Here is a 70,820-nt window from a genome sequence, read left to right as displayed (position 1 = left end):
TCCTGGTTCATAAATGGCTCCTTGCACCATGACCTTCCATGGCAGAGGGGTGAGGGAGCTCTCTAGGGGTCTCATTTTATAAGGGCACTAATCTGATCATGAGGGCACTGTTCTCATGACCTAATCACCTCCCAAAGCCTTCAACTCTAAACACCATCCAACTGGAGATTAGGATTCCAACAGGAACTTGGGGGGAACACAAGCGTTCAGTTCCTAGCAGACCTGTGTGGGTGAAGGCCAAGTATGAAGGAAAGCAGTGTGATGGAGATGGGAGAGGAATGGATGGCTGGGCAAAGCGGGCAGAGGGAGCAGTGGTGGGAGAGTGAGGTGGTGGGAGAGCGAGGTGGTGGGATAAACATGGCAAAGACCATGAAAGGCCCCGTGTGCTAAGATAAAACTTTGGATCTTATTCTATTGGCAGTGGGGAACCACTGGAAGCTTTTAGGCAGCAAATGGCATTTTTTGATTTGTTTTTAGAAAGAGAATGCTGGCAGCCATGGAGAGGAGGGATTCAAGCTGGAAGTATCTGGAGGTAGAAAAGTCAGCTGGGATATTGTGCAATCAACCAAGGGAGAAACGATAAAGGCTTGAACCAAGACAGTGGTGGCAGGAATGGAGAGCAGGGATAGAGAGATTTCTGATAAGAAGCTGCTCCAACTTGGTGACTAAGTAGATATGAAGGGAGAGGGAGGAGTCTACTTCAATTTCCAGGTTTCTGATATAGGCAATTGTGTGTAGCGACAACAGCAACAAACTAGGGAAATACGGGGGGAGGGGCAAGTTGGGGAGCAGAAAATATACTCAGTTTTGGACTTGTAGACTCTGAGTGAATGGGAGACATTCAGATGAAATGAGCAGATGAGATATGATGTGCTCAGGGCTCAGGTGACAGCTGTGGCTTCCTACAGATGCTGGAACAAGAGATGGGCATGCCAGCACCCCAGAATACATCTAGCACACGAAACCTATGTTCCTTTCTAAACCAGCTGACATGGTCTGAATTGGGGGAATGACTCGAGGTGGAAAATGATGAGGTTTCAAACCACCATTCAAGGGTTTTTAAGGCAGTAAGCACCTACAACAGACCTTTGAGATGATCACATATGGATCAGGAAGTGGATCTGTAGCAGAAAATGATGAAGATGATGGTGGGAAATGCTCCTGGCTCCCATGGCATGCATCCTGGCTCCCTTGGCCCAGAGATGAGAGGAGCTGCCTCCTTAAACGCACTGGTGTCTGTGGGCTCAGGGGAGCCCTGTGCCCTGCGCTCTCCTGCCTGCTGACTTGGTGCTGGCCTTCTGCGGGCCTCTTCCTTCCAAAAAGTATGAGGCCTTGGGAGCCATGGGGTGGAAGCCTGAGGGTGTGGACTGTGTCTCTGGCCTCTGGCCCATCCAGCAGGGGTGGGGCTCTCCATCCTCGGCCTCTCCCTCCATCTCCTCCCCTCTCCGCCCAGCCCCTGACCAGAACAGCCAGCCTGCAGTGGGCTCTCCCAAAAGTCACTGGCTATCCTTTCAGAAGTAGGAAGAGTTCCAAAACCAGACTCCAAATGCTTTACCTCCCACATCCCCCCACAGCCCCACAAGCCTCTTGAAGCAAAGACACTGAGAAACCAGAAGCGTGGAAATGACATCCATGGACATTGGTCAGAGACCTGCACCAGAAGGGAAGAGGGTCTGCGGAGGGGACCGAAGTGCAGGGGCCTGAACTGGCCCATCGTCCCGCTGCACTGCTCTCCTTTCTCCCCTTCAGGCCTCCAAAGCCTTTGCTGCACAGGAATACCTTGTCTTCCTTAAAGCACGGGGAATGTTCACCTCAGCTATTAACGGAACATCCGGTAACATTTTAATTGAAATTTTAACTGTCATTATTCCAGCTGACCAGGAATGCAAGCAAGACCAAGACCAACTGTGATGATGCAAATAGATACACATGTGAAAAGGCAGAAAAGAGAGAGGGAGAGGCAAAGGCTGAGGACCCATGAACCAGGGGAACCCAGGGCCACTCTACTCACAGCTCAACCATCATGTCCCTGCTTCTCAGAAGACCCCAGGCTACCATTCCAAGATCCCTCTTCTCCCCAGATCTCCCCCAAATACACTCACATACAGCCTTTCTCACCCACCACTCTGCTGTCCCCAGCCCTAGACTGGTCCAATGATCCCCATTTCTTGTTCACATCAGGCCTGCAGTCCACAGATTTTAATATTGTGATGCCCAGAAGACACCCTGAAACTGTCCTCTTGGGATGGTGCTTTCTTTCCCGCAGGACCGCAGCAGGATGCAGAAAAGCCAGAGAAGCCTCGAGAAACAAACGTGGTGACGATCGTTTACTGGAATATTTGGCCAGGATAAGCTTTGTTCTCACATAAAATCAACCCATGTGGATTATGAAGAAGAAAGCGACATGCACAAATTTTTCAATAAAACATCATCTTCAAAATCATGTGGGCTAAATACAAGGTGATATCCAAGATTAGATCCTGGAACAGAAAAAGGACATCGAGGGGAAAACCGGCAAAATACAAAGACTGGAGTTTAATTGCTAGTAAGGTACCAATGTTAATCTCTCAGTTTTGATAAAAGTACCTTGGTTGTAAAAGATGTTAACACGAAGGGAAACTGGGCTAGAGGGTGTATGGGAACTCTGCACCATTGCTGCAACTTTTCTATCAATCTAAAATTATTCCAAAATCAAAAGTTTATTTTTAAAAACTTATATGGCTGTTTCTAGCTTCCTCCCCTCCACACCCCATCCTCACCACTCCCCCTCCAGCTCAAGGTCATGATCTGCTTCATCAGAGTTCCTTGGGTGGCAACTGCTGAGAGCCCCGTGAGGATGAGCTGGGACCAGAGGCAGGATGTGTGGTCATGGGCGTGTCTGAGCCAGCTCAAACACAAGGGAATCAGTCTGCAGAACCACAGACAGACCAAAGCCCTGAAATTCCAGATCATTCCAGATCATTCCAGATCTACAGGTCATTTGTTCATCCGACAAGTATTTATCCTAGCACGTGCCAAGTGTCCTGCTAGGCTGCTGTGAGATTGGGGATGTAGGAGAAGAGGGGTGCAGGCACCAAATGAATAAGACCCAAAGAAACACACAGTCTCTTCCCTTAAGGAAGCACTGAGGGAAACAGACGTGCTCCCCACACAGTGACAATACCTGGCAGTGACTGGAGGGCAGGGATATGTGGTGATCAAGGAAGGTTTCACAGAGGAGGCGGCATAAGTTGTGGCAACTATAGCTCCGTTGCACCCTGTAACCCAAAGATAATCACACACAAGCCTCTGGCTCTGGCAGCTGGAAGGAGGAGCCGAGAAAAGGAGGGCCATGCTCTTCTGCAAATATCAAGTGCTGTAGGCATCATAAAATCATCATCATCACCATCACCATCGTCACCATCATCACCATCAGACTCTGATGACCCAGCGGGAGGCCCAGGGCCCTAAAGGGAGCCCCTGGAGAGGGGAGAACAGGCCTGGAGGAGGCCATGGCCCAGGGAAGCCTGGGGCTGCTTCCCATACCTACAGCGAGCAGGACCACTTCCAGGCGGCCTGGGGCATGTTGACACAGCTGGGGAAGAAAGGCTTGTCTGCTTCATTAATCACTTCTGCACAGGAGCTCCAAGGGAGGGGTGCCCCAGGGGCCGGGGCTAGCTCTCCCCGGGCTCCCGAGGGTGGAGAGGGGGCCTGGCCTCAAGCCTGGAGCCAGGAGAAGGTCTGCGGAGGCCAGCAGTAAGACTGCCAGGCCCCAGGGACCCCCCAGGCCAGGGGGTTTCCCAGCCAGGATGTTTGTCCGAAGAGCAGCAGCCTTCCTGCCCGGAGGTTAAAACCGCTTCCAGCCTGTGGCTGGTAACCCCCTAACAGGCAGGTCCCAGGAGAGGCTTTTTTTTTTTCTTTCTCATTTGGCCAAGCCAATGTCAGCTGCTTGCCATGCGGTTCTTGACCTTCCCTAAACCCTAAACTCGTGTGTGTTTGTGTGTGTGTGTGTGTGTGTGTGCGCGTGTGCGTGTGTTTCTCAGAGGATAATCTGAAGGCATCAAGGATCACTCGCCTTTGCGAAGAATAGAGAGATCCATTCGAACTAGAAGACTGTCTTAAACTTGACAAGGGAGCATCTAGAGAACCACTGGTGAAATTGTTTCTTCAGCCATTGTTCATTTTTCATCCCACAAACTCTTATCCGACACCTACTGCGGAGTCATCAGGAAGGCCAACACCCTGAGCCCAGACCCAGTTTCCAGAACCACCCTCCCTGGGCACCCTTATCCTCTCTCCCTCACAGAGGCCCCTCCCCAGTGTGAACCTGGAGGCCTGAGGCTGGACTGGAAGCTGGAGGGCCTCCCAGGGGCAAAAGAAGGAGGGGTGGGCATCTCCCCTCCCCCTGAATCTTCAACCGGACTAGCAGGCGGCTAAGAGGCTCTCTCCGCACCTCCAGGAGCAAAGGGTGTGAGTGCCCTCTGAGCCTTTCTCTCACTCCTTACCCCTGCCTTCTTTCCCTCTTTCTCCTCCTTTCTTCCTTCTCCTCTCCCTCCCCCTCCCCTGTTCTCTCTGCACCTCCCCCCTCCCCACCTTCCTGTCTCGAATTTTCCTGCCCAGGAATCAGACCCCAGACAGTACCTAGGAAGTCTGCGGCCTCGCCTAATAGAACCGTAATAGTCCTCGGGGAGGCGTGATAATGACATCCTCCTTAAATAAAAAGACTTAATGGAGATTTCCCAAATTTGAAAACCACATTTCCACTAGCAACCTATTCAGCAAGTGACTGCTCTGGAAAGGAACACATGGGAAGTTGCCGTGGGGAGGGGGCGAGGTGGGAGGACAGATGGAAGGATCCTAAGCACAGAACGTTCCACTTAGGGACTTCCCATGGCAGGACAAACACCTGGTCTGAGGACACAAATCCTAAAGGTGGGCCATCTCCGTCCACCCCCACTGGACCAGCCTAGAAAGAGCGGAAGCTCAGAATCTAGAAATCCTGTGTGACTGTGGGTAAGTTACTTCACATCTCTGAGCCTGTGAGCCTCGGTTTCCCCAGCTGTGAGCTGGGACATAACCATCATCTCCCAACATCACCCAGTGATGGTGGGGCTATTAGCACTTACCAGGTCCCCAGAGCAGAATCCAAAACAATTGGAGCCTGAGACAACAAATACAGCTAGACCAGGGTCCTTCTACTCCTGTGAAAGTGCAGGCAAACCCAAGCTGGGCCACATATGCACCCTGGATTTAAAAGAGTACCACTATTGCAGGGGGAGGAGAGGAAAAATGATTTTCTTACTGCCTCTGTCACTGGGATACTAATTAACAGTAAGTAAGGTGAGGAATGTAAAACTAAGATCTTGGAGACCCTGGGATCCCTGGGCTTATTTTAGGTGATCATATAAACCTTTTGGGGGCTCCCTTGGTGCCTCTGAAAATGGAGATGCTAAGACTGAACCCAGGGCTCTGAAGCCCTCATGCTTCCCACCAACCCCCTGCCTGAAGGGGAAGGAGGTAATGAGAAAGAGCAGGATGACAAAGGTGTGTTGAATGAATAAATCAAGTCCGGAGTCCTAGATAGATTTTGAACCCAGCTCTGCCACTGACTTGCTCTGTGATCTTGGGGATGACTCTTCCCTGATCTGGGCCTCCATTTCCCCAGGTGTACAACCGGGTGTACAATCGTGGGATTAGGTGATCTCTAAGAGCATTCCCATTCTACAAGTAATTTAAATGGGAGGTAAAATTCTGAGTTGGGCCTCCCTGCCGAGCACGGGATGTGGTGTGTTTGCCAACACTGCCACCTGGTGGCGGAAATACACAACTCCTGGCTGAGGCCTCAATTTGGAGCCCTTGTAGTCAAAGCCTCTGAGGCCAGCAGGGTCCTGGCACCCCACCCCACCCCATCCCATAATGTAACACAGGACACTCATTGTTGTCAATCTGACCCTCCCTATCCCATAATGTAACACAGGACACTCATTGTAAGTCTGATCCTTCTTGGAAAAAGGACAAGAACTACTATTTCTAAGCTCCTACTACATGCCAGTTACCATTGTAAATACTATGTTATGCAAACATTATCATGTTTGATCATGAACATAATGGCTGTGAGGAAGATATAATTGGCCTTCATTTTACAGATGAGGAGACTGGGGCTCAGAGACGTGAAGTGACTTGCTCAAAGTCACACAGCTAGAAAACCTGGAAATTCAGATAAAGATCACTGGACTCCAAAGCTCAGGCAATGAGTAGTTAATTTCTCTCAGATATTTCAGACTCCATATTCACAGGCCTCTTAAGCTGGGGAGTCACTGAGTTGAAGGGGAGGAGGGAGGGAAGTCTCTAAGGAACACCCCTGTCCTGCTTCTGTGATGGGAGTAGATGAAACCTCACCCGAGGTTCTGGGCTCACCAGGCAAATGGGGCACACCAGAAGCTTCCAGAATGTTCCCTTAAGTGCCAAAGAAAACCTCCAAATCCTAACAAAGGCATGAACTCATGACTCAGAGGAACTCAAGTCATGTGTCTGCAGCATGTTTGTCAATTTATTCTGTCACCACTAGTAGAAACCTTGCCACCACCTTCCAGAGACCATGACCAGCCTGAGGTGGTAAATGAAGACAGAGACCCATTTGGTTCTCATACTCTCAGGAAAAGTAATTCTCTTCCTGACACATTCCTGCACCCTGGGAGCAAAACAAGCCCAGCTCCAAAAATTATGTCCTCATAGAGTTGCTTATCAGTTACCTCCTCAAACACATTAGCACATCTTTCACGGTCACCACCAAATGTAACCACCATAACAGCTGACCCCTTCCTATCATCAGGAAAGGTGGGAGGAGAGAGCTGCAAAAATGACCTTTAAGCCCAGTCTGGAGAAATCTATCCATAACTGTCTCATCCAGTAATCTTATTCTTGTGGGCTTTTTGGCCTCTTGGGGCAAAAACACCCAACCATGAGCCATAGAAACTTCCCAAATGGACCAAGCCACAGCCAATATCTCCCCTAGAGCCCTCTAATACCGGCATGGCATAAACTACGGCTCTATGACTCTACCTCTCCCAAAAGAAGACTGAACAACTCAAAGATTAAACAATAGAAATAACAATAACAATAATAATAGACAGGATGTGTGTCACGACTGGACGCAGTTAACCAGCGAAGTCTCTGTCTAAAGGTAAATGAGAGGAGGAAGAACACAGCCAAGGTCTTACTCCCTGCAACTCTCTGCCCCGCAAGCTGCCCCCACCCCGTCTAGCTCCCCTCAATTCCACACAAACAAGCCCCCCTTTAAACTTACTCTAACATGTTCACATTTATTCACAGTAGAGCAGCACATCCAAATGTCCTTTATCTAAGACATTGTCACTGTCTACTGAGCATGGTATGATGGTGGTTTTTCTTAACAGCAGCCCTCATTCTGAGAGACATGCTGGCAGCTGCACACACAGACACAATCCATGCAGCTTAGCGCTGGTGGTCCTGATGCGCATGGGACAAGGGCCTGGGGTGAGCTGCCCAGCTGTCCCAGAACCAGCACACACCAGTCTGAGAGCTACCCTCTTGCCCCTGTGCTCCCACATTTTGCTAGGTTCAACACAGCTTTACCCAGAAACCCACCAAGCCACCACAACATCCCTCATCCCCCACCCTACTTGATCGCATGGAGCTCGAAGAGTCACTGACACCGTGTACTGGGTAGGGGGACACCTGACCTTCTCACGAACAGTTTCTTGGGGACAACTTTCATTTCCTTATAAACTCCAGAGGAGAAAAGCTTTGCCAGTTGGCAGGGTGGTGGCAGCAGGTCTAGCCCAGGGTGAGGCACCTGGCTCCCCACATGAGGTCAGAGCAGCGGTTATAACTGAGGGAGCAGAGACCCCCAGCTTCTTTGGCTGTGGGCCAGAGAGGTGTCACCTCTCAGGGCAGCCCCCCTAGACAGCGCCTCAGGCCAGCCCGACCTATCGTCTAGCAGGGAGCACTGAACAGGCAAGGGGCGCAAAGCACTCAGCACACTAGGGGCTCCTCGATAACTTTTGGGGAGACTCAGGGCCGAGCCAAGCTGCAGAAGCTGCCGAGTTGCAGCAGAGGCGACTCTGGCCTCGAGAGAGTTAAAGGCCCATTCTCTGTCCATGGCTCTGTTCCAAAGGGTCTCCGTTAACACCCGAGGTCTCCTGATATCTCACTCACTTTAATAGATTTTTCCCATTGACGTCTCAGTTTATTGACTATCATTTCCTTTTCTGCAGGGGAGCTATTTTCTGGGTCACTGATCCAACCAACTTAAAAGGGGTTGCATTGATTAGGTTTTATTGGTGGTGACTTGCACGGAGACTGAGCCGACTTGCTCCTACCTGCTAAGGGCTCCTTTGTTTCCCCCACTCCCACCCCTACCCGCACCAGGTCTGTTGACCTACGGGAGGAACAAAGTTGGAGCACTTCGGTGGTGGGCTTTCTGGAGTGATGGAGAACTTCTGGCTACACTGCCTCAAGCTCCCTGCAGCATTGGGGTGAAGGTTATTAAACATACACCCACACCCAGGGGGATTCACATTAGCCGAGCTTGAGTAGAGATCCAGGCAAATCCAGAAATTCACTCATTCATTTCCTGAGCATTTACTGAGCCCCCACTGTGTGCGATCAACAGAAAGAACACCGCCTTAGTGACTTTTTTTTAACATTTTTTTATTGAGTAATAGTCATTTTACAATGTTGTGGCATTGCTGGACATTTTTAAATGGTTGCATTTTATTTATTTATTTTTAAAATTTTTTATTGAAGCGTAGTTGATTTACAGTGTTACTTTCAGGTGCACAGCAAAGTGATCTAGTCCTACGTATGCACAAATGGTTGCATTTTTTCCGCCTTAGTGACGTTGCCAGGTTGCAAACCCCTTTTGAATGTATTGTCTCACCGGATGCTCGCATCTCTGAGGGATGAGGAAGATAGCGCAGTATCCCTAGTTCAGGGAGGAGTGACCGGATTCTGAAAGAAGCCGCCCAAAATCGCACAATTAGCTCGTGGCGAGCTCAAAAACTGCAACCTTCCGTGGTCTGACTCCAGGGTCTCCAGCCTCCTATGTGAAGAGCCAAGGGGATGCCAAGAGGTACTAGGCAAAATTCATCTTTAATGTGAGTATAGGAGTTTTTATGTGTGTGCAGTGCGTGTACCACTAATAGACACAGAAGGGAGGTGGGTAGAGCAGAACAGGAAAGGTTCTGGCAGTTCTGCCCCCTCAATTTACAGGTGAGAAAAAAATGAGTTCCAAAGATGTAAAAGAATGTGCCCAATTCAGACAATGATTTCTTTCATTCTTTCATGCATTCGTTTTTCCATGTCAGGTGCTTGCCTGTGTTCTCACTAGAGCTTATGTGGGGAGCAAGCACTTGAGCACAGAAGAGTAGCCGGTGCCCATGGGGACACTCATCCATGTAGAGATAGCGTCTGTCTGGAAGCCTTTGATTCTTCTCTATTCTGAGTCACTGATCTAACCCTGTTCCCCATAAGTCTTCCCACCGCAGCCCGTGACCACATGCACAGCAGCCTAATTCCGAGCAGGACCCCAAACCACCAAGTCCCCCGATTTGATCTTGGTCCCACATCAGAACCCCTCCAGTCCCACTTTTCACCCTCATCTTGTGCTGTTTAAGACTCAGGTAGACCTTGTCTGAATGGACAGCCACTGCTACCCAGAGCCCTTCTGAAAGCCAAGTGCCAAAATGTGCAGAACAAGAAACTTACAGAATTCAGCTCAGCAAGTTAGTGGCAGGGAGCACGCGTTTGGCCTGGGTGAACATTCATCTGATGACTTTAGCACAGGAGGGGGTCCTGGTGAGGGGTCAGGTACCTGTTTGTGTGTCTGCACTGGAGGCCTGTGGAGTTCATCGCTTCTGCCCCTCCCCCACCCCCAGCTTGTGTTCATTCATTCAGGATGCTTCTATTCTCCCAGCATCTCCTCTGTGGCAAGCACTGCCCTGGGATCCGGTGATTCAGAGATGAACAAGACATGGTCTCTACCCAGGAGAAGCTCGTGGCCAAATGTGGGAGAAAAACATATGTGCCAAGAGTTACAGCTGCATGTGGTGAGCACCAGAGTCAAGATATTTGCAAGGGAGAGGAGACAGAAAAGTATCTCATAAAAAGCCACATCTGAGCTGGGTTAAGGACAAATAAGGGTTCACCAAGTGGGCTGAGGGTAAAGGAGGATGTTTCAGGCAAAAGAGAGAATCATGCAGGGGCATGGCGTGCTCTCAGAACTAGAACAGTCAAGTTCAAGGGAGGGAGAGGGAGCGAAGAAGCCGGGGTGGATCTCAGTGGGCAGGGTCTTCATCCCCCACCCACCCCCTCCTTCAGGCCCCTGTAATGCAAAATCTGTGTTTTGCTCCCTGTGAATGAGAGCATTAAATCATCTGAATTAGATACATTTCTTCTCCTAGGCAGGAAGCTTGGCACATCAGAGAGAATTCCAGCAAACCCTCCAGAAACAAATAGAGTGCCTGAGATCCACCCAAATGAGCAACGGCTCAAAGGGTCAGCTTCAGTTCCCAGAAGCCATTTTCTCTGCATAAATCCGCAGTATTACAAAGTCTGTGCATTACGAAAACACAGAAAGCCTGTTCACCGGAGGAACAGCGGTGGGTGTGTGCCAGGCACTCACACAAGGGAAATGAGTCCCAGCACCTCCAAGTGTGGCACACACTACACATGTGTGTACACACAGGCCCCCACTAGGTCCCATATCCAAACTCCAAAGGGAGAGGAAAGCTTCTGGACCCTGTTTTAAGGTGGTGCTCACAAACACACACACACACACACACTCTCTCTCTCTCTCTCTCTCTCTCTCTCTCACAAGCACAATCATACTTGCACATACACATTTCACACATCACAAATATTATTCTACACACATACACACTCACAAGGACACTCATGCACAGGGACACACACTCACACACCCACTCGCACATACACAAAATACATAGACTCACATATACACACTCATTCCTACACCTCCCACTCAAACACAACCACCACCATTTATACATACACACGTCTCACACCAACACAGATATACATACACACACTCACAAGCACAATCATACCCACCCACACTGGCACACACACTACACACTGTCTCACATACACTCACACATTTTCTGTGCTCCAGGGAAGCGAGGCCAGCACCTTATATGTTAAGGTGAAAGGTGTTGTACGGGTTGGTGAACTTCCCGTCTTATCATGAGTGTCCTTCGCTGCCTAGCAGAGCGACAGGGCTTGGGTGACATCAACAATGCCTTCCTTGGGGGTGCGGTATAGCTCAAGTGGTAGAGCGCATGCTTAGCATACACAAGGTCCTGGGTTCAATTCCCAGTACCTCCTCTAAAAATAAATAAAATAAGTAAACCTAACTACCTCCCCCCAAAAAAATTTTTTAAAAAACAAAACAAAAAAACCCAATGCCTTCCTGTTCCTGCAACTCGACTCACCAAAAGTTCACTGCTTTTCCCAAGATGCTTTTGGAACTATTTTACGCAGTTTATTGGAGTAGAACATCGGCACAGAAACACGCCCAGGTCATATGTGTAGGTTCGATGCCTTTTCACAAAGCTCATTCTCAGATCAAGAGGCCGAACATTTCCTGGACCCCAGAGGCCCCCCCACGTACCTCCTTCCAGGGTAACCACTCTCCTGGTTTCTAACAGCACAGATGAGCTTTGTCTGCTTTTGAACTGTATGTAAATGGAATCAGAAGTTCACTTCAATGCCCCATAATGGCCTCCCCATCAACAAATTCATCACGTTGACCCCATAGGACAAAAGACTAGGAAACAGGAGTACAGAGTAACGTTTGCCCCTCTGTTTAGACACAGGATGATGAAGGGCTTTGAAGCGTAAAAATACACTCTGTGGATACTATGGTTCTCTGATCCATCAGGCGAAGCTAGCCTTCCAGAGGGAAGCTGGACTTCTTGCTAACCCTAACCCTAACCTAACCCTAAGTCCCAGCTCTGCCACTAACTCCCTGGTGACCCTGGGAAGCCACTTCACCTCTCTGCTTTCTCACCCTACATTGGAGGTAAGAGCAGTAATAGCTAAACTTTCTTGAGCATTTGCTATGTGCCAAGCCCTGCTCCAACTCACTCCTTTAGACCAGGGTCAGCAAACTACAGCCCGTGGTCCAACTCCAGCCCCCACCCCCCACCTGTCTGTGTACAGCCTGCAAGCTAAGAATCATTCTCACATTTTTAAGTAGTTTGAAAAAAAGCAAAATAATGATATTTTGTGACACATGAAAATTATATGATATTTAAAGTTCAATGTCCACAAATAAAGTTTTATTGGAACACAGCCCTGCACGTTCATTTCCATCTATGACCGCTTTCAGAGTAGTTGTAACAAAGACCTTAGGGGCCAGAAAGCTGAAAGTATTCACTGTCTGGTGTTTTACAGAAAAAGTTTGCTGAGTCCTGCTCCACCCCCTCACCTTGGGCACTCTTTTTATCACCCTTGTAACAGATAAGGAAGCTGAGATCTAGAGAGGTTAAGAGCCCCCTGGGGGGCTCAGCTGGGAGTGGGAGGTCTGTGCTAAGTGCAGACGGGCTGGCCCCAGTCCATCCACCCTGGGCAGCTGCCCACCATATGTGAGGCCCTCTAAGGCAGTGGGCGTGATGGTGTCACTTGGCAAACTGCAGAGAAGGCTAGGAACGTGAGACAGGTGCATCCCTGACCCCCCCTGGTAGGAATCAGTGACTGATTGTACCCTCACCCTTCGGATCAAAATGCCCCAAGACCCTACACATACCACATCCAGCCCAAAGACCTCTTTATTAACTAACTAGTGATTTTCTACAGACTTCTACTTCAGAAGCAGTTGACTTAACCATACTCTCCATTCATGACCTATTATCATAATTAGCCTTTGCAGAACCCTGCTCTTGCTTTCATTCATTCATGCATTCATTCATGTATTCGCTTTAATCCCCATAGCCTATGTCCAAATGGTAGTGGCTATCTCTTTTGGCTTAGTTCTTGCAGGATGGGCAGTGTTATTTCATATGTATGTGGGGTTTTGTTTACATAAGTAGTATTATGTCATATCTGCATGTTTTCTACTTTTTCCCCCGGGGAACATCTTTTGCTCTGTACGCTCCTATTGAGTGATAACATGCATACAGCAAAGTATGTAATGTGTGCTGGTCATAAGCATAAAACTCAATTTTTTAATCTATATGTACACCTGTGTAATCACCACCTCGATCAAAATATAACACATGTCCAGCACCTAGAAAAGTTCCCTTGTGCCCCTTCCCAGTCAATAAACTCTTCCTTTCCCCCTTCTGCTGCCAGAGGGAACTGCTGTTCCAGCTTCTGTCATCACCCATTAGTTCAGTTTGTTCTTGAACTTCATTTAAATGGAATCATACAGTGGGCTGTCTTTCATGTCTTACTTCTTTTGCTCAGCTTGTCTGGGAGATTCCTCCATGGGGTGTGTGTAACAGTCGTCTGCTCTTTTTTACTGCTGTGCAGCACAAAGTTTTTGAGATCTAACCACGTGGCTCTGTGTGCAGGCAGTCTGTTGCTTCTCAGTGCTGCTCCTTGGCACATCCACCCCATTGTACCTTTCCACTCTCCCAGCGAGGGATACTCGTGGTGCCTTGGTGGTCACCCTTATCCACATGCCCTTATGGAGCTGGGTGAATATTTTCCTGGAATGAATAACCAGGAGCGGAATTGCTGGCACAGGAGCTGGCAGGTTGAAACTGACAAGTTCTACCAAAGCAGAAGGAGCCCTGAGACAGAAGAGCTGCTCTGGTTGATCCTCCCCTGACCCCATTCTCCCCTCTCCCTCCCCTCTCCAGGAAAACCTTTCAGCCCCTCCTGTGTCTTCGTGCAGGACCCAGCTAAGCATCTTGCTTCCTGAGTATCGCTAACTCTGTGGCAGCCCGCACCATCCTGCTGCATTATAACAAGACGATAATCAATGAACTGCTAACTCTATTGCAATAAAGGAGCGAACTCAACCTTATATAATTCTTTTTAATTGTTTTCTCACATTACAAGGTTTTTTTTTTTTTGCTAAACTTATTCTGCCATAAGTTATGTCGTTTAATTTCTCAAAGTGCTAATAATTTAATTGCTTCCTTCCTGCGCACAAAGTGCCTATACTGTCCTCCCTCCCCGGCTCGGAGATTATAAAACGGGAGTTGGCAGGAATACCTAAGAGGGGAGTCTTTTTGGCGGCAGGATTTGATGGGAAGCAGCTTTCTCAGAAGTCAGTGTGTGGGATTGGGAACCTGGCTTTGGACTTCAAAGGGGCATGGGGCCCTGCCAAGCCGCCTGCTAGCCAGTACAGGGAGTTTATGATAATCACAGGGGAGGGGAGGAGAGGGAGTTGAGATTAGAGGGACGGGATGAGGTAAGGGAGCACTGAACACAGAGTGCATGCCATCCTGGAAGGCTGTCAGGGAAGCTGGGATCCATCTGCAGCAGGAGGGATTTAGATCAGACTCATGTCCAGACAGTCAGTTAGGACTCTTGAGATGCTGGCTGGACCCAGGGCAGGGTGCCAAGGTGACATCAGATAACAAGAAAGATCTAGGGGGGAAGGACATAGCTTAAAGTGGTAGAGCGTATGCTTAGCATGCATGAGGTCCTGGGCTCAATCCCCAGCACCTCCTTTAAATAAATAAATAAATCTAATTTCCTCCCCACCCAGCCACCCCGCAAAAAAAATAAGACCAGATAATAAAGCTAGCATTTATTGAATCCTTCCTGACAGCTTGACACCGTGCTCCCCTGTGTCAGCTCATTTCATCATCACACTCAACTCTCTGAGGTAGGTACGCTTACTGCTGCTAATTTACAGATGCGGCAACTGAGGGAAAGAGAGGTGAACTTGCTCGAGTCCTTAGAGCTTATTCACAGCAGAACACGATGAGTCAGCCTCCCGAGCCTGTGCCTTCATCTGCCACGCAGTAAGGCCTCTGCCATCTGTCTAGGTTGGATGGCATCACATCTCCTGTGGCAAGAAGGGGGCGGTACAGGCTGCGGGACAGGATCAGGGATGAGCTGCTCTTCAAGGTCCTTCCCTCTGTCCAAGCTCTGACCAGTCAGAGCTGCTTTAACAACTTCCCCATCACCCCTGCCCAAGAGCCCCCTCTAAGAAACTCTAAGGTTGTGCCCAAGACATCTGGCACATTCCTTGGGAAATGTCTTTCTGGGGCCTGGGGAGCTGGATAAAATAGAGGGAATGATCCAATGTATTTGGTCCAATTTCCTTCAGAAAACTTTGTTATCCTCTCCCCTAACCCCAACTTCAATTCAATCTCAGTAAGCATTTACCTAAATTAATTTTGTGCCAAAAACTGTTCTTGGGGGTCCAGAGGTTCAGAAATGAGTCAGGCCTCTACCCCGGCCCTGAGGAGCCCACCACCTAGTGGCAGGAGCCTGGGAAGCACAAGGCTAATTTAGGAGAAGACTCCAGCGTGATGTGGAAGGAATTACAGAAAATGGGGAGACTAAAAGCCCTGAGCTATTCGCCTTGGAATTTTCTCTTTGGAATCTTGCCTCTCGGTCCCAGGCCTGATGTCTATGCTGGCTGTCCACAGAGCTGAGTGACAAATTCCAAGCCAGCGTAAGAGAAAGAGAGGCTCCAGTTGGCCCTGCCCCTGCCCAGGCCTGCACACACACCAGTGGCCTTGGACGCTTGGACCAGGCCTGGTCTGGGCGGCAGGGATTCCCCTGAATGGAGGCTGGGCTTGCTCGCCCGCTGAGATTCCAGATCCTGCCTATGAATTTTCCATGGGACCATCACCCCTGGAACTGTGGGAAAGGAGAAAGAGGAAACTGGTTTCCTTTGCAAGCATGCAGCTTGTGGCTTCTCCTAACTAGGCTGGACCCACTGCCCCCTTCTTGGATGGAGCAGCAGAAATTTTACCTTTGGAAACCAGGGAGACGAAACTTTGGAGATTTAGCCACTGACACCCCAAAACAATGAGCCTCAGGCATCCAAGCTAGGTCCCTGGCACCTACATCAGTGCTCAATAACTACCTGTGAATGAAGGAAGAAGGTGAGTGGGTGTTGGGGGAAGGGGTTTGTCCGCAGAGGTGGAGAACAGGCCTCTACCTGCCAGATGCTTCCTGTCTAGTCGGGGTGGTGGGTGGGGGGTGGCAGTGTAATGTTATGATAATAACATTTTTCATAACTCAAGTTTGAAGCACCAAAGGCAATCCGGGTGAGATATTTGTCAACACGAGGGTGGGGGAGCCTCTCCCAGAGGAGGCTTTCCCAATTCTAGCCTGAAGAGGCTCTGAGCTCCCTCTCAGCTCAGCACTGGCTTTTCCTGGAGGTCCTTCCGAGCTGGGCCCCTCTCACCCACAGTTAGGGTTGTCCTTTGGTCTCTGCTGCTCTCTGCCGAGGACAGAGACTCTAGAACCACCCTGATGTATACGTCTTCTCTGGGGCGCAAAGAGGGGGACTTGGTGAACCTGCCACCATCCCATCCCTCTCCAGGAACTGTGGCGCTTACTTTGTTCAGACAGTGCTGGGGAGGCAGTTGTGCTTTTTTTTTTTTTTTTTTTTTTGTCCTCAAACCAGATTTCAGCAACTGCATGTGGAAGGGGAAACACGGCCGCCCAGAGCCACAGTCTTGGTGCCTTGTCGCATGGGTCCCCTTGGTAGGAGGGTATTTTGCCCATGCTCTCCAAGTCACCCACTTTACTGTAGCCAGGGTAATGGTGGTGGCTCTGTATTCCACCCGTCTTCTCTTTTCCCCTCAGGATCTTAAACTCTGGAAACCCAGGCTCTGACCCTGCCCTGTCAGTCTCCCAGGGCAGGCAGCTGTGGCAGGGAAGGGGGACCATCAGAATAATCTCTGTGCAGCTTTCCATTGCTAAATCTCACCCATCTCTACATTTTCATATCCCAGCCTGGGGATTCAGAGAAGTTAAGTGACTTGCCTAAGGTCACATAGCCAGGAATGGCAGTTGGAGCCTAAACCCCTCTAATTTTCTGTCTAATGCTATTTCATTGTGTCAGTGGCCTCAGTAGACCGAGAAAAGGAGATGTGAGGCTTGATCCAGACGCCCCCATCCTGAGGAGCAGGGCAAGGAGGCAGACAGTCCCAATTGAGGACTTCTGGTTCCAGATAATAGAGATTGTAACTAGAGTCCAAGAAAGGAAAGTGAAAAGGTGAAGAACTGCTGGTGGCAAAGCTCTGGGTTCTCCACATTTAGGGGCAGGACATCCTGGACAGAGGTCCATGCCTTTGGTGACTGCTGGTTCAGGATGCCCTCTGCTGCCCACTCTCTAGAGTGGGGATGGGGACAGGTGTCAATTTATGTGGAACTCTTGGGGCCCTACCTTCCAGAGGAAATATCAGGCTAATGGAAATAGCAAACAGATACTACATCTGGGGTCCCAAACTTGGATAAACAGCAGCATCTATGGGGCTGAGGCAGGGGGAGGTAATGGACTATAACTGATTAATTAATTAATCTATTTTATTCATTTATTGAGCAACTGCTACCTGCCAGGCACCGTGCTAGGAGATGGGAATAGATAGTACATGACAGCCAAAACTAACAGCACATCTTTCCTTCAGCCCTCACCATGTGCCAGGCCAATCGTTTTACATGTGTTACTCACTTATTCATATCACATACATGTGGGGCTCAGAGAAGTTAAATAACTTTTCCAAAGTCACAGAGCTAGTAAGCAGATGAGGAGACAGCTAAGGAAGCTCATGCCAACAACACAGCAGACCAGGTCTCCCTCCCAGAGAGGTGCGCTCCGAGTGTCCTGGGATATTTGAGAGAGGGCCCTCTGCTCCGGAAGTAAGGAGCAAGCATATGACCTGGACCTTGTGGGATTTTATCTACAGGGGAGAGAAAAGGGGTTCAGGTTGAATAAGTATTTGCAAAGGTGCAGAAGCCCAAAAGGAAATAGGTGTCCCAGGGTGACGACAAACTTGGGTATTAAGCATGGGGCTGGAGAGTGTGAACATTTTGGAGACCAGATTTAGGAGCTTGGATTGTATCCTACAGACAGTGGGGAGTCACAGAGTGGGGTGGAGGTGGGGGGACTCCCATTCTGAAGAAATTACTGCAGCCTTCTGACTTCTTGGAAATGAGAAGTGAAAGTGACTGTTACAACCTGCGTATGTACACACACGCACACTTGCACACACGTGCCCACACAGGGACCCACAATCCTCCCTCCTCTGACTTCCTGGCTCTTAACTAGATTCCCCACTTATCTGCCAAAGAAGGTGGAGCCCCTTTTCCCTAAAAGCATCCCCACAGCCACTGCAGACTATACCCAGGGAACCTCAAACCCACTGCCCCTAGAATCCAAATAAACCTGGCCACCAATACCCAATAAATGAGAGGTCACTGCCTGTAAGCTGGCACACCCAGAACCATAGCCAAGCAGTTGAGGATGCTTCTCTGGGACAGCAGCAGTGAGATGGAGAAGTAGGGGAATAGTTAGGAAGGCTGAAAAGAACCCCACCCCAACCCCACCTGCTTTCTCTTTCTCACCCTGGCAGTGGCACCTGCCGGCCACCGCTGCCCAATCTCCCTGAGAGGAGTGAGTTCTCAGGTTACTGGGACTCAGCCCCCTTCCCGCCCTGGGTGCCTTTGACCCCATAGCTAGCCCAGCACTGCCCAGAAGATCTGACACCCCGTCCAAACATCAGCCCATACACAGTGAAATGAGGATGTGCCTGGGGAAGGGGGCAGCCAGAGAGACCTTGCATATGCATATACAGAGAGACTGAAAAGGGGTTTGTTCCTGTTAACTCAGCATTGTCTGCCCACTTTCTCGTACCACTGCTCCTACACAGTAATTGAAATCAAGAGCCAATGTAGTCATTATTATCCCCATTGTACAGATGAGAAAACTGTGGCTCAGAGAGATTAATTGACTCAAATTACTGAGCGAGTCAGAGGTACAATCAGAATTTGATCTTCTCCTCACCCATGCCAGGTAATCAGACTCAGATTGTGCTTAGGGCTCCAGCAAAACAGAGCCCACCCCCCAATTTTGTTTTTCTTTGAAATACTTTGGTATTGATAATCATGATGTGAAGTAAATCCCTGTCTTGATTTCCTCTAATTTATGCTTTGGTTTGTGTTGTTTTTAACTGCATGGGAGGTGAGGGGTATGGGCAGTATATGTAACAAACTCTGGAAGTTCTAGTCCAGCTTATTGAACTACTTGTTCTCTGGTTATGCCAGGCTCTGTCAGGAGGAAGCTTCTTTGGCTATTGATACTTTTGTTCATGCCCCTGTGCTCACAGGGTCTACACCATTTGTATAAACAAAGGAGAGATTAGTGGGTGTTTGTGAGGTCTGCAATCGTTGCGTGTATGTGTATTGTCTGTCTCACCAAGAATGCACAAGAAATTAAACAACTGTGCTGCCTCTAGTAAGGCAAAACGGGTTGCCAAGGGAAAGATGATAAAATTTCACCAGAGAGCATTATATGACTTTTGAATTTTGTACCAAGTGGATGTCTTACCTATTCAAAGAAATAATGGTTTCCAACCTTGTTTTAAGGAAAAACAACATAAGATCTGAATTCAATAGCTTCTGTATTCAACTCTGCAGACCTAGCTGGGACAACAAATGTCTGGTTACCACCTTGAGAGAGAGCAGAGAGAAAATTACAGAGAACCAAATATAATTAAAAACCATACCAAACGATCCTGCAGAATAAGGATCCAACCTGGGAAGCCAGGAAGTCCGGAGGGAGAGAACTGGGTACAGGAGGGATGGATCCCCACTAGGGAGGTGGGGGAAGGGGCTCCGGAGGCCAAGCCCCACCCAGCATGTCCGGGGAGGGAGACATTTAAAAAGAGAGGAGCACGGCCAGTTGGTTCCTGCCCCAGAGATACACCAGTAAGTTAAGTCAGGGAAGAAGGTGGGGCCATGAAGAATCAGTCCCTCACACATCACTGGAACTTCAGGGGTCCCTCCTCACAATCAAGACTCAATGTCTTTGTCTATAAAATGAAGGGTTTGGCCCAGAAAGATCTCCAGGTGCCTCACAGCTCTAATATTCTCTGAGCTGATGGCTGCAGCCTTCTGCAAACGTGCATAAAATAGATTAGTTTTAGCAGTAGTAAAAACAAAACTGAAAATCAGATTTATCATTTTAATTAAATATACTTTACATTCTCAATTTCTAGGGAGCAAAATGCTTCCCCCCCCCATTAGTTTTCCCTTTGTGGGAGTCAGTTTGTGTCTGATGTGCAATTTAAGAAAATACCAAACCACCCCCTAAGAAGATACACAATTAACAAGACGGTAACAGGTATTTCTTAACAGGAAAGTGGGACTTGGAGGGGGGAAAAAAGAACATAGAAAGGAAATGTCAGGGAGGGAAAGGTCAGGTGGGTCAGGATATCAGAGAACTGGGAAGCAGGCTGGTAAGAACAACTTGCTTTTGTCTCTGCTGCGCCCCAGGAGCTGGGTGGAGTGGCCAGGGAATCAGGAGGGGGAGTCTGGTCCGCTCTCCCATCACCCCACCCCCTTCCTCGGGTGACAGAACTCTGAACTTTGGATTGCTCAACCATAAAATGGAGCTGAAAATACCTGTTCTGAAGAATGCTGGGGAAAGATAATAAGATAACCTATCTGAACAGGCTTAGAAAAACAATCAAATGTAAAGCACACTTGAAAACATCATATTTTGGAAACTCAAATTGGGATCCAGAATGCCTGGGCCCCATCTGGTGAGGTATTGTGTCCTCTCAGCATGCAGTCCCCCTGACATCCTTCCTTTCTGCCATCCTCTTCTCCACCCAGGTGCTTGGTCCCCACGGAGTGAAAAGAAACAAGCCCCTTCACCCAGGATGAGCATCATTTCCTGGGTTCTGGGCTCCACGGCCCCAGATCATAAATTAATAACTGTGGTTGTAAATTACCAGATGAATCTGGGCTGGGGTTGCCTGCAGGATAGCTGAGAATCAACAGGAGAAATAAATCTAAAGCAGCAGCTCCCCGAGTTGTGGGGATGCCCCAGGACAATGCCCCAGGGGCAGTCAGGGGCAGTCAGGGGCTGGGGTAACAGACGAGTTGCTGTTTGGGAAAGAAAAAAAAAAACCCACCAAGGAATAAAACCAGAAATCCCCACCACCACCACTACTATTTCCCCTAAAAAGAGTCCAGAATATCCTGTTGAAGGAAAAAAAAAAAAAAAAGCCCAGGATAAGTCAAGTCCCCAGGCTTCTGCCAGCTGTGGGTTTTCTGCCTTAGGGAGCTGGGGCGTCCACTCGGTGGCCCATTATTCGTGATGACAAGAGTAAATATAGACACTCTCAGAGAATTGAGGAGAGACTAAGTGGAATAAGCGGCATTTAATCTTTAAAGAGAGAAATTGCCTCCTCTTGGCAGAGCCCCGCCCAGCGGGAGCTGTGGCCCCTCATAATTCAAGTCCGCACTTAATTAAAAAGGGGATCATCCTGGATTCTGCCCAACTGGCACCGACTCCACTCTCATTCTTCGGGCTGCTGACATTTGTCCGTTTGTCTCTCTTTGACAGAAAGGGAAAAAACTCAAAAGGAAAAAAAAGAATCTTAGATCCTGCCATTTTCAGAGAGGGCCTGTTCTTCAGCTGGGCTGCTTCCTCTAAAGGCAGAGGGTTGAAATATAAACTAATGGGGAAGAAACAGAGCAAGACAAGCAAGACCTGGCATTTGCAAGAGTCCTGAGTGGCTGCAACAGCAAATAGGAAAAGCTGAAGTCACCAGCACCTTCTAAAAATAAAAATGACTTTCCTCAGGGGCACCCTTTGGCCTCCAGACTCTACCCAGCATTAGGCTCAAACTTTCCTCCTGGGACAAGATCCCAGATGAAAGGAAGGCACACTTATTTAGCCTTGTTTAAAAATACTGAAATGTTCCTAACTGGGTGTCACCCCAAAAGGTGACCCCAGGAGGAATTCTAAAATCAGCCCCTCTCAGGGATTGGCTTGGCCGCACGGAGGTCGCTGTATCCATCCCTCTACTCCTGAGAATCTCACACTCAGATCAGGGTCTTTCCAGGCAATCAGAACCTCTCATCTCAGATTCCGGACTGTGGGTGCTCTCTGCTGGAGGAGATCCCGCGAGAGTTGAGCTGTAGTGATCACCCCCTCCTGTTTCTCCCAAGGTTCCTGAGTACATCCCAACCCTAGAACATCGAAGGGAAAGAGAGGCCCAGTTTCCACTTGAGGCCTCATCTTTAGGACTTTTCTCCTGGGAGAGCTCCTTTTATACCAGGGTGCCCTCCGGAGTAGCGCAAGACAGCCCCTTTACCTGTACCTTTCCTCTAGCCCAATGTGCTCCCAGCCAATTGGCTGGAGGGAGGACCCCCCCTACCCCCACCATTTTTCTGTAGGGTCTCAAGATTGGTCTCAGGCTAAGTGGAAGGCGGAGAGGAACAAGGGAAGCAATTGCTCCACCCTCCTTTCAAGCACAGTCTCCAAAAGTGCTGCCTTTCCATCCACCTTTAAGGTAATATATATTGACAAGACGTTTGTGAGGACATCTATGATAAAAGATTAGGGCAGTGGCTTTTGGGGCCAGGATGGGAGGCATGGATCACAGACCCATCTTAATGGCTCTGATAAAAGCTATGAACCCTCTCCTCAGCAAAATGCACATATCAATGCAGCACGCACCAATGCAATTGATTTCAAAGACGTAGTACACCTGTGGACCCAGGCTCAGAAACCCTGCAGTTTAGAGGTAGCAACATGAAAGAGTGGGACTTCGAGAGGACAAAAGGAAGTCCAAGAGCAGCATTTTTTTTTTCTTTGGTGGCCCTGACCCATCAGCCCCTGGGGAAGACCCCATGTTCTCTGACCCCCAGGGCCTGACCCAGTCTCAGGTTCATTCCCCCTGGTGACATCTCCAGTTTGGGAGACACTAAAGGGACACAGGTTACCACTTGACCCTGTTTAATCTCATCCATCTGGCCTTACTGTCAACCTGGGTTTGCTCTCTCAGTTCCCCTCAGCTCTTCCAGCCACTGAGGAAGCCAGGCCATTGAAGACATTTCCCCTCACAGTCTGGCTGGGCAGGCTACTCAGCACCCACCACTACACTCTGAAGGCCATCTGGGGGAGACTGCTTCTCTGATGGCTCCTGGGCCTCCTTGTCTAACCCAGGTGCCTCCCCCTCCTCATCCCAGTGCTCCAACCCTCTGGCTCTCAAGCAAGTCCCAGGCTGCCTTGATTGGACATTTGCATATTGAGAACCCACATTTACACTTGGTAACTTAGACTCCTGGGAAACAAGTCAGAGTCCAGCCCCAATATTCTAGAGAGAAGGAATACCTGTGTAGCCCCCACCAAAGGTGCCTTGGGGCAGGAGTGTCAGGAAATGTTTTTTGTGTCCTCCGTGAAACTGTATGTCCCAGAGGGGACTGTAAGCTTCCTTAATCAGGGTGTGTCCATCTGTACGCTCTGGCTCAGGCGTGTCTTCCCCCCGTCTCGTTCTATTTTCACTTAAAGTGCAGTCTTTGGGCACATAGGTCTGTTTGGGGTGTCCTTAGTCTGTTGAGCAGACCCTTGGGATAAATGTGTGTTTCCCAGGCCTCAATTTCCTCGTTTGTTAAATGAAGATGACTTCTCCCAGGACTGCTGTGAGGGTTGCATGAGCAAATACAGGTCAAGTCTTCGCAGCAGGGCATGGCATGTGGACACTGTCAGTAAGTGTTGGTTATTGTGATGTGATTTCCAACAGAAACTTCCAGTCCCTCTAGTCCTTCCTCTCCCCAACTACCTCAAGCCCTGGAAGAGGCTCAGATGTTCCCTCTAGAGATGTCCCTGCTCTGAGCCTGGGTGTTGAATCAGAGGCCAGGTGACAGCAGTGGTGACAGCAGCAGTATCTTGTCTCACTCAGCCAGCATGCTGAGCCAGAGCCAGAGCCAGAGGAGGGGACCCCTCAACCACAACCCTGGATGAAGAATGGCGAGGAAACAGTTAGTCTCTAGGGACCCAGGAGCCCTCCAGATAAATGTAAGCACTGGGAACCAGAAGTGTACCCTTAAGAGAGCCCCTGCCTGGAGTGCCCTCTTCAGGACCAGCCAGAATCTTCTTCATTGTCATGGAAACTACATCAGAGCTGCCTTCCTGGAAGAACCCTCAGTCCTCCTCCCCCACTTCTCTTGGCTCAGAGACACAAGCTCCTCCCTAAACTGGTTCCATCCAGTTTAAAGCTGGGATTTGCTTGGGCTTGTCTCTCCTTCCTTGGGCAGGGTTCCTGCTAAGCTCGATTAGTTTTGTCTTTATTGTATCTATTCACAGAACAAGTATTTCCTGGGACCCTCATAAGCTTGAAGCAGTCTAGGGGAAGACTTAAAGAGGCAGATGGGATCTTCTCCAGGCCCTGGAGTACTCTCCATACAAACAGATGATGGAGGGCAGAAAAAGACAACTGCAACAGAAATATAGGCAAGAATGTTGTAGGATCTTTAAGGAATAGACTCAGGCTATCTGGAAGGCTTCCTGCAGGAGAGGGGCAATTGACATGAGCTTTAAATATTTTGGCAAAGAAGAAAGGGAAGTTTATTTTCATTTGCCCGAGATGACCTGGAATGAGCCCTAACCAGGTGCTAGAGGTTTGGTGTTCTAGTCCCAGTGCCAACTCTGACCAGCTGAAAGAGCTTGTATGTATCATTTCCTTCTCTGAAGCTCCACTGCCTCATCTGTAAAGTACGGGTTGTTAGATTGGATGAATTTTGAGAGTAGGCGTGAGGTTTGATCAGTCTCTCCTGTTTGTCACAAACAGGCAGGAAGCAATATCAGGATCTCCACAAAGGAGTTTGTAGACTAGATCCAGAAAAAAAAAAAAAAGACCTGGGGGACTTCATGTCCTGTGTGCCCCCAAGGCTCCAGGTTCCCATCAAATGTCTATCTTGGTCACAGCTGCCTCCCTGGCACCCAGCAAGCACTGTGTCTGGCACAATAAATGTTTATTGACTGAACTGGTATATAAATGAGGTGACAGACTACGAGCAGTTTTTGACTAGAACTGAAAGCATTCCTGCCCCGGGATCATCAGATTCCTTGGGGCTTTTGCTACCTAATACCCTATGTTTGCTCTCAGAGGAAAGATGGCGGAGAGGGAACTGCATTTTCAGAGGTCCATGCTGGGCCTCTGGTTTCTATTGCAATCAATAGAAAGTGGGTCACAGAACAGCTCTGCAAAGAACAGACCCTTGAGGAAAAGCCTGGATTCTGTGCCAACTTCCATTTATTGAGCGCCTACTGTGTATCAGTTGTTGTCACATAGCTTTAATTCATTGGACTGTGGCCTCAAAGGGCTGCAAAGGAGAACGTAAGTGATTGGGGGATGTAAACCTCAGCCGTGAGTGACCTCAGCCAAGCCACCGCCCCTCTCTGAGTTTTCATTTTCGGTCGCCGTAAAATGGAAACAATAGAACCCCTTGGCCAGCTTATGGAAATGAAATGAGCACGTGGAAGCAGAGCGCTTCATAAATGCTCGTTATTATTGCTCCTCTGGGCACACAAGTCGGCTCGCCTCCCCCCAGGGCGCACACGCAGACATGTTCACACTCCCACGTACATGCAGATGCACAGAGACGTGTGCAGACGCCAACCGGAGGGGTAGCCGAGCCTCAGCCCCAGGACCAACGCCGCGTCCCGCAGAGAAGCCGTCGGCCCTCGGCTTCCCTCCTTTTCTCTCAGCTCTTTATGAATGAACTCCGGCCGCGGAGAGTTTATTTTTTTATGAATGGGAGCCCAAGCCGTGAATGAAGCCGGGAGCCAGCCCCTGCGTCCTGATTGGCCCCCGCGGATGGGAAACTCCGCCCCCACGGCTCGGCCGGACGAGTCTCCGGATTGGCGGGCGTGCCCGGCCCTGGGGTTTCATTCACAAAAGTCAATGAAACAAAGAGAACGGGGTGGGGGGGTGAGAGAGCCGAGGCCGAGGCGAAGGAAATGCACCAATCAGCCGCTCCCCGGAGCTCACAACTGTCGGCGGCGCCCGGAAAACAAGCCGGTGCGCGGGGTACCTGGGGCCAGGGCCGCCTCGCTCCGGCCTAGCCCCGCGGGCTCTCAGTGCGGCCCTGGGGCATGCTCGGGACCCCCCGAGGCTCCAGCACAGACGCCCGGGCCTCAGGTGAGGCTGCGGGAGGGAGTGGGAGGGGGGTCTGTGATTCCCCGTCTCGCCTCCAACACGCACCACACTCTTACCGTCTCCTCCGCAGATTCCAGGGCAGAGGGTGGGAGGCGCTGGGATTCAGGGTTGGAGGTGGCGCTGGAGTTGTGCGCGTGCCAATGGTGCGCGCCTCGCCTGCTGCTCTGCGCGCGAGCGCACGCGCGCGCGCGCGCACACACACACACACACACACACACACACACACACACACACACACACAATCTTATGTAACAGAGCCTGGGCAAAGCAGGGCTGCAGAAAGCAGCCAAAACGGCGAGCCAGGCTCCCAGGAGCAGGTGGGACCTCCTTTGGCGGGAGGGGAGTGGTGGCGGCGCTCAGCTCTGCAGGCGGAAACCTATCCATCGCTTGAGTGAGTCGGAGAAGTTTTGCCGTCGGACCCAGAGCCTTGGGACTGCCCCTCCCCGTCGCCCTTACCCGCCCCCACCTCGGTGCCTTTCCCAGACGGTGTGCGAACGCAGCTCCCCCGCCCCCAGGTCTCTGCCCCCGCACGGGGCCGGGGCCGAACGGCCCGGAGGGAGCGGCCGGATGGAGCGGAGGATGAAAGGCGGATACTTGGACCAGCAAGTGCCCTACACCTTCTGCAGCGTGAGCGCCGCGCCAGCCTCCACGCCCGTCCCCCTCCCTGCACTCCGCCCATACCCACCCCGTAGCCCCAACGGGGTCCAGGGCTGCCCGCCCCTGAGTCACCCCGGGACCCCAGCCCCGCCCCCCAGACCAGGCGGCCTCAGGGTGACTCGAGGGTATTCTTCCCCTTCCCCGCAGAAATCGCCCGGAAATGGGAGCTTGCGCGAAGCCCTGATGGTCCCGCAGGGGAAGCTCATGGACCCGGGCTCCCTGCCGCCCTCCGACTCTGAAGGTAAAGAGAGTGAGAGACAAACTGCCACCCTCCCCACCTCACAAACCCCGAGGGCGGACCCTGGAGCCCCCGCCCTTTTCCCAAAAAGACTCGCCCTCCTTAAGACTGGTCATTCTCGGCCCCGACCCGCAAGGGCAAGTCACTGGGATCGCTAGGGCTCCCGCTCTCTCACCAGCACCTCCATCTCACCTTCTCCAATTCCATTATTCACCCCTCAGATCTCTTCCAGGATCTAAGTCACTTCCAGGAGACATGGCTCGCTGAAGGTGAGTAGTTTTCTGACTTGTTCTATTACTGCGGTGGGGATGCTCTCTCCCCCGAGTATTCCAGCCTAGCCCACTTCTTTTCTCCTGGCCTCAAGGGCCTCTCCAAGGTCCCCTCCCCACGTCCCCTGCCTCTCCACTCTTTCCAGGGCCCAGTGTGGATACTTACATAGATATTTATTTTCTCTGCCCTCAGCCAGGCTTGTGTAACTAGGCCTGGGGATGAATCAGACCATTGTGTGGGGTATTTGCTTATTTGAATGGAACTTGGCTCTGGGCCCGTTTTCCTGGTTGAAATTTTCATTTGCAAAGTTTGTTTGGCACCAGCTGCCAGGCCGAGGTGTGTGTTGGGGTGTTGGGAGGGAGGTGTAAGGGACAGGAGAATGAGGAGAAGGAGTGATTAACTTGTTACCTGTCTTCAGGAGTTGCCAAAACATTGCTTTTTACCCTCCCCCCACCCCGGTTTCTCTTCCTCCCAACCCCCAGCGCCAAACAATTTACTGTCTGAGCCAAAAGAGCAACAAAAGTTTAAATAATTCTTTTTTGCAGCACTTTGGCAAAGTGAGCCCAGGGCTTCTCCCCCCAAATAGCCTTGATTGTAATTCTGATGGCAACTGATCCTCCTTCCTCCTTCCCTCCTGAATACCTTCCGCCCCAGGCAATTGCCCCGCCAGTTTGCTGGGGTGGAGGGGAATGTAGCTGTGAGCCGATTGGGGTGGGGTCAGTAGCTGGGCCTCCTCTGGGTAGGGAGATGTGATCTGGGGGTCTCTGATTCATTGGTGTGTGTTTGGGTGGGGCCTGAGGGTGTCGTCGGTGGGCTGCAGTTAGGAGGTTTATGGTATTCAGACAGTCTCTGAGAGGGAAGAGATAACACTCCCATCTTAGGATTCCTTCATTATAACACGGAAAACCAAGAAACCACAGCACTAAGAACCCCTTCTCGAGGGCTTGTCTCTTCTTGGGATTTCCCCATCCCTTTACCTGAGGGGAGGTGAATCATCTTTGATGATTTTTAAAACTCAAACCCAGCTCCTCTGGAACCATCTTTAAAAGCTTGGGGTAGAAGGGAAGACTCCTGACTAGATGCTTGGAGTGAGACTAGATCTGTCTTGACAACTGTGGTATCCCCAAAATATGTATGTTAACAGAATGGCTACTTAGCATAGAGCAAATAACCAGGACATTTTGTGGAATTCATAGCTGAATGGCCACGTGGGTGTTGGAGGCATCTGGGGGCTCTGGGAGGATTGTGCATGTCTTTCCGGACTCTGCAAGCCCTGCGTGCCCAGCTCTGAGTTGCCACCAGAGCTGTTCCCTGTCCTCCCATCCTCCTCCTGAGGTTCCGGAGCTGGGCTGCAGGAGAGGTGTCAGTTTCCACCATCTCTTAAACACTTCCTTTCTCAATGCCTCATTTCTGTCTGGCTCTCCAGGCTCCTTGTCTGTCAGCAGCTGAGGGTCCATGCACTCCCCAAGTGGGCTGCTCCTGGGGCTGTGATATAGGGGTAGGCTCAGAGGTTGACATTTTGGAAGCACCTGGTCCATTTGTGCCTGGGTTTGAAATGGGAAGGAGAGGAAAATGTTCTCATCTTCTCTCAACCTTGGAAGCCCCACCCCTTGGCGGTGGGGGTCTAGAAATTGTACTTGTGTCTATCTGCATGTGTCAGTGTGACAGCCAGTGTGTGTGTTTCCTGCTGCTGCCCTGGAAGTCCCTGTACATTTAAATCCAGTGGGTGGGGAGGTGGAGGTGGGGATCGCAAGACGGAGGGGGGCTGGCGCTGGGATCTCCTTGGTTCCCTCTCCTTCCTTCTGAGGGAGCAGCTCAGGTTCCCAGCTGGCGATGGATGGCCAGGCCTGAGGGGGGGATGCTGAGGCCGCTCGCTCCTTCTCACTCTCTCTGCGGAGACAGATGCAGCTGCCGGGGCCCTGTCCCCCTGCACCATCCCAGCATCACCCCAGCCTCCGCTCCTGCCTCTTCCCACCAGGTCAGTGACCCCAGAGGGAGCTTTGGGGTGGCAGGGAGGGACTGGCTCATTTGGAACCTTGCCAGTGTGGGGCGTGTAGGACTGGGGGCCGGAACCCAACCTCCCTACATCAGCTTGAAAGGGAAAAGCCCCGATCTGGAGAGAAGCAGTGGGTCCTTGAAGTGAGGGTGGGGCTGTGAAGAATTCGGGGGATACCAGGTTGGATCCTGGTGGAGGTGGTTGTGGGTTCAGAGTCTGGTGTCCGGGCATCATTGGGAGTGAGTGTGAGTGGAGCTTTGTAGAGACGGCTCAAACATCTTTGGGTCTGGGGTTTTTCTAGATGGAGAGGGTGGGGAAGAGGGGATGAAGTGAAAGCTAAGAGGGTGTGTCTGATTTTGAGGTGCCTGAAATCTGCTGAATTGCTGGAGAAAGAATCAGGCTACTGCAGAGAAACCCAGGCTCAGGCAGGCTGAGCCCAGGCTGTGTCTGATTGTGGTAAAAAATGTGCTGTTTCTGGTCAAGGGTTCCTTTTCGGGCTTGTCGGGAGCCCCCAGGAACCCTCAGAGACAATGACTTTGGTCTCTTCGGTGGTAAGGAACATTGACTCTGGGCCATGTGTGTCCTTTGTATAAAGTGGAGGTTCATAATGGGGTCTATGGATTCCCAAAAGCCTGTGAATTGATTGCAGGGGTCCTTGAGCCCTCCGATATGTGTATAAAATGTTGGGGTTGTACCATACACAAAGGAATGTGAATTTTTCTAGGAAGAGAATGACCCATAGCTTTTACGAGATTCTCAAAGAGGTGGGTCTGCACCCCTTTTTATAAGAATGAGAACTCCCCCATTTTCCTCCAAGATCTGCAGTCCTCTTGCCCCTTCCTCCATCGTATTTGAAAGCCCAAGAAGACAACCTGTGTGGGAAGGGTATGCATGGAGGATGTGTTTCACCCATGTGCTGCCGTGAAGTTAAAAGGCGTTAGGGTGTGTGTGAGTCCGTGTGTGCGTGCGCTGGTGCCTCAGCGTGTCTGTGGGGAGAGATGGGGTTAATCCCCTCCCCTAGTCTTTCCTAGCTGCAGTGCCTCCTTCTATATCTTTCTGTCTCTCCCCTTCCAGAAGGCTCTTGGGGACAAATGTCTCCTCCATAGATAGAGAACTGGTTCCTTCCAGTATACTGCCAGGATGGGGGCGGGGTAAGTGTGAGAGATGAGGCTAGTGGTGACACAATGGAGCAGAAGCTCCAGAGAATTCCACCCCCGAGCCATGTCTCCCCTGGGACTCCTTAAGAGGCCCCTTCACTTCACCCTGTGATTGGATACGAAGGGGAGACGGTGATGGGGCATATAAGGTTTAGGTGGGTGGTTAACCTGAGGTGGGCTTAGCTTTTTTCGCCTCCCAGTTCTCTTGGAGCCCAGCTTGGGAGGCCCCCTAAACCCCTTCTTTGCTAGTGACCACTCCCGCCGCTCCCCCACCACTGGAAGGAATGTTCTCTAAAATTCTTTCTTTCCAGGGGCATTATGCTGGCTTGGCAGTTTTCCCATCCCCTCCGTAATCATCTGCCATGTCCCCAGGCAGATAAACTCCTCCTCAGTGCCAGGGTGGAGTTGGGGGCAGACCCTGGCACACTGGCTTGGCAGCCAAAACTCAGCCAAGCCAACAAATAAATAGAGTGTGGCTTACACTTAAGACCAAACATGGTAATTAGAAATTCTCCTGCTCTCCAGGAACTCGATGCTCTGTGTTACTGTTCCCATTTCCATCCTTGACAGTCTCTGAGCAACTGAGGCCCTGTCCTGCCCCTTTGGGAGAAGCCGGTGTTCTGGGCAGGGGCCAAGCAGAGACTGGGGATCGTACCACAAACCATTCTTTCTCCTGGCCCAGGGAAGAAGATGGTGCCACCTCTCTTGAGGTGTGATCAGCGTGCTGGGGGTGGCCTCCTCTGGGACTTCTGGGTGAGGGTGGTTCTGGTCAAACCTTCGGGCTTGAGATGAGAGGAAAGCAAGATGACCCCAGGGCTCTCTAGCGTCAGGTGAACTGGCCTGTGATGCCAGCAGGAGATGCCCTTGGCCCATTACCTCAACCCTTACCTCAATGGAAAGTGGCACTTAATGAAGCCCCAGAGGGGGCTGAGATTGCATCAGCCTCCCCTTGCTCTGCACCTCCCCCGCCCTTGGGACCCTCCTTGCCTGGGTAGCAAGGGGGGAAATATTGCTCATCCTGCTACTATCACCCCCATCTGCCACTTTGGGGGCATCACCTGTGGTTGGGCCAGAGGACACAGCAGGGATGAACTTGGGCCTTTCACCCCTGGGCAACTGATCAGGTTTATTACATCCTTCCCTTTATCCGGTTTTCCAAATCTACCTATTCTTGAGGGCTACCAGCAGTGTGTGTTAAAAATACAGACACCTGGCCCTTGCCCCAAGCCTATGGAATGGGACTCTCCTGGGGAGGGGACCAGGAATCTGCATTTTTGTTTTAACAATGCCCCAGGATTCTTGATTGCGGCCAGTCTGGGAATGGTTGCCTCTTGTGCCCTAGTTGTGCTCCTGCGAAGATGTGCTTGTGGGTTTTTTTGTTTTTGCCAAGGGATTTCATGCCCTACTGATCTATTTCATCACTTTAGAATTATTTTACATTGTCTTTTTTTCATAAGTTCTTTAGCTGCTGGTGGTTCCGGATTCTTAAACCTCTCATCCCAGTCCCTCTGTCAAGAAGTCGCCTATCTATAAACGTTGATTTTAAAGCACTTGGCACCTCTGATATTTAAAAGAGGTTGGTAAAGAATTCACCTGCCAAGCAATTGATCACAGCCTAAAGCATCCCTTGTGAGATGTGCTTTCCCCAGAGGTCCTGCCACTAATGTTACCGGGTGGTGGAAAGAGGGGTTCCTCCAGGGCAGGGAAGGGCTGCTTGGTTAGGATCTCTTTACTTCTGGCTCCCACCAGCCTGAGGATGGGGGTCATTGTATGTTTATTCACTTGGTGGACAAAGAATGCATTGAGTGTCTATGCTGAACTGGACCCTGTCCCAGGGGTGCTGGAGAGTCAGATGAACAAGATAGATAAAGACCCTGCTCTCGGTGAGTTTAACTTTCTGGTAGAGGAGATGGAAAATAAACACATGAGCATAAATTAATAAGTACAGGTAGCCATACATGCTAGGGAAAAGTAAACAGAGACCGGAGGGACCACTTTGGTTGGGGTGATCAGAGAAGGCCTGTGAGGTGACAAAGTGAGGTAAGACTGCAAAGGCCAGAAAAAATAGGCAAAGATGTGGAGAAGAGGAATCAGCTGAATAGGTCTGAGGACCCAAAAGGAGACCAGAGCTCTGGAGAGTAACAGGCAAGGAGAAGCATGTCAGAGAGGTACGCGAGAACCAGAATACTTGGAGCCTTGGAGGCCGAAAGGAGGAGTTTGGGGTTTGTGCTTTAAGCAAGGAAGAGAAGTGATTGGATTTCTGTTGTAAAAAGATCACTCTTACAGCTATGTGGAGAGTGGAATTAGGGAGTTCTGATAAGAGGTTGTGGCTGAAATCCAAGGAAGAAATGATATAGAACCTTGGCCCAGGAGAAAGGCTATAGCGACTGGGGTGTGAACATGTATAGGCCAGGAGGAGTGGAGGTGTTCTCCAGCCATCTCCTCGCGTCCCTCACTGTCCCTCACCCTTACCATCCATTCTCAACTCCCTGGTCATTTCATCCATGAGTTTCCCCATTGTCCAGTCTGAGAGCAGTCTCCAGGGACCGAGAGACCCGTCTCTTTGGGTCCCATTGCCTCACCTTCAAACCACTCTTCCCAAACTCTCAGGAAGTCCTTCTTGGTGTCTACCCTTCCCCTTCCTGCTGTGATCTACTTATTCTTGAGAGAGGGGCAAAAGTGGGATCAGGAGAGGTACTCAGCCGTATCCCACCTGAAGGAGTTGGTGAGATCAGTGTAAAAGCTAGAAATCAAAGCCCGGATATCCAGTTTGGAGGCTGTGGATGAGCTGCTGTTCTATTTTAGTTTTTCTGCCTAATCCCCAAACCCAGCTCCACCCACACTGGCACCCTGGGAGTGCATCTCAGACCTCCAGTTTTGGGAAGCTCTCCTCTCTCCCCTTAGCCGCACATCAAGGGAATGAGGCACCATGACCTACCAGTGTCCCCAGGCTCCTCTCCCATTGTCATCCTCTAATCACCTCTCATGAACCATTCTCTTTCCTCCATTCCATCTCCTTTCCCAGGCTCTAGATTTCTAGGTTTCACCCAGGAGGTTATATAAAAGGCAGATTTCTAGGCCCAGCACAGAGTCAGAATCTTCCCATATGAGTTTATTTCACAGGACCTCACTCCTTACGGAGCCTGCCCATCCCAGATGCAACTCTGCTGTGAGCTTTGAGGGAGCTTTGTAAACTCTCAGGGGCAGGGCTGTTTTCACTTCAGGAAAATGGAGGGAAAAAAGACAAAGTATCAAGAAAGAAACTCTGGAATCTGCTCAGACAGGTTCTGAGAGCTTGCAGCGTATCCTCCAGGGTATTAATGGGACCCAGAGATGGCGGGCGCTAGGACCTGGGGTGGAGTTGCCTTCAGTCCTAGGAAAGCTGTTTTCCCTTCGGGCTGGTGCTAATCTGCAGGGCTGCATTAATGATGTCTGTCGGGGAGCCAGTGGGGCTGCTATCCAGGACCCCCATCCCAGGCTCACCTCTGACCTCTCTCTGCAGCTCAGGTACCTGACAGTGATGAGCAGTTTGTTCCTGATTTCCATTCAGAAAACTGTAAGTAGTGGACCCTGGATAGAGGGAATGGGGAGTGGGGGAGGGCAGGAAATGAGTCATGGGGATAGGGAATCACAAAAGATCCACTTGTTCTCTCCTCTAGAAAAGGGTGAAGGGCAGGGCTCCCCGTTCTTGGGTTTGGACTCAAAGACAAAACAGTAACTGGGAGATGAAGACCTCGGTTCAAATCGGGGATTGCCCCATCCTAGCTGTGTGACCTTGGAGCAGAAGTTTCATCTCTCTGATCCTCCATTTCCTTCTTCTTTTTTTTTTTAATTGAAGTATAGTTGATTTTTTTCCCCCTTATTTCTGAAATGAAGGGCTTGGACCACTGCAACAGGGTCCATTCCTACCATTCTAAGTTAATTTTGTGCAACTGGGGGCGATTTTGTCCCACCCCCCAGAAACATGTGGCAATGTCTGTTGACATTTCAGATTGTCACAACTGAGGGTGGGGTGCTGTTGGTGTCTAGTGGGTATAGGCCAGGGATGCTGGTAACATCCTGTGATGCTCTGGACAGCTCCCATGACAAAGGATTATCTGTCCCAAATGTCACTAGTGCTACTGTTGAGAAACCCTGCTTTAATATCAGATACTTTGCTCTCAACTGCCTTCAGTGAAATGAAATAGGGCACAAATAATTCACATGAGAACAGTCAGTTGTAGGTTTTTGACTTGCCGACTTGGGACCAACTCTGCTGCTCAGCCTGGTGGCTAGAGTTTTCAGACCCAGCAGGGGCCACAGGAAAGGCCAGTGTTCTTCACAGATAATTAGGAGCATGTGTATGATGCTAGTCAGCTGACATGTAAGTGGGCTAATGTCCAACCTTCACCAGAAAAAGAAAGATTCTTTATAGCTCCAAATACGAAAACATTTCTCTCCCTTGGAATTTTCCAGAGCATTCAGGAAAACCACAGGCCCTTGGTTGAAGGTGCTCACTGCTACAGAGGTGTTTTTGGAGGGTTGAGGTTGCATTAAATGTTGAACTTTAGACAGTTTCTTTGGTTAATACTGGACATTAGCCTGATGTATAAAACTAGATATAAAGTAAATAGCCAAACTCTTCTTAAAAGTGTCTATGTTTCGCTGAAAGATGAGGCCCAGAGAAGGGGCATGAGGCTATACCGGACACCCAGCTGGTCCTCAAAAAGCAGAAGGTGTCGGAAGCTCTTCCTGCTTCTTCTGTGACACTCTCTGGCCTTGCTCTGCCTCCCCCGACCTCCACAGTAGCTTTCCACAGCCCCACCACCAGGATCAAGAAGGAGCCTCAGAGTCCCCGCGCAGACCCGGCCCTGTCCTGCAGCAGGAAGCCGCCCCTCCCCCACCACCATGGCGAGCAGTGCCTTTATTCCAGGTGAGCCCCAGCTCGGCCCTGGTGAAGAGTTGGGTGGAAATGGGGGGAGGCACCAGTGAGCAGCAGCAGCAGTTGAGATGCAAGTTAGACAACAGAAAGGGTTTCCGAGCTCCCTTAATGGAATAATATGGTTCCGGATTTCCTGAGTTAGTTAGGATGAAAAATGCAGCAGGGGGTTCAAGGGATGTGTGTTAAGGCCGGGGCAGAGTATTTCCACTGGAGAAGCCACTCTCCCACCCAACCCAGTTGCTCTGGGCTGGGGAGAGGTGTTCTCAAGTTTACCCCCAACCCCCCCCCCCCCCCGGTTCAGGATTATGAAAGGAGAAAGAGTTCATCTGGAGCCAAGTCTGGCTCATGCCGTTCCTTCTCCAGCACCCTCTACTCTTCTCCCATAATCCCTGTGACCTGACTTCCCAGGGAATGAAGGGTTCAGAGATGCTCCCCCAGCTTCTCTGCCCCCTCACCCCTGTCTTCCCCTCACCTCCAGTGCCTATGACCCCCCTAGACAAATCACCATCAAGTCCCCCGCCCCTGGTGCCCCTGGACAGTCGCCCCTGCAGCCCTTTCCCCGGGCAGAACAACGGAGTTTCCTGAGATCCTCTGGCACCTCCCAGCCCCACCCTGGCCATGCGTACCTCGGGGAGCATAGGTAAGGAGACAAAGAGACCCACCAAGCCTGTGGGTCCTGGCCTCACCAGTTTTCCCTCAATCCCTGAGTGTTCTCTATTGCCCTTAGAAACCTGGTGTGGGAGGAGGTGGGGAGGAAGGGATATTAACATCTCCCCCACCCCCACCCCACTCTGGGAGTGGCAGGCTCCAGGAAGGCTTCCCTTAATATTCTCTTCTCTTCCTTCCTCCATCCCACCACATCCAGTTCCGTCTTCCAGCAGCCCCTGGAGGTCTGCCATTCCTTCACACCCTCTCAGGGAGGGGGCCGGGAACCCCTCCCAGCCCCCTACCAACACCAGCTGTCGGAGCCCTGCCCACCCTACCCCCAACAGAGCTTCAAGCAGGAATACCTTGACCCCCTGTACGAACAGGCCAGCCAGCCGGCATTGGGCCAGGGTGGAGTCAATGGGCACAGGTACCCAGGGGCGGGGGTGGTGATCAAACAGGAGCAGACGGACTTCTCCTATGACTCAGGTAAGAGATGGAATGCGAAGGGGTTGAGGAGTTTTGGTGGGCTTGCGGGGGCGGGGGGGGCAGGGAGGGTGGCATGTGATCAAATGGACAGTTCCATTAAAGCCACCGTGTGTCCCCACAAGTTATTTTTTATCTTCCCATCCGTTTACCAGTTCATACATTCAACCCACCCACCTACCACTTCTTTTCATAGATTCCAAAGAACTGTCACTTTTCAATTAGCAAATTTATATTCAGATAAGAGATAGTGGGATGTAGGTCCTTGCCCTTAGGTAGCCTGTGACTTGCCTGTGACTTGATAGGAAAGTTAAGGCATTTCTATTTCTATTTAGTGTGTATTTGGGGGCTTAATTACCTACTGAGACAAAAGTACTGTGCCAGGAGTATGAGTGGGTGCAGCTGGGGGACACAAAGATGTCATCAGTCCCTGTCCCCACAGGAGCTCAAAAATACAGAGATTTGAATAAGGAGAAACATAAACTTGAAACTAGCCAAGCTCAGTTCCCATATGGAATGCAGGATTCACGTGTGGTTTTCACATCCTGTTGAGCTTCCTGGTTGGTTGACCCATCATCCTGTCCAGAGCTGGGTACCAGAAGTAGGGACTCCGTTAAATTCTGGTTCCACCTGGCTGTTGACAGGATTGAGATGCTGTCAGCTGTGTTCAGAAGTGAGATGCGGTCAGCTGTGTTCCTAAACAGCTATAGCTCAAAGCCCCAAGTGCCCAGGGAAAGGCTCAGAAAACTTTGGCTCCTATTACAGTATTACCAGCTCCAAATTAGAGTTTATCAGCAAACTTGCATTAGAAAAAATAAATTCAGAGATTAGAGTAGGCCCAGAGCTGGCTAGAGCTTTTGAATTTCCCTTTTCCTGGTGCCCAGTCTTTTTGGTGCAGGGGGATGAGCCCCAAACCCCCAAGCTGCCCAAGTGAAAACCAGAAGGGAACGCAACACTTCTCCTTAAGACCGGGCTATAAGCCTGAGCGGTGCTGGCAGTGAAATGGAGGAAGGAGAAGCTCTTGCCACTGACCTTCAAAGGATGTAGACCGGAGGAGATCGTGTTACATGCCCTTGAACTCCTGCCCCTCCCTCCTCGGCTTCCTCTGAATGGAGTCAGGAATTCCATTCACAAAATGGAGGCATGAATGAGCCCACCCTCCCACCTCCTCCCGGAGGTGTCAGGTTTCACCAACTCATTCATAGGTGGGCGTGGAGGGGGTAGGGCGGGAAGGGGCTGGCTTGAACGGATGGCTTCTCAGCACACCCTCCTCCAGGTGGGGTGGGGAGGTGTCAGTCCTGTGAAGTAGGATGAGATAGATGGAATGCCTCTGCCGTCAGACCTGAAAAACACGGTCTAGTGTGCCCACTGCCTCTTCCAAAGATAGACGCAGTGTGTGTTCTCTCCCTCCTTCCCTCACTCTCCCTCCCTCACACCCACACTGGGCTGGAACCTGACCTGCTGACCGGATGGCAGCCCATTCCAAGGGAATCTTAGGCTGGGACACTGAACCCTTTCCCCGGAGGTTCAGCTCTATCCCCTCCTCCCCCTAAACTCACAGGAAACAGCTGCTCCCTGGCATCTTGGGCCTTATGGAACAGCTCTGCCCAGCTCCAGCTGCTGCCTCCCAGGCCCTCTGACCCAGCCCTCAAGCTGATGGCTTTGAGTCTCATACTCCCGCTGGGCGAACCTCCCCTGGGATTTGGTGGTAGGCAGGCTGCGCAGGGGAAAGAACCAGAAGGCAGGCTGGCAAGAAGTTCTTGAATGTGTGTAGGACTGCCACCCCTACCCCTATCCTAGCCATCTATAACATCACCCTTTTTTTTCTTCCCATCCCAGATGTCCCTGGGTATGCCTCAATGTACCTTCACACAGAGGGTTTCTCCGGGCCCTCTTCAGGTGACGGGACCATGGGTAAGGCAGCCCCTTCCTTCCCCTGCCAAATGCTCCAAGTTGGAGGAGGAAGTCCTGCCATGGGGGATGGGCTCCTGGCCAGGAGTCCCTCTGGACTCTGGGGCCTCATATCTGTGAACTCCTAGATCTGAGTAGCCCCCAACTTCCTCCTCAAGGCTATGGCTATGAGAAACCTCTGCGTCCATTCCCAGATGATGTCTGCGTCGTCCCTGAGAAATTTGAAGGTCAGAGATGCGACTGTTCGCGAAAGAGTCAGGGTCTTATCCATGTCCTCTGACCGTGCCCCCCCCGCCCCCAGGAATCACATTACACTTAATGAGAAAGGGCCTGGAGAGACCCCTGGGGAGAGGGGACAGGGTTGCTTGGGGAACCTGAAGGCACAAGCCCTACACCTCCTGTTTCCCATATTCCCCAGGAGACATCAAGCAGGAAGGGGTGGGAGCCTTCCGAGAGGGACCGCCCTACCAGCGCCGGGGTGCCTTGCAGCTGTGGCAGTTTCTGGTAGCCCTGCTGGATGACCCGACGAATGCCCACTTTATTGCCTGGACTGGCCGGGGGATGGAGTTCAAACTAATTGAGCCTGAGGAGGTGGGCCTCTCAAATGTCCCCACCTCTCCTCCCAACAACTTTAGGGCCTGGAGATGAGAGAACCCAGGAACAGGTGGAACATACCTTTACCATCACTGTTGCTTTATTTAACCTGAATTCCTGCCAAACATGGATCTGTGGGCCAGTGCTTAGCTGCAGGGCCAGCTGAACATTTGCACCAAGAATCTCAAGTACTCTTTCTGACCTGCCCCCCATATTTCCTCTGCTGAGCAGATATCGCCACCCCCAAATTCTATCTCCTATCCCCAGGTCGCCAGGCTCTGGGGCATCCAGAAGAACCGGCCAGCCATGAATTACGACAAACTGAGCCGCTCACTCCGGTACTACTACGAGAAAGGCATCATGCAGAAGGTCGGGGGCTCAGGGTCCAGGGGCAGGAGGGGTGGGGGCGGTGGCCATGGGAAGGTGATGGGGGTTGGGGGACATTTCTCAGCAAGTTTGTAGCAGCAAATAATTACCCAGTCAGAAAGGTCAAAGAAATTATGGGCAACCAAAGATTTATGATAAACAGTAACGGAAAAGCCTAAAGCATGGAGAGGTTGAGATGAGAGAACACAAAATTCTTAGAGGAACCAGCAGGAGAAATGGCCCCATGCATCTGCCTGGGCCTGGAGGGGGCTGCACTCCCAACTCAACACTGACTCAGGCCCTCTTTCCCAACAGGTGGCTGGCGAGCGTTACGTGTACAAGTTTGTGTGCGAGCCCGAGGCCCTCTTCTCTCTGGCCTTCCCGGACAATCAGCGTCCAGCTCTCAAGGCTGAGTTTGACCGGCCAGTCAGTGAGGAGGACACAGTCCCTTTGTCCCACTTGGATGAGAGCCCTGCCTACCTCCCAGAGCTGGCTGGCCCCACCCAGCCCTTTGGCCCCAAGGGTGGCTACTCTTACTAGCCCCTGGCAGTTGCTCCCCTGCCAATGGCGGGTGCTGCCCTGTGTACATAGAGATGAATTTGGTGTTGGGGAAACGCCCACTCTGAAACCCACAGATGTCTTTGGAGCAGGTCCCCTCTAGCCCATCAGTCACCCTGGCCCAGACTCTGAGCTGCTCCCTAGGGTTGATGGGAAGGGAAAGTGGAGACACTGAGTACAAAGGTGGAGTCTCAGAAACTCCTCCAGGGGCTTCACCTCTGGCCTCTTCCCAGGTCCTGCTTAAAGGCTCATCCCATTCCCCATCACAGAGAACAAGAGTTTACTCTGTTCTGGGGGTCAGAGAAGGAGCTTCCCTACTTCATCCTGGTGGAGAGGCGGGAATTGAGCTCCCCAGATCTCCCGCGGTGGGAAGAGAGCAGACTGGATCCTGCACTCTGCTCCAAGCTGTGGCCCTGGAGGGTCCTGCTTGTCAGTTCTTGGTGCTCTGCGTTCCCAGAGGCAGGAGGAGGCTGGAGTGAGGAACCTGGGGTGGGGGAGGGGTTGCTGGGTGGAGGCAGGGAGAGCTGGGCTCTGTTCTGGGGGCCCTCTGTCTCTCCTCTGCCTTTTCCTAGGCCCAGGCCTGGAATTTCACCTCCACCGCCACTACATCTGCTGGACCCTAATAAAGGCCCCTGCTTCTCCTATTAGTTCTCCTTCATCCTCTTTGCTGCTATGGGAGAAGGACCTGGGGTTGGAAAGAACTCTGGCTGTAGGGGCAGATGACCAGAGTTTGGGGTCTGGCCCTGACACTTAACTTCCCATTTGGGTTTAGGAAAAAAAAAACAATTGACCTCTGACTTTATCCCTATAAAGTGGGCTCAGTGACACCTGCTCTTTTCCCTTCCCAGGATTACTGTGTGAAGATTCCAAAGTAATGGACAAAGGGTACTTTGTAATCTGGTCTGGGGCCCGTTGGTCACCTGCAGCGTGCTTCCTGCAGCCATCTCCTTGCCCTGGTTGGGGGTTGTGGGGACAAGGAGGGCTCCTGAACTTTGAGGCCCTCCTGGGGCTTCCTCAGGCAGGGTTTGGCCTGTGGTTTGTGATCACAGTTGCTCCCATGACCATGCTACCCACATGCACCCTGTGTCTCCCCTACTGGCGCAGCTCCATGTTGCTGTTTTTGCTGAAGTTGGAGCCAAGAGTTTATATACAGGACATCTGGAGAACGAGAAGAAAGACACCTGGGGGAGTAGGGGGAGTGCGGGGAGGCTGAAGCAGCCCTTGAGCCCTGAGTCCTGGCTGGTGGAGGAAGAACATGTTAGATCCTCGCAGGAAAGGAGAGGGGAAACAGCATGGGTTCTCTTTGCCCAAATTTGGTGAAGACCAGAACCCTGGGCTGCGTTTCCAGGGTTCGGGAGGCCAGGATGAAAAAGTGACACCTAGAGAGGAAGTGTGACAGTAGATATGACAGAGAGGTAGCTGCAGGGGCAGGATGGGCGGTTCTAGAACAGCCCCTATGTAAACAGCTCCCCAGGAACCAGGCTCAGGTGAAAACAGGTGCTCTCCGTTAAATCGGAACCACAGCTGTGCTGAGGCTGGGCAGGCCCAACCCTGTTCAAGCCTGAACCACCCGCAGCCTCCTCCCAGTACTGAAGCCAAGACCTCAGGAAGGGATGTCTCTTGACCCCTACCCACAAATAAAGAGCAACGTTATTTTTTTCCCTAGAAACAAAACAATATGCTGACTTACAATTTAGAGCAAGGAACAGAAAAGTCTAAGGAACAAGATTTTTAAAAATACATGATTTAATTATGCATGAAAGCCAGGCTATCGTGGTAGGAAGAGGTGTAAAAGTCAAGTGGAAGCCCTGAGGTCCCCAGTATGCGCACATGACAGACAGGGACTTAGATGAGAGGCAGCCTCCTGGAAAAGGTCTCCCAGGGCTGGGACATGTGACCTCTGCCCTCCAAAAGGCTCATTAACAAGCCACTCCTCACAGCGCTCTATTCAAATCCTTACACTTGGAAGGCACTGCTTGGGGAGGAGATGGCTAACAGACAGCTAACGCAACCACTATCCCTGGAGAAAATTCTCTGGGCTGAAGGAGAGACAGCCAAAACAAATTGTGCTCCAGACTGATGAAGGTGAAGCCTGGACCAAGGCGCCTGACCCACAGTAGAGCTTACACATCCCCCGTGGGGACGATCCTTTGACACAGATAAGCACGACTCCTCAGCACATGTGCAGGGGCAGGAAACTTCTAAGCTAGGCTCCCACAGGGGTGGAGTCAACAGCATACTTTAGTGGCCAAGAAGACTCCAGCTCCCTGCATGAGACCCACATCCTCTCCTGGGCTGTCACTCAATCTCAGGAAATACTGGTTCAAGGAAGAGAAACAAGGGCCCCATTGTGTAGGAGCAGCAGGCGAGTCCTCCTTCCCAATCTTGGCCAGGAGCCCCGTTCTCCCTCCGTTCAGGCTCAGCAATACTGCCTACGTGCCATGTCCTGATGGACAGTCAAAAGGTCAGGACTCCAGCCTTGCTGTCAGGGCAGAGAAGTGACCCCAGCCCTTGGGGGTGATGTTCAAGGAACACCCACAGAGCTGGGGTCCTTTTTGCTCACCTAGCCCAGATTACCAGCCTACTGTCTCTCACTCTTGGCCTGTTAAACATCCTCTTCTCAACTTCAGCTTTAAACCCAAACCTTCTTCCTTGGGGGTGATGACCTCATAGGTTCCTAGGTCATCGGTACTGGTCACCCAGCTGGGACAGATGGGCTGCCAAGCCCAGAATTTGTTCCTAAACTGGAGAGACATGGACTGGAATTAAGACTGGGGAGCTGGGTACCCAGCCCCTGCTTCCCCTTCAGTTTCCTCCGTTGGCCCCTGCACTCTCCCCATAAGGCCTTAAAGGTTAGCACGGAAAGATCCCCTGCCCTTAACTGCTGACCTGGGCTTCCTGAGAGGCACACTCAGAATCGCAGGTGCTCAACTCAGCTCTGTAAAGGGGTAGGGACGTACGGTTAGCAGACTGCTGGACTGTTTCTGAATCATGTCTTTAGGGTGGTTGGTTTGCTGCCCAAAGACAGCCTACACTCCTTACAACCTAGTACGTCATGTGGTCTCTTAGCGCCTGGGGTGCTGCTGTGGGGCAGCAGTTCTAGTACTTACCTCATTTCAGAACTTACTGGTGTGGGGAGGTGGGAGGCAGTGCGGGCCATAACGTAGGGTACAGAGTTCTTGATAAGACTAACTTTCCAGAAGTTCCACTGCCCGGCCTGGCAGCATTTCTTCTTCCCAGTCCAGAGCCTCCTCAGGAAATGTGAGAGTGGCACTTGGAGGTGGCCACTCCCGAACCAAATGCTGGGAGAAAACGCCCAAGTACACGGGCAGGACACAGACACTGGGCAGCACAGAGGCTCTGAGAGGTGTTACGCTGCTTTTCAGTTTGGGGTTGAGGAGGGAAGGCTTTGACCAAAAAGCCCTTTGTTAAAGACCTCAAGGGGATAAAAACAAAAACAAAACAGAGTTGTGTTGTTCCTTGCATGTTTCAAAAGGAAATAGGACACACTCCACGCTGTTAGTGTGACAGGCCAGAGAGGCAGCCAGGGAGAGCCTTCTGCATTCCACACGCAGCATCTGCAACCACTCAGGTGCCCAGACCAGAGCGCCTGGGCAGAGGGTGTGGGTGATCACGGGCAGTCCACGACGGGGCTGGGCCAGCGCTGGTGCTAAGCGGTAAGACTGGAGGTCTGGCTGTGTGTCACCTCCCAGCCCAAAGAGGCCCCAGGTTCTGGTTTCAGGGGACTCTTCACCAAAGCCAGATACTATATCTCCCCACCCTGAGCCCATTCCAATATCCTAAGCTTTCAGCTAAAAGAAATAGCCACAGAAAACCATTTTTGTTTCCTTAAGAAAATAAATATTTCCAAGAGGTTATGCAAAAGTACAGGGGCTGGACAGGGGCAGGAAGTGGGGCCAACACTTTCAGCGAGCTTCATGGCTCCGTCCTCCAGAGAGTACCAGCTAGGGCATCCAGGCCCTAATCAAGCCCAGATGTCAGATGCTCTTGACTCCTCTTCCCCATCCTAGGGCTGCAGGAGTTGCCCCTTTCTTGGAGATGATGCAGTGTACCCCCATGTTGGCTGTGAGCCCTGGCCAGCCCCACTGCCTTGGGGTGGTGGGGCCTGGAGGCTCTGGTCAAATCAGGCATAAATTCCTGTTTCTATTTCACCACCAGGGAAGAAACAGAGAGTCAAGTTTAGGAAATGCCCAGTTAAGATACTCAGTCACTGGACAGCTGTATCCTCAGAACCAGCTTTTCTTCAATAAGAGCGAGGCCAAGCACTGGCCCACTGCTGCAGGAGAGGCAAACAGACTCCTGCCTCTCAGCGCCGCCGGAAAGCTCGGGATATTCTCCAGGCGTTGGGTTCCTCGTAGCGGTTGTACAAGGGTTCAAGGCGCTGCTGCTTCTTCTGCTTGCTTAGCTTGGTTGGGTCAGAGACCTTGAAGAAGGCTGGAGCAAACTCCACAAGCCACCGGGGGTCGATGGTGGTGACCTCACGCATGTACTCCTTCGTGGTCAGCACCAGCTCGTGGTACACCACCCTGAGCGGGGACAGAGACAGGGCTCAAGCCTCCGCTACAGGCCCTGTTCCACGGTCACCCTAGTCCCTGGGCGCCTCAGTGGAGCTTGCATTTTATCCTCTTACCTCTCCTGCCTGACCCATGGAGACTGCAGGCTCTGTTTATGACAGCCACAGCCCAATACTGAGGAGCCCGCACACCTCTCAGCACAAGAAAGCTGCCGGTTCCAACGAGTTAACTGACGTGGAGCCAATCACACCCCTTCTCTGGACCTCGGTTTCCTGCTCTGTGACATGAGAGGGTGGTTTTCCAGGCTGTCTCCACAGACCTCTAGGGCCCTGAAGAGGACCTTGGCGGCTGCCACAAGGGGATGGGGGAAGCCAAGCTGCCAAGACTCTACATCTCCAACCCTCTTCTGCCACGGGGGCACAGTGGTTTCGAAACGGTTTTATGTTAGGGTGGGTAAGATTCCTTTTTTTTTTTTTTTAATGCTGCTTGAAAAAAGAATTTTTAACCGCCTCACTAGATGACCTCTAAGATCCTTTCCAGCTCTTATCCCTATGACTTTCTCTCAAAAGGGCCTGATATTTTGTCTAATTCATGCTTCTGCTGCTCTAGAAATATAAGCAATGTTAGAAGAGGAAGTGCTGGGGGTGAGGGGTGGGTGAAGACAAAGACACAAAGGACCAGGAGATTAACAAGTTCTCTCTGCCCGAAACGGCCTCCAGACCTGGGCCTGCTCACCTACCATTCGGGCTGTCTGTTAAAGAGAGCACTGGAAGGATGGATGTAGACCACCTGCTGGTCAATCAGCGTCCGGTAACCCTCCTGCGGGTCTTTCTTGGCAGCGTTCCGGAAGAATCCACTGCAGATGGCCTTCTGCACTCGAACTGTGGACTTACCACAAGAGACCACATCCAGCTTGTGTCTATCAGGAGAATAAATCATGAAAGGACAAAGATGTGAGACTACTCTGCTTTCAGAAGTTCCATCAACAACCCCTTCCTGGGATCCCCAGAGTAGGCACCAGGGCCCTCCGTCCAGCCCTAAGTGTACTACGAGGGCAGCTCTACACAGTGGGCTAGATGGACGGATGCCGTAAGAGCCAGATGCTTTGCTTAAGTTATAATTCAACCCTACTGATAATGCTGCAGATGCTTGTAAACAAAGAGCATTTTCAACAACTAACAAATCATCCTCCGCTTAGGAACTTTCTGAAATGATTCTCAGCCGCATCCTTACTGGGGGAGGAACACAACAAAGATGGAAAAGCCAGAGAAAACGAGGTACGTGAGGAGTAGGAGTACAGGTGCTGACAGCTTCACGGGTACACAGAGACCATCTGACATGCATTCAAGGAGGTACAACTCAAACATGAGAAGTCCCCAGACGTTACCTGTCCATTATGCCTAACATCTGCTTGCGAATGTCCTGGGCCCGGCGCAGAGAACGAGCCTGAATAAAGTTCTCATAGCACCACGGGTTGGAGAACTTATTGTTCTTCCAGGAGTTGTACACGGCCAGCAGGGTGAGGTGGTCCCCTTCAGTCTGGTGGAACTTGGCCTTCTTCTGATCTGCAAGGGCTTGTTTATCCTGCAAGCAGTGGGGAGAGGATGACTTTCCTCTAGTTCAGCGACTAACTGAACATCCAGCAGTTCCAGGGAGCCCTACATGGCCCCGTCAAGTGTCCACATTAAGCACTGCAGTGGCAATAGGCTGATTTCACCCTACTTCACCTGACCCCTATCGGAACCCCTACCTTGGGCCTGTAGAAGACGTTCTGCACTGACAGCATGGACACAATGGTCAGCATTTCCTCACTGCAGCCCAGATGCACAGACATGATCAGCATTTTGCACAGCATCGGCTCCAGAGGGAACTCTGCCATCTAGAGGGAGAAGAAGAAACAACAATTGCCTCCCTGTGGAAGAGCCATCTGGAGTCACCACCTGAGACACTGGTCAGAGTGGGTAACAGACCACAGGAGGTTTACCCAGGCACGGTGATGTGGGATGTCTGGCTCTATCAGAAGAATGTTTTCTTTTATTTCCCAAATACACCTCAACAAAATGGATGTGACCAAGAATATAACTACTGTTGGGGTAGGTAGGAATTTTGCAGACATCTTTTCAAATTAAGGCTAGACTCACTCATGTATCATGAAGTAAAACTGACTACATAGAATTCTTTTTCCTGTGAAGAAATAGTTTTAAGTGATAGTGGAAAATCCAGGTTAAAAACAAGTATTTAGAATTCTACTCAAAGCTCATCCAGGGACTTGATTTTTTAACACAAAACAAAGAGTATGGAAGGCTAGCCAGGGAATCTTTCCCAAAGCACCGAAGTTAGGTCTGTTTCCTACCCTGCGGCCCAGGCGAGTAAGCAGGCCCTCGTCATCCAGAGCCCCCAGTGTGTAGAGCTGCTCCATGGCTGTGATCAAGGTTTCCATTGGTGGAGCATCCATGAAGTCAAAGGACAGCAGATCATTGATGCCCATGGCCTAGAACACAAGGGAAGAAAAGTGTGTGCTGGGAGGGTCAGCCTCACCGGTGTTAACACAGAGGAAGACTACCTGTCACGTTCTCTCTTATTTCTTCAATTGCAAATAGGAACCCACCAGCAAGATTAGCAGTAACCTCCAGGGCTGGCCACACAAAAGTCAAGACTGTTAGAAAGCATATACTTTCTCAGGAAACTTGAAAAAACACTCCCTCAGAATAACAGTACACACAGCTCAACAACAAAAAGACAACAATTAACAAATGGCAGAGAACAGACATTTCTCTAGAGAAGATATAAAAATGGCCAATAAACACATGAAAAGATGTTCAACATAACTAGTAATTATGGGAATGCAAATCAAAACCACAGTGAGATATCATTCCATACCCCCTAGGATGGCAATAATTAAAAACAAAAACAAAAACCAGAAAATAACAAGTGCTGGCAAGATACAGAGAAATAGGAAACCTCATACACTGCTGGTAGGAATGTAAAATGAGGCAGCCACTGTGGAAAACAATTTGGTGATTCACCAATAAATTAAACATAGAATTATCAAATGACCCAGCAACTCTACTTCTAGATATATACCCAAAGGAACTGAAAGCAGGGACTCAAACAGACACTTGTACATTAATGTTCATAGCAGCATCATTCACGATGGCTAAAAAGTAAAAACCACCCAAATGTCCATCAGCAGATGAATGGATAAACAAAAAATACATCAAATCATATATATATATATAAACATATGTATATATACACACACACACACAGTGGAATATTATTCACACTTAAAAAGGAATGAAATTCGAACACATGTCACAACATGATGAACCTTGAAAACATTATGCTAAATAAGATAAGCCAGATCAAAAGGACAAATATTGTATGATTCCATTTATATGAAGCACCTAGAATAGGCAGTTTCATAGAGACAACATAGAGTGGTCACCAGGGGCAGGAGATGGGGGAGAAGGAACAGTTCAGTTTAATGGGTACAGAGTTTCTATTTGGGTTGATGAAGAAGTTCTGGAAATGGATGGTGGTGATGGCTGCACAGCATTGTGAATGTACTTAATGCCACTGTATGTTTTTAAAAGGTCACAATGGTCATGTGTATTTTATCATAATTAAAAAAAAAAAAAGAAAGAAAGAAAATAACCAGCTTGTCCTGCCTCTCACATACAGAATTTCCACCATGCATCCAGGAAGTGTCTTGTACCATTAGGTGGCAGGGATATAAAGATGACTAAGATATGGCCCTTGCTCTCAGAGTACACAATGGTGACACACATGGATACAAAACCAGGACAGTGCAATTGCATGCCTGGCATCTGATACATTTGTTAGCTAATCTGATGAACGAAAGAAACAAATGAACGATGCACTATCCAAGTGTGTATAAAGGGTAATGTGGTAGGACCTAAGCTTTCTGTTTCTTTCCCATAAAGTGATAGTGACCATAAACACAGCAGGTGTTCAACAAATGCTTACTGTGTGAGTAAGAACTACAAGGAATTATGTTAGCAATCAGTAAGCACTGTGCCAAGTGCCTCTACCTGCATTATCTCATTTATCCTCACAACAGACTACTAACAGCCCCCCTTTTTGAGAGGAGAATACAGAGCAGAGGGCCGAGCAGATAAATTTGCCAAGGACACACAGCTCAGAGCAGGAGTTTGAGCCACAGATGCCTCTCTGTTCTCACTCCAGAGACTGGAGCAGGTTTTTTCTGAAGCTCTGTTTTAGCATCTCTCACAGGGAATGAATAATAAATTATAGCAGAGCACTCTGCACTAGTCAAGTGCCAGGGCTCCAGGGTAGCATCAGTGTGGGGGGCAGGGAGTGGGGATGCCATCATGTAGGAAATTACTCACACGGCTCCTCCGCCAAAAGAGAATGAAGGTCCTCACTGGGGACCGAGAGAGGAAGAGCGCTGATTCAGAATGAAAACCAAGCCCCCAGGGGGCCAGTATGAAACCTGTACTGACAGTCCCCTTGCAAAGTTTTTGGACTGGGGGTTTTGCTTCTGCTCTAAAAGAACAGAACTGGATCTGAAAGTTAAAGGGTTGAGGAAAACGAGCTTGTCCAGTTTGGCACTGATAGGATTTTTCTAATATCCTGTTAGAAAATGCCCCTAACTAAAATCTGTTATAACCAAATATCCTGCTGGTTATGACGGCAAGAAAAACATGTCACAGCACACATGCCAATTTAGCCCCAGACCCTTGGTGGAGAAGCTGTTATCACAGCTATTCGTGTTCCACTCAAGGGAATGGTTCCATGAAGTTACTAAAGTATTTAACAAGGTTCATAAAACTGACGTTCATTTACTAAGGCCACAGGCTTGGACTGTTCCACTAACCCATTCTAACAAGACAGACAGTGATTTCTACCTTGAGCGAGAGCACTGTGCTTGCTAAGTTGGTCCTCTGGATTTCTGGCACGTTGGTGGTCAGCATTTCATCCCGGTAGGCACGTTCTGTGTACAACCTATAACACTTTCCTGGGCCTGTTCTCCCAGCTCTGCCAGCTCGCTGCTTTGCCTGAGCCTAGAAGGATGGGCAAGTAACGTAAAAGTACGCATCTATTAAACATGGCTTAACAGCTTTACCCAGGAAATCTGTTAAAAAGTACTCAGCAACAGGTAAAATCTGAAATGGAGTTTACTTCACTTACTTTAGAACCATTTCCAAGACTACTAATGCTCTTATCACCTCCAACACTCAGCATGTCAGGAAAGTTTGTTCAAGTGAGGCAAATACAAGCAAGTGAACAGAAGAAACATTGTATAGACCACAGAAATAAACCTTCAAAATAGTGAGGCACAACATAAATGAGAAAGCATAAAACAAAACGACAAAGCCCCAAGCCCACAGTGATGACCAAAAATGTAAGCGAACTAAATAAATATAATGTTAATTATACCAGTGAATGACTTTGCAGCTATTTTAAAAATCAGGTTTGAGATACTCAATGAATAGAAGGAAATGTACACTCACATAAGTGAAAAGGCAATCTGCCAAACAATGGAATATTAATTTTGTAAGAAAAATTTTAAAATCTTAATGCATATATACAAACGGCCAGAAGTAAAAAACTAGAAAAAAATAATCAAAAATGTTAACTGTGGCTAACTGTGATGGTAGGTTTACAGATGAGTTCTATTTTCTTTCTCAAATATCCAATACTGAACATATATTACCTTAAAATGAATGAAATTAAATAGTTAATCAAAAATGCATACTTACTACACTACCAGAATCGCAACCTGAAACAAACATGAAACAAATGGGCAAGAAAAACATCAAAATGATGACAGTCGTGGTAGTAGGAGTAAGTAATTTCCAAAATAATGCAATGTCACTTCTGTGCTTAAAGGAGAGGGGCGTTAATTTTTGCAATTAAAAAAAAAATGTAGTTTAGTCCTAGGTTGCTAGGAAACAGTGAACAGCAAACTGAAGAGGCCCATTTTCTGACAAAACCATCTGTCTTATAAACAGTATCAGGATTTACAAACTCCTATGCTGGCTCCAAACCAACGGATGGAGTCTGAAAGGTCACTACCCACTTAAAGGCAGGCAGCAGTCACACACCGTGGCAGATCTCACAGCATTCTACAGATGTTTCACCAAATCAAGGAGGGCAGATGTAGCTACTTTCTCCATCACTGTGAGTTGCATGAAGAACTGGTACAGAGCACACACTCACTGGTGCCAGACCACCCAGGTTTAAATCCTGGCTCCACCAGCTATGTAACCTTGAGTAAGTCACTTAACCGTTCTCACTCTCAGTCTCATTTGTGAAACGAGAATAATAATGACAAATGCCACAAAGGTTCAACGTGAGAATGTAATGAGTTCAGGTATGTAAAAGTACCTGAGACAGTGCCTGGCACCTAGTAAGTTCCCTGCAAGTGTTACCTATTATTACTTAAGTTTCAAAATGAAAACAGCCTTTTGGTTTTATAGATTATGAAAGTAATACACGCCTTTTATAGAATATTAGGATAATACATAAAAGTATAAGGAAAAAAATCGCTTCACCCATCAGCACAGTAATCAGCAGCACCACTGAGAAATAACCTTGGCTAACATTTTGACTATATGCTTTCAGTCGCAGGCACATTCACGTAACTATGCACAAGTGCACATCATCTATTTTTAAATAAAAACTGGCTTATACTACACATGCTATTTTGTAGTCCACATCTCTCAAATAACATAGCACAGTTATATGCTTATGTCATTAAATATAGATACACACCACCATGTTAATGTCATATGACACTCTATGGCATGAATTTACTATATTTCATTAAACTACTTTCCTTTTGGAGCTCATTTAGAATTTTTCCAGGTTCCCTCTAACATAAACTATGCTTCTGTGAACATCCTTTTCCATTACCTTTAGATATGTGTTCAATCATTTCTAACTTTCAGATATATTTCTAGAGGCAGAACTGTTAAAGAAATAAACTTTTAAATTTTGGATACACTGTGGCCAAACTGCCCTCAAAAGGGATGATCAGGTTTTCATTTTCAAATATGATTTAGGCAGGAAATTATTCCATAATTACCAAAGAAACACATTATCACCTCATGAATTATTACTCTCGCAGATATGTGTGGCTAAGTGCAGTAATTTAAAAAAATATGTTCTTACCACCTAAATTAGATAATCTAAGGTGCTAGGATTCAATTCCTTTTTTTCTTAAGTTCCAGTTTTATGGGGCATTTTAATGTTGAAACACTATTCTAAAGATTAAAAACAACAAAAAATCTCCTTTATCTCAAGAAAGCACTCAGCGTCTTAAAACAGTAAAGTTCAAAACACAAAACCATAATAAATTTCAGAAAGGCCCTAACCAAGATTTTCAGAAAAGCTGTCTGTAGAAGCTGCCAAACCTGAGAAATAGGAGTCACCACAAGCTGGTCGATCCCCGTCTTGGAATTGTAAACTTTCTGCTTCACAAATCCAGGGTCCACCACATAGTAAATACCATCAATAGTCAGTGATGTCTCCGCAATGTTAGTAGCAATCACAACCTACAGGCAAGAGGGACACAGATGGATTGAGCGTGAAATGAGACTTCTGAACTCAGACACCTGTTCAAAGGATTGGCAGATCTCTCCCCCTCTAGATGACTAGATAGCACTTAATCTCAGTTTGGCCTCCAATGGGCGGAAGGGGAGGTGCCTTCATCTAATGGGTTAGGTTGGGGAGTGGGTGGTAACTGAGAGAAGTGGAATAGGAAGAAGCAGCGGCCAATCAAAGCCAATTTCATTTGGTGCAAATGGCTAATATCTCATTTTCTAGATCCAGTGTTGATTACTACAATTTTAATTGTCTAGCACCCTGGAAAAGCAGAGAGTTCCTGGCATCACATGTGCCAGTGCAAAATGAGATTTTCCTTCCCCCACGGGGACATCTGGACTACAAAATGGGCTGTTTGTGTATGTGGAACATGAGGGAGACTTTTTTTTTCTGATCATAAAATGAGCCACGAGGTGGCAGGGGAATTTCACGGTTTGTGTGTATGCAGCAGGATGTGTGATCTAGAAGATTATTGGTCTCAGCTTGGCACTGACACTGTTCTTCCACCCAGAGGTTCAAACAATAAAACACAACTGCTCAGAAAAATCACTGCTAGGAGGCACCAGAACATCTCGCATCATGCCAGCATTATACTGGCCCTGAAAGGCTTCTACTGCCACAGAGCTGCAGAAGCCCTCTTAGAGAAAAGTGCAACCATCAGGAACAAAACAGAACAGGAATCACCATCTTCCCCTGAAACCTGCTCCTCCTCATTTCCCTCTTCAGCACCACCTTCCATCTAGCTGCATAAGCCAGAAACCTGGTAGTTACTCCTGACCACCCACCCCTGCCCTTCCCTCCTCCTCCAGGCACTCACTATGTCTTGACCATTCTAACTCTTTAATATTATTCAAATCCACCTGTCTTCCAGATGGTTACCGGACTTATTATGGTGATCATTTCAGAATGCATGCAAATGTCAAATCACTTTGTAGTGCCCCCTAAAACTAACATAATATTATATGTCAACTACATTTCAATAAAAAACCCCATCTGTCTTCCATTCCTAGGTATACACTCAAGAGAAATGAAAACGTATGTCCACACAAAGACTTGTAAACAAATGTTCATAGCAGCATTATTCATATTAGCTAAAATGTGGAAACAATCCAAATGTCCATTAACTGATAAATGGATAAACAAAATGTGGTATATTCTTTTCTACAAGAGAATATTATTCGACAATAAAAAGAAATGAAGTACTATGTGCTACAACATGGATGAAACTTGAAAACATGCTAAATGAAAGAAGCTAGTCCACAAGGATCACATATTATGATTCCATTTATATGAAATGTCCAGAATCGCTGGATCTGTAGAGACAGAAAGTAGGTTAGTGGCGGGGAAGCGGCGTGGGGGGCAGAGGGATTATAGCTCAGTGGTAGAGCATGTGCTCAGTGTGCACGAGATCCTGTGCCTTTGTTAAAAGAAAAAAAAAGAAAGAAAAAGTACATTAGTGGTTCTGAGGGGCTGAGCAGAGGGGTTAATGGGGGGATGACTGCTAAAGGGTACAGGGTTTCTTCTGGGGGTGATAAAATTGTTCTAAAAACTAACTGTAGTGGTTAATGGTTAATGATTAATGACTGATAATGGTAATTAATGGCTACAGAATTCTGTAAATAGACTAAAGTGTACTGAATTGTATGCTTTAAAGGGACAATTGTATGGTATATAAATTATTTAAAAAAAATTTTTTTAATAGCAGTACTGGGGATTGAACCCAGGACCTCGTGCATGCTAAGCATGTTCTCTATCACTGAGCTATACCCACCCCCTTTTTAAAAAAATTTTTAGGTCAGTTATATCCCAGTAGAGCTATTATTTTTAAATCCATCTGTCTCCTTTCCCACTGTCTCATACATACAATCACACAGTCAATTCCAGCTACTGGAACTACGTAGCTCCCTGAAGTGACCACACTCTCTCACTCCTAGGCTATCACAGGCTCTTCTGCTTACTCAGAGTGCATGTCCTCCCGCCCTTCTTGCCTAGATGACACCCACGTGTTCTTCCGGACGAGCTTAGACCCATACTTCCTGTGAGTAGTTTGGGCTGGGTTACACACTGGGTTGGATGCTTCCCCCACCCGGGAACCCAGCAGCACTTTCACACTACATATTAAAGGCCAGTCTACTGCTGGGTGCCCCACAGCAGACAGAAGCCTGTCCTCAGACTGCAGCCCTGGTGTTCACCCCGAAGTCTGGTAGATACTCAAAAAATATTTGCCACAAGTAGAAAAAGAGGAATAGGAGTCACATGCAAGACCCTCAGTCCTTAACAAACTGAATTGGTTGGACTACTTTCTAAAACATACTAAACAAGACTCACAGACACCTTAAGCAATCTCCATTAGGGCCAGCTGCAGACACCACATGGTTTCAGAGAACAAGGGTCTGTTACCTTTCTGCTGCCAGGTGGAGCTGGGTCAAAGATTCGGGTCTGCATCTCACTGGGAAGAGCAGAGTACACTGGGAGGATAATCAACTCTGGAACATCAGGTCCCAGGGACTTCATTCTTTCATACAGGATCTCACAAGCAGTATCAATCTCTTCCTGACCAGTCAGGAAGACCAGGATATCACCTAAGAGGAGAACAGGAGTATGAATTGACTTTCTAACTGTGTATGTGTTCTAAGCAAAGGCCATAGTACCGTCAACAGATCTAAGAGGGAAAAATGTTCTTTCCCCCTACCTGGTGGTTCTGTTAAATGGATCTGCATGACAGTGATCAAGCTGGCATCCAGATAATCTGTTTCAGGTTCCTTTGTGTACAGTATTTCCACTGGGTATGTTCGACCTGGGATGGTGAAGATGGGAGCTTCATAGAAGTACTGAGAAAACTTCACTGCATCCAAGGTGGCTGAGGTGACAATCAGCTTCATGTCCTGCCGTTTCTGAACTGTCTAAAGAGAAATGCAATGTGCCTTACTGAAAAAAGGACCACTCAAAAAGGCACAGGAACTCAAATCCAATTCTCAGAACTCAGTTCCCAACAGGTAAAAGAAGGGTCGCCAAAAAGCACCTGGTTACCTTTTTCAACAACCCAAAGAGCACGTCGGTGTGAATCGTTCTTTCATGGGCCTCGTCCAACATGATGATCGCATACTGAGTGAGGTCGGGATCAATCAGGCACTCTCGGAGCAGCATCCCGTCTGTCATGTACTTGATGACTGTCTCGGGGCTAGTGCAGTCCTCAAAGCGAATGGTGTACCCCACCTAAAGCAGAACAGAAGCCGAAAACCTTAAGACACAAACCTCTCCTTGCAATCTCCAGGCAAGATTTTGGCCCAGACTATCACCCATAATCTTAATAGATCAAATTTGACAAAGATGTACAGGGATTTCCTCAGAGTAAAATCTGCCTTGGACTTGATCCTGAACAGACCAATAATGACAATGAGAACCTTCTCTCCCTCAGTGGAAACCTGAAGAGATCTGGGCCTTTACACTTTCTTCAGACATTTCCAGAAGAGCTTCACCACCCACTTACCTCTTGGCCTAAACAACAACCAAACTCTTCAGACACTCTCTTGGCCACCGACATGGCTGCTACTCTCCTGGGCTGGGTACATCCAATCTTGCCCCTGGAAGTGTAGCCTGCCTCTGCCAGGTACTGAGTGATCTGCGTTGTCTTCCCAGATCCTGTCTCTCCAATGACAATCAGGATCTGATTGTCATGGACAGCCTGAAAGCAACCGAAGAGAAATACGGTCATTAAAATTTGCCACGCATCACTCGGGAGTGAAATAACTGACTATGTTCTAACACTAAAAGAGAAGGGGGACACAACAGTACACATATGTAAGATGACAATCGGGGTTCAAGTTATTTTTAATCATGCATAGAAAAAATATTAACGGTGATTTTCTATGGGCAATGCTCTTTCGATTTTAACTGTATGTATAACAAATTAAAAACTTTAGAATTCATGAGTATTCTTTTTCTGACTGACTCAGATTAAGTTTTTTATTTTTAACTTACTGGTTTTCTTAAATTCATAAAAACACAAGATGACTTTAAAAGCACAACTATCACCCAGATAGCCCTGATATTTTATATACGCATATATATGTTTTTTCAAGTATGACATGCACGTGATTAAAAAATTCAGTAGTAAATAAAAGATACAGTGTTCTTTTCTACTGCCACTCCTAAATCTCCTGTACTTTACCCTCCAGAGTCATCTGATTTCTACACTGTTTATAACAGCAAAGGACTGCCATCAACCATCAACATACATGTCTATTAACACACAGAGCACATCCACATAACAGAGCATTAGAAAAAAGAAAAAGAAATAGGTACCAATGCTGAGCTATATCACTGAAGCAAGATGCAGAATGGTGTATATAATATGCTGCCATCTAGAAACACACACAGCACATGTGAAACACATAATGTCACTGTGTGTACATATATACTTGTACTTGCTTGTATATGTACATCATTGAAAGAATCTGCTGAAAACTAGTAAACTCAGTTACCTCAGAAAGGTTCAGTGGTCTTAAATCAGATCTCCAGAAAATGGAATCTGAAGCAGACTTGCCTCAATGGGAAGTCAAGCACCTCTACTTTTTTTAATTGACCAGAGCTGTTAGTCTGTGCAACACAATACTCTGCCCACTTGTACCTGCTCTAAGGATCCCCAGTTCAGATTTATTTTCCCATAGGAAAAAAAATGAGTAGACTAATATATATATTTTTAAGTACTTGGAGATGTCCTGGTTTTTTTTCCTATCCCCTATGGAAAAGCCACTTCAAATGTGCTAATTTAAATTACAACATGTCATCCTCCTTTTAGAAAAGACCCCAAGTCCCCACCAGTACGTCATGAAGGGCGTCTCACCTGGACCAGCTGCTCCTTCAGTTTGTAGATGGGCAGGCTCTCTCTCTGCTCAATGATTGACATCTGGGTCTTTTTTCCATAAGAAGCTTTGTTGCCCCCAAAGGCATGCTTCTTCCACTCGGGAATGTCATTGGGCATCATCCCAATACCCCTCATGTTGGCAGCAATCTGCCTGCCTTCCGCTGCAAAGGGAAACAGGGGGCTTAATTACCATCCTCAAACCACCTCACTGCCCCCTCCCCAACACTCAACAAATCACATTTCTCCAGCACATCACTCCTCTCTGCTACCTCCTTGTTTAAGCCACCATCTTTCTCCTCTGAACTATTATAAAAGCCTCCTAATTCATCCCGTGTCTACTCTTGCCCCATCCAATCCATTCTGCAAGACCCAAAAATAATCCTTCAGAAATGCAACTCTCATCTCGCCACTCCCCTGAGCAGAACTCTGCAGCACTTTCCAGTGAACCTTAGAACTGAGCCCCGATTCCTAATTCCAGCTACAAAATCCTGGCAGCCAGACCTCACTCTGTCACTCAGTTCTTTCTATTCCAGCCACACAAGTCTTCTTTCCCATCTCACAGCCTCAGCACAAGCTCAGCCTGGAATATAGTCCCCCACTCCCGTTGCCATTCCTTTTGACAGACTAAGTCCTCTTTATCTTTCAGGTCTCATCCTTCCCAGGGAAGTGAGCCACCATAGCCAACTACACTTCCTGTACGTCTTCATATAGCACTGGTCATGATTTAGTTAATTCATTATTTGGTAATTATTTGATTAATATCCATCTTCCCCACTAAACTATAAGCTTCCTAAGAGCAGGGATCATGTCTGTTTTCTTTACATCTAAATCCCCAATTACCCAACACAAGTAATAAGTACTTGTGCTAAAGGTATCCAACAGTTAATATTTACTACACAAAGAATTATATGAAAAGAGAAGTTGCAAAGTATTATCTTTAGAATGAAAATTTTAAAGTTATCCAGAAGAAAACTCAACCAGTCTAATGATGTGACCACAGTTACCAAAACATTTAAAAAACAAAACAAACAAAAAACATGCTCTAACTGAAGGGAAAAACCAAATCACCAAAGCCAAGGCTAAACCTTTGGTCTGTACTGGTACTGCCCTCTCCCTGTGTATATGAAGGCTCAGATTTTTTTTGGTCGGGGGGGAGTCCACCCCACAACCCTTCCAAGAGTCCTACCATCAGGCAGAGGATCAACCCAATGTTTATTGAGTCCCATGGGAATAGAATCCATCTCGGCTTCCCGCTGGGCCTGCTTGAGCTCCCTCCTTTCTTTGGCCAAGGCACTCTGCATCATCGCTGCTTGAGAGAGGGAGCCATCTGGGTTCTAGTGCAACAGAGGACAAAGCAACATCAGAATGTGATCTCAACAGGCATTAAATATCCGGGAAATAAAATGCAGATGTTAAGCCACTCGAATCTAAAAAATGAGACCCTCCTGGAAGAAAGTTCATATCAACATACCAGACTAAGAAATGGATAAACAGTAGCACGTTCAGAGAAAATGAACAAGGACAATGATCAATCACTGAAGGAACTGGGGATCTTTGGCCTGAAGATGAGAACCACTTCCAAGAGAGAGGACATATGAGAAAAAGATGAGGATAAGAATTCTTCTGTACAGTCCCAAGAACTAAAATTAAGACCAATGTAGATCCCTCAGTAAGACATATTCAGCTCTGCCTAAAGAAGAATGAACTACTGATGAGATCGCTCTGAAGACAGAATGGGTCTCTTTAAGAACTGATGAATTCTGTCACCAACAATGTCAAGCAGACATGAGAAGCCCATGTGGGAGCAACACTATAGAAGGACACATGGGTGGATTATAAGCATCAACTGGGCTAGGAGATTTTCAAACCTTTCCAAAACTAAAATTTTATCATAACTTTGCCATAAATTCTCCTCACAGCTATGCTCTCCACAACACCGAGTGCTACACTTTCCATCCGGGGCCCCAGTGGTCAAGTGAACCCTTCAAAATTGCCTTTGAGTCTGCAAGGTAATGATTTAAGTGGTAAGGCCTGGGCCGTGATGGTAGCAAGCACTCATATTCATCGCTGCTTCCTCCCAAAATACACTAAAATGAGAGCAAAAGAATTAAAAAGGCAAAAGCAACAAAGCCAAGTCAATCTCCCTCTAAAACAAAAATATTCTAGACCCTGACCAACAGTCAATACTCCCTCCTGTGGTGAGTTGAGTAAACAGCTCCAAAAAACTGAACTGTTACTTTAGGAAAAGAAGTTCACTTGACATGTCCAGGTTAGAGTCCCAGCGTTTCTCACCTTAACGATTTTGATAGGGCTCATGTCCATGCTCTGCTTGGTGTGCCCTCTCAGGAACGGAGGCTCTTCCTCAACCAGCTCGATCTCAAGGTCCTCATCTAAACAAGTAGCCAAAAACAAAAGAGAGGAATGATCTATCGCTTTATCAAAACAATTACTCTCCACAGGCATCAAGGATCTTTGTCAAATATAGCTCCCAAGGTCAAAACTCTAATACAGGTGACTGTTTCCCCCACCCCTCAGCCATCTCTAGGGCATTGTGCTCCAGCCCAAGAACTGAGCTGAGCTTCTTTCAAAATAAGTTAAGCCTCTGGAAAAATGCTGTCTGATGTTCTAAATGGTACTAAGGCATTTGCCATCCGATTTCATATGGAGTAACATTGGGGGGGGGGGTTGGATAGGTTTTTGATTTTGTTTTTTAATGGAGGTACTGAGGATTGAACCCAGGACCTTGTGCATGCTAGGCACATGCTCTACCACTGAGCTATACCCTCCTCCCCATATGGAATAACTCTTGACCCACAACAGGCTGTGAAAAAAAAAATTAAGTTGGACAGCTAGACAATACCAAATGTTGACAAGGATGTGGAGCAAGAGGAACTCACTTACACTTACCAGAGATGTGTAAATTGGTACAAAAGCTTTAGAAAACAATGTGGCAAAGTTGAACAAGCACATTTCCTACTACCCAGCAATTCTCCTCTTGTATATTTAGGGAAAAAAAGATTGTCTTGCACATGTGCACTAAGGGACAAATAGGGAAATTTCATTATAGTACTATATGTAAAAGTAAACAAAAACTCAGAAATCAGCCCATATGCCCATCAAAAGCAAAATCGATAAATTATGGTACATTTATATACAGAAACACTCTCCAGCAGTGAAAACTAACATAATGTAACTATAAAAATCAACATAAATAAGTATCAAAAGAATGGTAGTGAATCAAAAAAAAGAGAAGTTCAAAAACAGACAAGCTAAATAATACAATGTTTAGGGACAGATACACAGTAGATGGTAAAACACTTAAGAAAAACAGGAAAATAATTAACACATACTTTAGGATGGTGGTTACCCAGAAGAGGATGGAGGAAGATCTAGTCAGAGCATGGAACCTAAGGGCTTCAGAGGTGCTGGTAACGTTCTACTTAACTGGGTGGTAGCTATGCGGGTGTTCATTTGTTATTGTTACATAAGCTATATGCACTTTATTAGAGAATTTATTTCACAATTTTTAAAAATTGTCATTGGGCTGAGTTAAAAATTGTTTCCAGGGCAACTCAGAAGTAATATAAGTGGATTCAGAGTTTACAGAACAATTACTAAGACTATGAGACCAAAGTCACTCCCCAAAATACAATGATAACTTTTTAGATCCTAAAAACTGATTATAAGCAGTAAGTGTAACAACACATAAACATTTATCAGAAAAATGAGTTTTCGCTTCCATCATTAATAGACCCTTGTTCTTTGAGAGATGAAAGAGACCCAAGAAGCAAATGAGTTTAACCACTGAGTTAAACTACAAACAAACCCCATCCAATGGCTCAACTTGCCAGCTGTCATCTGGATCCACTATCCTGCTCCAGCTAAATGGCTAGTTACCTTCTTCATCATCCACTTTAGGAAGAATGCCAGTCTCTTCATCGAAGTCTGGAAACTCTTCTTTGGAGAGGACATTTGCAGCAATCATCTAGCCAAAGGACAGAAGAAAGCTTTGTCACCTGCTGGGATCAAAACTCTTCCTTTGTAAGAGAGTTAGGACAGAGGTTTCATGTAGGAAACCACTTTTTCCTCCTCTGACCCATGACTGCAGGGCTTCAAACATCATTATATCCCATCCCTACGACAACATGGCGCCCAAAAGCATGGCTCAAGGGTCTCATGCCCAGAAGTGTTATCTGCTTCTTCCCTTGATTCCACAGCACTCCGCACATTCCTTATCATGTAATAATGTAAACTTTCAAAGATATTTGTTTCAATCTGTCCCCTCCACTGGACTTTGAGTTCCTCAAGTGTAGGAACCATGACAGATTCATCTCTGTAGCATCTGCACAATGGCCTGGCACACTGGGGTTTTGCTGTTCACTGACAAATGATGAAAACAAGAACGAACGTTTACACAGCACTTAACCACACGGAGGCACTAACTTAAGAGCTTCACTTCTATCAACTCATTTAATCCCCACAATGCCACCACTGGCCTGTTTTACAGAGGAGGCAGCTGAGGCACAAAGAGGTAGCAGAAGCTGGCTCAGGGTCACACAGCTGCTAAGAGGCCAGAAGTCACCGCAGGCCATCGTGCTCCAGGGCCTGCACTCCTAACCACCATGCTACATGCTGAACGACTATGTGGCCATAAAAGCAACTGGCCCAACCTGCTTGATCTCCCACTTCTCGGGGTCAGAGATGCGGGTAAGGCGCTTGCGTTCCAGTGAGTCATCCTCTACTTCCGGGGCACTGACGAGGGAGAGGTGGGTGGGTCTGTCCGGATTCCTCATAGAGGTCTCCTCGTTGGTCTCCCCGACAAGATTCCGTCGTCGATTTGGGTTTAGATCTTCACCAGTCTCTTGGTCCACATCCTAAGGCACAAAAACAAGGGAGACAGCCCACTTGCTGCCCTCTCATGTGTCCTTGGCCATCCGATGTGGAAACCAGCTGGATATCTCACCTACCTTCATGCTCAGACTGGTCTTGGTCCCAGTGAAGGACAGCACTTTGACCTTGACCCTCTGGCCTTTGCTCACCACATCAGCCACATTGGCCACACGGCCTTCCCGTCGGAGCTCAGAGATGTGCACCAGGCCTTCCCACCGCTTCCTAAGGGAGAGTCAGAAACATCTGGAACGTGCCTAAAATACCTTTTCTTCAACCATGTTCCACCCTTGTTGGAACTGAATAAAAGGAAAAGGTCTTAAACTCAACAGGAAAGTTTCAGGAAGCTGGTCAAACGATAAAATAGTATTATCACCTCTAAAAGAAAAGACATTGGGGTAGAGGACAACAAATTCTCATCTGTCTCAACAAGGAAAAGGGCAGATCTCCCAAAGGCAGAGGAGGAATAAATGGCTCTATGACATTTCAAATAAAAAGTCAATTTCCAACAACCTGATATGGCTGATTTGACTTAAGTGTCATTAATTACAATAACTTTATAGAAAGTAAAAATCCCCAGTGAAAAAAGAAATTCTGCTCTTCATTGGTATGGAAGAAGAGCACCAGCCATTACCTGAGTCCCTCCAGCTGCACAAAGCATCCAAACTGCATGATGCTGGTAACTTTCCCGTTGTAAATGTCCCCGATGGCGGGCTCTTCCGGGGGAGGGCGGTCCACATGCTTATCCCGCCATCTGTCCAGATTCCTCTCCCCATACTTGTCTCGGTCCTTCCGGTCTCTGGGGGGACTCTGACTTCTGCTCCTGGACATGTACCTGGACTTGCCCTTCCTCTCCCGGGTCCGGGAACGTGACCGAGAGCGGGACCGGTGTCTACGCTTGTGATCTCTAGCGCGCTCGCGCTCTCGCTCACGCTCTCGGCTCCGGCTCCGCTTCTTCTTCTTTGTCTTGTCCCTAACAAATCAACAAATGCCTGTTTGAAAAAGTAACCAGCCCAGTTTCATCTTTGCCTCCCCAAGCACCCAGCACAGTGCCATGCATGTGGTCGGTACCCACTAAATGCTAAACTGATTTAGAGTTTCAATAACTATGACATCCCTGCAGGCCAATAATGGAGGAGGCCACAAACACACTCAGCTTCTTTCAACCCAGATTTCTATCTTTTGAACATCTTAGCATTTGATGCATAAATATTCTTTATCTAATGAAAACAGATTCAACCATATGGTACAAGGCCAGTCTAGATTCTGTAAACTTGCTCAGAATTCAACTATCACCACATCCTAAACTTCCAAAAGACAGGACACTAAGGACAAACCGGTGCTCAACGTCTCTGTGCTTCTCCTGGCCTGCTGCGCTGGGCATTAAGGCCTCTAGTTCTTTCAGGACATCCACGGCGACTTTCACATCATCCTCGTCCAGCATGGTCTACAGGGGCAGAAGCCAGCAAAGTTAGGAGGAGAGGAGACAACAAAAGTCACTCAAGAATCTGTACTTCAGGTACATCTACAAATCTGACAGCTCCTACATTACTGACTACTTACATGAAGAAGGCAGAAGGGGACAGAGATTTGAGATAGAGGAAGAAAGAATGAGCAAAGGCTCTTAGAACTCATTTCTACACTTCACAAATTTCCTCTGTCCTTAATACAAGCCCATGGAAGTCAATTAGACATCACTCCTCCCATGAAACCATGCAAGTAATGATTATAAACAGAAAACAGACATCAAAAATCTTAAAAAGCAACTCTCCCTTTACACTCCCTTCCCTCTTTCATCCGTAGTTCTTTTCTTTATTTCATCTATAGTTCTTATCACTGTCAGCTATAACATACACTTACTTAGTCATGTATTGCCTGTCCCCTCCTCACTAGAGGAGTTTACATGTTTACTTCCTGCCCCTGCCCAAATACTAGGATGTAATCTCCAAAAAGGCAGACACTCTAGTCTGTTTTGTTCACTACTGTACCGTGGTAGTTAGAACAATACGTGGCACATAGTAGGTACTCCATAAATACTCACTAAAATGAAATTTAAAAATCAAAACACTTCAAAAATAAGACCTCTGATATGCAATAGAGGGAGAAAAATCTAATTTTGCACATCAGGCATCTGTTCCAGATCCTTAAATTATTTCATACCTATTTCATACCCCTAATCACTGCTTCCCACAATTCCAAACTTATTTCCCTCAAATATCATTCTCTGAACCCTTTAACACTATTCCATACATAGCATATGCTCAAGGAGTGACCAAACACTTTCACTTTGACAAATATGCTACAGTGAAGACAAACTTAAAATTGGTAACTAACGAAACAAAGAAAAAGAATGAGGAGGGGGGATCACGCGGCTACAGCAGATGTTCTCAGGACGGCATCAGTACCCGGACGGAAGGGTTGTCTGGTTGGCAAAGGACTGGGAAGAGTTCCTTCAGCTTTTCTTTTTCAGTTTTGGGTTTAACAACTGGATCTTGTTTCATTAAAGAGCGTGAGGTATAAAAATAAAAAAGAGAGAAAGAGATTTAATATTCTTAATGGTTAATAAAAGACCTTCAACACTAGATTTACATCAAACTAAAAACAGAACGTTTTTCTACATATTACTCATATACATGACTACAAACGTAATTCAAATTTCTAAAAAAAAAAAATCTAAACCCTGATTATGAAACGCTCATCAAAGTATCAAGGCATGTGGTTGGGGGATGTGCATCAGTAGTCTTTTGATTGGTTATGTTTTATAATTTTAATTTTGTTTTAAGTCAATTTGAAAAAATTTTACTAGAACATTTACTTGCTCAGCAGCTGCTGCAAGGGAAAGAAACGCAATTTACAGGATGCTCATAATCTAAACCATTCTGGAGACGAAGCTCAGTTAGAGGCTCTGCTCACCTTTGCTAGTGGAAGGCTTTGCTGGAGGCCGCATGGTTTGTATGAGACGCAGCAAGTTACTAATGAGAGAATCCTTTGAAAAGAAGGAGAACAAAAATCATTAACTTCTGGATCAGAGCTTAAAAACATTAAGAAAAGGGGTGTCCTTTAGAAAAGGGTGGTTCTGCACCTGAATTGAGCTAACTAGAACAAACAAAGCATAGAATGCCAATCCGATGTGGCATGAACCTAGTAAAGTAGCCGCAGAGAAAGCTTTTTGTGGGGAAAAGTAATTTAGTTCCCTTTAACTATTTTATTTCCCATGGAACTACCTCCTAAACCTAGACGCTTGTTTTGATTCACAGAACAAGAATGTAAACACCCATAAAGACTTAATAACAGAAATCCTGCCCCATTTTCCTAGAAAGGTGTCACAGGAAATTCACTTACACCGCCACTGCTTAGTGGCATGAAAACATCACACACTTAATGGTTTATTTGATTGGTATCAACATTTAAATCCAAAAATGACATTAAAATAAAACAGCGGTCTCCAGATACACATACCGTGAATTCTGCACCATTTTTGACCAGAGAAGCCTTGAAAGTATCAAAGGTGATATTCTTCTCAGCAAGACTGATTACAAATTCAGCTGCAAATGAGAAACGGGATTAAAGTAAGAAAAATGGGAGACTTGAGCAAGAAATTAGTTTCAAGTATGTTAAAAAGAAAATCGGCTAGGCTATTCAGCAGTCATAAAAACTGAAGACCACCAGCCAGTAAGGGTAAAGAAAGAATTCAGACTACCGAGTTTACCCATGTATGTTCTACTTAATTTTTCATAAATGAAGAGAAGGTATCACCACAAAATGGCTCACCAGGCCCTTGAGCGCATCTAAGGGAGGAAGACCTCCTTATCCTAGATCCCTATACTCTCTTCTTATGGAACTACTAGCTGTGCACACTGCCATAGAGATTCTCGGGTAACCACGTCCAAGAGCATGAGCCCATGCGAGTACGCGCATGTGCACACACACACACGCAACAGGACGCTTTCAACAGTTTCCGACACAGACATAGAAAACAAACTTATGGTTACGGGGTGGGGAAGTGGGTGGGAAGGGATAAATTGGGAGTTCGAGATCTGCAGATACTAACTACTATAAATAAAATAGGTAAACAACAAGATTATACTGTATAGCACAGGGAACTATATTCAATATCTTGTAGTCACTTATAGTTAAAAAGAATATGAAAACAAATATATGTATGTTCCTATATGACTAAAGTTATCGTGCTGTACACCAGATATTGACACAACATTGTAAACTGACTACACTTTAATGAAAATATATTAAGACAAAACAAAACAAAAGTTTCTGAAAGGACACATCTGATCTATACATGACAGCCAGGCAGCTGCTGGATAGTACAATTTCCAAGTTGGTGAGTCACTCGCCCCGTCACCCCCAGATTTTTCTCTACAAACCTGCCTAGTTCTTGACATTTCTAATATTAGGAATATTTATTAAGAGACTTTCAGGAGAAAAGTGCATTTTATGATAGGCTGAGACAACAAGCCTCACACTGTAAGGTCCTATAAGAAAATTTTAATGATTTCATTTGGATTTTAATCCTAACAAATAATAACAACATGGAGGATCTGGGTAACTAACTTATAAACTTATATACCATTTCCATGCTGAAATTTGGCTTTACCTTTTTTATGACATTAAGTGAAAGCCAGATGCCATCAAGCTTTTTAAAATAACAAGTTAATAACAAAAATGCCAATGGTTAAGACTTTTCGAACATCTACTACATGCCAGGCACTATGCTAAGTGCTTCACATGGGCTATCCTCCTAGTGCTCACAACAACTCTCAGAAGCAGGTACCATTATGGTCCCTGTTTTACAGATGAGGAGGCTGAGGGTTTGAGATGCTGACCCAACCAGTAATAATAGGTAGAACCAGGACTGGAACCCAGAAATCTGACTTCAGAGCCCAGATTCTTTAGAGGAATGCAGAGAGAACTAGTCACATGGTGCTAGTCGTACAATGCTCAAAAGAGCCAATCCTAAAGCAGGCAGCAGCATGTTCACGCTGCAGCCGTCATTAACAAGGATTTTTAAATTTTCAGAATTATATGAGGGCATCATTAAATTCATCGAACTATCAAAAATCGGTCAAAATCAAAAGAATCAAGTCAGCAAATAAAACACAAAAGAAGTAAATATATACCTTTTTGTTATTAAAACCAACTCTGGCAACTTAGTTTCAACAAAACAATACTGTCTATCTATCATGCTTTTCAAATGTTAGTATTTTTAATGTTACTGGTTTTGAAATTCTGTGTTTAACAGTGTGATATTGTGATTTATCAGAAGAAATATATATTTAGTCTTCATCCCCAGCATGGAGCTCCTAAAACCCTTGGAATTTCCTAAGAGCAGAGAGTAAGTTTTTTATGTTCCTGAGACAACTTTAGGAAAGCCCCTAGGTAACTAGAGGATGAGTGCTGGTTGCCAGGGAAACCAGCCAGAACACTGGGAACTTTCAGCCCCACTCTGACCTGGGGGAGGGGAGAGGAGTTGGAGACAGTTCAGTCATTCATGGCCAATTATTTAACCAACTGGGCCTACCTAATGAGGCCTCGATAAACACCCAAAAGGACAGGGTTTGGAGAGCTTTCTGACTGGTAAACACATGGAGATTTGGAGAGAGTGGGGACCTCAAGAAAGCATGGAAGCGCCTCTCTCCTTGCCACACACCTTCCATTCAGCTGTTCCTGAGTTTTATCCTTGTATAATAAACCAGTTAGTAAAATGTTTCTCTGAGTTCTGTGAGCTGCTCTAGTAAATTAATCAAACCCAAGGAGTGGGTGGTTGGAACGTCCAATCTGTAGCCGGTGACAACCTGGACTTGGAATTGGCTTGTGAAGTCGGGGGCGGGGTAGTTTTGGTCTTCACAACTTTGTTTCCCCTAAAAGGGGCCAAGGCATTAGTACACCGTAGTTTAAAAGAGAGAAACAACGTAAGCTCACTGACCAAAGGAATCTATCCTGTTCTCTACTGTACTCCTAATCCCCTAGCACAATAAACATTTGCTGAATGAACATATTACCCAGATAGATAGCAAGTTGACAACAATATCACCTCATTATCATGTAAAAGAGACTGAGGAAAATGACACAGGAGAGGCACACTTTGATGATAGGCAACAGAAAAATGAGCTAAAATACACAGGGCATCTTCCCAGGGGCTATATGGTCACACCGTGAAGAACACAGTGTCGTTCCCATTTCATAGATGAGAAAAACAACTTCAGAGAAACTAAGTATCCTACCAAAGGTCACACATCTAACCTCCCTGACTCCTCTTTGTTATGTGTCCCTTCCGTTCCATCTCTCCAATTGATGACTTCACTTGATCTTCATTTAGGAAAAAAAAAGTCAAATTGGAACCCTCTCCCTCATCTTCCTACCACCAATCATGAAATCCACCTGCATCTACAACCACATTCTGGCCTCCTTCCTGTTAAAATGAACGAAGCATCCCTCCACTCACGCTCTCGACCCCATCCATCCCTTTACCTTCATAAGGACCCACCCCACCTGCCTGTGGCCTTAGCTGTAGGACCCTAGTCTTTTCCATTTCCTAGGTGTGGGTTCTCTTCGTGTACAGTTTGTCCCAAAACATCTAATAACTGGTGTTTGAGAGACAGTATTAAACATGAATGGTTAAGAGCACAGTTAAAGGAATGGACTACAAAATACTTGAATTCCAGACCAGGCTCACTGACATCTGATATGTGATCCTGAGCCTTGTTTTCTTAATTTAGAAACAGATAACACTATCTCACAGGATAGGATGAAGACCAAATACGACAAAGTAAGTAAAACACTGAACATATCTGGCATGTAGTGAGAACCCAGTGTCTGCCATTAACATTAACATCCTTCCTCCTCCTCCTCCTCCTCCTCCTCCTCCTCCTCCTCCTCCTCCTCCTCCTCCTCCTCCTCCTCCTCCTCCTCCCCCCCCCTCCTCCTCCTCAAGTGGCTGCTGTTGCTGTTAACGCTGTTTAATTATCTGGGGCTGGAAGAAAACAAAAGAAGCAGGCGGCGCTGGCCGCTTGAGGTCTCACTGACAGCTCTAGGAAATGGTTCCCAACAGGTCGGCCTGGAGGGTTCTCTAGAGTAGGCCACGGCCGCAGGTTCCCTGGCCCAAGTAGCTGTGACAGAGAGACAGGTTCACACCGACCCGCACATTCGGCCCATCAATCCCCTTCTCCTTCCACTTCCCTCCACCCCAAAACCGGAGGCCGCAGGGACCTCCCCCGGCTCACCCAGATCCTTGTCGTTGATCCCCAAGTGATTGTCCAGCTCGGTGCAAACCTTCGACACTAAAGATAGATACTCGAGTTTGGCGAGTTCTTCCGCGGGGCCCAGCTCTGCCCCGGTTACGGCTCCCGCCATGGCCACAACCACCGCCATGGCTACGGCTTCCCCCGGCCCCTTCACGGCGGGCCTTCGGAGCTAGTTCTTCCCCGCTCCAGTTTCCACTTCCGGGTCGGCGCACATCTCTTTTGTTTACGGTAAAGTGAACCCTCCGGGAACTTCTCTTGTCGTAACCGGATAGACCATAGAGATCAGACAGGAAGTGCTTAGGGAAGGGACGGCTGAGTGGGTTACTCTGCACGCCGGCAGGCGCCCTCTAGAGGCCAGCGAGCTTCTTGGCCCGCTCTCAGGCCCAGAAACTTTCACTCTCCGCGCCCTCCCGCCCTAGGTCGGCAGAGGGCGACCGTGGCTTGCGCGAGGGGCGCCGGGCGAGGTCACGACCTCCCCCTAGTCCCTCCTCTTGCTGCGCCTGCGCTTTAGAAGCCTTGAAAAAGGAACCCGAATTCAAGTCTGGAAAAGGCAAGATTTGTTTTACAGCAGATCCCTATATCCCTGGGGCTTTGCTTCTCCTTGGGTCATGACTGTCTCAAGCGACTCTGTTACAAACCAGCCGGCAATGGAGTCTAGTTCTGTCATTAACTTATTTTTCAGATGAAGGAAGTGATACTTCCACTATCTAGCTGAGTGACTTTGAGCAAATTAAATCTCTTGGGCCTTAGTTTTCTCATCTGTAAACTAGGGTAATGTTGCTCTAACTGGGTTTAGGTGATGACCAAATGAGACAACTATGCAAAGAGCCTGACGCATAGTAAAAACACTACAAATGGCAGTTACCATAATCCCAAAGCCGAGAAAATAGTCACCGTAAAGTTCGTCTGTCAAGCATAGATCCTCACAGTCTGAGACCCCAGAGAGCCACCTGGCTCCTCTTTAGTGAAAACCACTTCTCACCTCCACCCCAACTCCCGATTTTCCCAATGCCAATACCCTCAGTCCTCAGAACTTGATGTGACAATGAGTGTGTATATGTCCATGAATAACTGAAAAATTGTGCTGAACACTGGAATTTGACACAACATTGTAAAATGATTATAAATCAATAAAAAATGTTAAAAAAAAAAAAAAAAAGAACTTGTTCCCCCAAAGGTTGGCTGTGCTGTGAACACAAAGTCAATAGCTCAGGCCTCCCAGCTTCTGCTTCAGGTTGCCTTTTCCTTTGTGGCAACCCTATGCTGAGGTGAGGATTTTCCCACAGCACACTACTCTGTGTGATGCATAAGGAGGAGGCACCCCAAAGTGAGTGGCCCTCCAATCAAAAGGGAGGAAATCCAATCCCTTTATTTTTAGCTTCAGCCTACATTACACTGCTGCACCTTTGGACTCTGTTCCTCCAACAACTCACCATGGACTAAATGGCAGAAAACCCAGAGCAGTAGTCCTCACTGTTTCCGAGCTCTCTATGGTTCCAGGTTCCTAAGGAATCTACCGCGCCTCCTGCGCTCTTTCCACTCCTCCTCTTTCTCTTCCTCCTTCCACTCTCCCCTCCCCGTGAACGGAATGGAAAATCCTGCACTGGATTCAGGGAGCTCAACTTGCCAGCTTGGAGTTAGGATAAGAAGGGCTTATTCCCTTTGACTTCCTTTATTTTGCTTCTTTGTCTTTAAAATATTTATATCTAAAGCGCTCTCCTTCGATATTTAACTGGAAGGGGGAA

At 48.0% G+C, this 70,820-nt stretch overlaps 2 protein-coding genes across 3 annotated transcripts; one reads left to right on the top strand and one right to left on the bottom strand.

Moving 5' to 3' along the window:
- Positions 1-26,005: 26,005 nt before the first annotated feature.
- On the top strand, positions 26,006-40,559 carry ETV4 (ETS variant transcription factor 4). Of its 2 annotated transcripts, XM_064495756.1 has the most exons (13): positions 26,006-26,117; positions 26,651-26,762; positions 26,940-27,033; positions 27,252-27,299; positions 33,956-34,009; positions 35,239-35,365; positions 35,853-36,014; positions 36,240-36,508; positions 38,345-38,419; positions 38,575-38,643; positions 38,835-39,007; positions 39,278-39,379; positions 39,692-40,559. In XM_064495756.1, the coding sequence occupies exons 2-13, from the start codon at positions 26,703-26,705 to the stop codon at positions 39,914-39,916; spliced, it is 1,458 nt and encodes a 485-aa protein (XP_064351826.1). In that variant the 5' UTR covers positions 26,006-26,117; positions 26,651-26,702; the 3' UTR covers positions 39,917-40,559. The 2 variants fall into 2 exon arrangements, with proteins under 2 accessions (XP_064351826.1, XP_064351827.1); XM_064495757.1 differs by lacking the exons at positions 26,006-26,117; positions 26,651-26,762; positions 26,940-27,033; positions 27,252-27,299 and adding an exon at positions 29,168-29,278.
- Positions 40,560-43,772: 3,213 nt separating this feature from the next.
- Positions 43,773-69,286, bottom strand: DHX8 (DEAH-box helicase 8). The gene is made up of 23 exons (XM_010994121.3): positions 69,055-69,286; positions 65,276-65,361; positions 64,730-64,802; positions 64,222-64,307; positions 63,154-63,263; positions 62,451-62,789; positions 61,897-62,041; positions 61,600-61,803; positions 60,827-60,914; positions 59,222-59,319; positions 58,116-58,263; positions 56,909-57,090; positions 55,553-55,747; positions 55,093-55,278; positions 54,755-54,965; positions 54,463-54,644; positions 51,873-52,013; positions 49,362-49,517; positions 46,823-46,960; positions 46,220-46,348; positions 45,857-46,053; positions 45,209-45,388; positions 43,773-44,481 (listed from the first exon to the last, which is right to left on the bottom strand). Exons 1-23 carry the CDS (start codon positions 69,200-69,202, stop codon positions 44,262-44,264), a joined length of 3,642 nt encoding a protein of 1,213 aa, XP_010992423.2. The 5' UTR covers positions 69,203-69,286; the 3' UTR covers positions 43,773-44,261.
- Between the last annotated feature and the right edge of the window lie 1,534 nt (positions 69,287-70,820).

Source organism: Camelus dromedarius, chromosome 16 (genome assembly GCF_036321535.1).
Source record: "Camelus dromedarius isolate mCamDro1 chromosome 16, mCamDro1.pat, whole genome shotgun sequence".
Lineage (NCBI taxonomy): Eukaryota > Metazoa > Chordata > Mammalia > Artiodactyla > Camelidae > Camelus > Camelus dromedarius.
This window is presented reverse-complemented; position numbering and strand designations above follow the sequence as displayed.

Excerpts from the sequence above, each read along its gene's own strand:
- ETV4 (XM_064495756.1), top strand. The coding sequence starts at position 26,703 with ATGGAGCGGAGGATGAAAGGCGGATACTTGGACCAGCAAGTGCCCTAC. Across the intron at positions 27,300-33,955 it reads GGAGACATGGCTCGCTGAAG|CTCAGGTACCTGACAGTGAT; the intron begins GTGAGTAGTTTT and ends CTCTCTCTGCAG. Across the intron at positions 38,644-38,834 it reads CGTCCCTGAGAAATTTGAAG|GAGACATCAAGCAGGAAGGG; the intron begins GTCAGAGATGCG and ends CATATTCCCCAG.
- DHX8 (XM_010994121.3), bottom strand. The coding sequence starts at position 69,202 with ATGGCGGTGGTTGTGGCCATGGCGGGAGCCGTAACCGGGGCAGAGCTG. Across the intron at positions 54,966-55,092 it reads TCTTTGGGTTGTTGAAAAAG|ACAGTTCAGAAACGGCAGGA; the intron begins GTAACCAGGTGC and ends ATTTCTCTTTAG. Across the intron at positions 45,389-45,856 it reads ATGTTAGGCATAATGGACAG|ACACAAGCTGGATGTGGTCT; the intron begins GTAACGTCTGGG and ends TTCTCCTGATAG.